At 33.4% G+C, this 72089-nt stretch overlaps 1 protein-coding gene and 4 non-coding genes across 5 annotated transcripts; 1 reads left to right on the top strand and 4 right to left on the bottom strand.

Moving 5' to 3' along the window:
• Window positions 1-4221: 4221 nt before the first annotated feature.
• LOC120125750 lies at window positions 4222-4416 on the bottom strand. The gene has a single exon (XR_005516395.1). It is a non-coding gene; the product is annotated as a U2 spliceosomal RNA (small nuclear RNA).
• A 46527-nt stretch (window positions 4417-50943) lies between these two features.
• On the bottom strand, window positions 50944-51138 carry LOC120125748. Its single transcript, XR_005516393.1, has one exon. It is a non-coding gene; the product is annotated as a U2 spliceosomal RNA (small nuclear RNA).
• A 702-nt stretch (window positions 51139-51840) lies between these two features.
• On the bottom strand, window positions 51841-51994 carry LOC120125745. Its single transcript, XR_005516390.1, has one exon. It is a non-coding gene; the product is annotated as a U1 spliceosomal RNA (small nuclear RNA).
• Window positions 51995-63720: 11726 nt separating this feature from the next.
• On the top strand, window positions 63721-64359 carry LOC120125739. Its single transcript, XM_039144097.1, has one exon. The coding sequence runs from the start codon at window positions 63721-63723 to the stop codon at window positions 64357-64359; it is 639 nt and encodes a 212-aa protein (XP_039000028.1).
• Window positions 64360-65398: 1039 nt separating this feature from the next.
• Window positions 65399-65592, bottom strand: LOC120125749. The gene has a single exon (XR_005516394.1). It is a non-coding gene; the product is annotated as a U2 spliceosomal RNA (small nuclear RNA).
• Between the last annotated feature and the right edge of the window lie 6497 nt (window positions 65593-72089).

The following is a 72089-nucleotide window of genomic DNA, read 5'->3' as shown; positions in this document are numbered from 1 at the left end:
ATTGGATAAAAGACTTCATTGAAAATATTTCAAATTTGGTGATTAATTTGAATAAATGCTAAAAGATGAGAAAATGATTTCGAATAGTGTTTTGAACTAAATTGTATAGAAAGATGAATAAAGATGGCATTTTGGTCCTTTAAGGGGAAAATGAATTTAAAATTCATTTGTAATAAGATATTAAAGAGAAGGGGAAGGGGAAAAGAAATTACCAAAAGCCATCTCCCTTTTTTCTTCCTCTTCTCCGTGGAAATAGCTATTCCCCATAACAAATGTGAGATTTCAATTTGATGGTTTATCCTTTTATTTTTGGGTAGTTATTGAAGCCTTGAGCATGATAGAAGGTATAAAAGACTAAGGAAGGATTAGATGGGATTAAAACTATGAGATAAGGGAAATAATGAAGATTATAGAAAATGGGTTTTGAAATGATATGTTAATATGTGAGTATTTATTGATGTTTACTGGTAGATTTGACTTGTCAAAGAGGTAATTGAGAGATTAGAAGCATTAGATAGGATTAAGAATATACTAGGAAAAGTGGTATGAATCTTAGAATTTAATGTTCTTGAAATATTTTAGATGTTTTAAGAGGCTAAATGAAGGAATGTTAGTATGGAAAGTTAAATAAGAGTTTAATAGCATTGTATGGTGTATATATAACGGAATTTAACCCCATTTGGATGATAATCGGGTTAAAAACTAGAAATTCTAGGCACGAGTATCGGTACTGATAGAGTAGTACCAATACTACTGGTTAAAATAGGATGAATATGCTAAGTAGTATCGATACTGATTCAATCGGTATCGATACCTGGAGGGTAGTATCGATACCGAAGGGAAGGTATCGATACCATTTCATAACAGAATGCAAAAATGGTATCGATACCATAGCATAATATCGGTATCATAGTATGGTAGTATTCATACCATGGTATGGGTATCGATATTGAGGAACCAGAAATTGTAAGATATGTTGATAATGTTGTAGAAAAGTTAATAATAGGTTCTATTGAGTAATGTTTAAGTGTAATTGTTAGGAATCATACTAATAATTGATATTATATATGTATTTAATGGATGCTAGAGTAGATCGAAATCAAAATCCCAAAACAAACAAAACAAAGGGCAAAGGCAAAGGACCTCTGTAAGAAACTTTAAATTTTGGATACAATAGCAAAGATAGCCAGGTGAGTGCACTTAATTGTGTAACTATATGTTGTACTAATCATATATGTATGATTTCTTAATATGTATGTGGTGATTACCAAATAGGACTAAGTGTGCATTTCACGGAATTCATCATACGTGGATGAATAACCGTACAGGCACGATGTGTGCAAATCCACGGAATTCATCATGAGTTAATGAATAACCATACAGGCACTATGTGTGCAAATCCACATAATTCATCATGAGATGATGAATAACTTACAAGCACTATGTGTGCAAATCCACGGAATTCATCATGAGTAGATGAATAACCATACGGGTACGATGTGTGCAAATCCACGGAATTCATCATGTGTTGATGAATAACCGTACAGACACTATGTGTGCAAATCCACGGAATTCATCATGAGTTGATGAATAACCATACATGCACGATGTGTGAAAATCCACAAAATTCATCATGAGTTGATGAATAACCGTACAGGCACTATGTGTGCAAATCCACAAAATTCGTCATGAGTTGACGAATAACCGTACAAGCACTATGTGTGCAAATCCACATAATTCATCACGAGTTGATGAATAACTGTACAAACACTATGTGTGCAAATCCACATAATTCATCATGAGTTGATGAATAACCGTACATGCACAATGTGTGCAAATCCACAGAATTCATCATGAGTTAATGAATAACCATACATGCACTATGTGTGCAAATCCACGGAATTCATCATGAGTTGATGAATAACCATACAGGCATGATGTGTGCAAATCCACGGAATTCATAATGAGTTGATGAATAACCGTACATGCACTATGTGTGCAAATCCACGAAATTCGTCATGAGTTGATGAATAACCGTACATGCACTATGTGTGTAAATCCACAGAATTCATCATGAGTTGATGAATAATCGTACATGCACTATGTGCGCACATCCACAATGAATGGTTCTTTAAAATAGCTCTTACTATTGCTTTTCCTCGCTTTTCCCTCTTGAAAGTTAAGTTCCAAGCTCTCCCATCATGGATAAGGGAAAAAATAAGACATAATGGGATAGCATGGAACCCAACTTTCATGAGGGAAAAGGCAAGCAAGAGCCACATATTTGGGTGCTTGTCTTTTTTCAATTACCTTCCGACATGTTACCTCTATAAAATACCAACAAGTATATACGTAGTTCAATTAAGCATATAAAATTTATTAGTATTACTAAGCACACATGACTACATATTAGGGTATATGTATATAAACTTGAAGCAATATTTCCCACCATAATTATACCTTAGGCCCACCCTCTGTCGGCCATAATTAATTGAAAATTTGTATACAATATAGTTAAAAGACTCTTAATACACTAACCATAGTTGACTCTTTAAAGAAAACAAAACAATGAATCAATCAATTTTAGATGAAGAACGTTTCGATAAATTGCAAAGATTTTAATACATTTTGTTTTTTTAAGATTTCAGTTTCAAAATCTTGTATGTTATAAATTGAAATATTCGTCATTATATTTTATTTTATTACAAGTGAATCCTTATACTTTATAAAAATTTGAGACATTGTTATAGATTTTAATCAACACTTCAACTTAAATCATTAATTTATTACATGTATATTTTGAAAACCTAGCTTTTTAATTGGCATTTCCATTTCATCCACATGAAACCACAAAAGAAACATACAAAGAAAACTAGAAAAACATCCCATTGGCCATGGTGGTGATGGTTCCATCCGTTCTCAAGAACACAACCAACGTGAATAAATATAGAAACTTATGTTAACAAAGGTGGTTGTTAAGCTGGTACCTTGCACCACAAGTTTCCCTAAGTGCACCACTGCTATCATGTAAACACAATGAATGCAAAGTAGGAACTGAACAAGGTATAGAAAACTCCCTCGTGATTTTGATGAAAGGTTGGAGATGCAAGATTGCCTTGGTTGCTAGTTTGTATCGTATCAAGTTATTTGTCTGCGTCATATATTTTTGTTGTTTTTGTATATAGGATATTTTGCATTTAGATTTAATTGCATTGGGACAATGCAAACTTTAAGTGTGGGGATTGTATATTATTTGAAGGAATTCTAAACTCCATCTTGCATGTTCTTGACCTTAGGTGTAGAATACGATAGTGTAATCTACTGAGTAGAGGTTAAGTGTTAAATATATTCGATGCATAAAAATCCTAAGTTAGATGAGAACTTTTTCAAATAGGTTAGTGGAACCAAAACAACTTTTGCGCTGACAATTATGTTTGTAATTCTAGGATAATGAAATAGTAATTTTTTATAAACACAAACACTCTTCTTTAAATGTCTTATCACATATGATACACGATATATATATTTTAAAAATATGTTTATTTCTTTTATAAAAAATCTGTGGGGATGTGGGGACATTGTTTTAAAAGGGAATACTCCGTTGCAAACACGCTCTATGTTCTCCCTTCATAAGTATGTGTCGAAGCAACGAATGTGCATCCTGGGGGTTTGTCACACCCCATCGTTACTTCTCAGGCTCAAAGGAACCCTGATTCTAAGTATCCCTTGTTGGCCCAAAGCTTTCTATATTAGGTTTAGATATTTGTGATAGGTACTTAGAGCTTAAATTTGGAGTTTGATGTATTGATCTAATGGAATCCACCCTTTGATTTAATCTTGTGGATGTTGGCGCATTAGATAGGTTAATTTCTATGACCTATCTACCTGGAACTTGTTTGACTTGGGTAGCAAGAATAGGAACACGTGAAGCCTCTTTAAAACTTGCTATTATGATTATATTATTCTGTTTACTTGAGGAAAAACAAACGTTCAAGTGTTGGGATGTGATACTACTCTAAATAGCATATATTTTTCCCACATTCTGAGCTTATTTTGTCCCTATATCATTCATATCATACCATTTGTCACCTCATTCATCGCACTCACATAACATTTAGAGTTTAGATGTTATAACATTGCAGGTTTACTTCTTATTTACATTTTCTTCTTAGTTTCTCCTTGGATGCACGTCAAATGGTTGAAAGACATGTGCTGATGTCGTAACAATATACTAGATCTGTACAATAGTGTAATACAAAAAAAATAGTCGAGAACCCCAATTGAAAGCTATTATGGTGGAATCTCCCTAATAAAAATTAATTTAATATAATGTGGACCAATCATTAATATATCAAATATTAAACTAATAAAAACATATACTACACTTGATGTTATCTAAGAGGCCGAGAAAGGTATGCGTTTCCGAATATAGGATTATATCACACCTCAACCTCAGCCTTGGGTTATGCGTTCCATATGGGATTTTGGAATAGGTCTGAAGAACAACTATGGACAAAAGCCTTGAGTATTCGAATGAATTTGTGTAAGAACATTTTTGGATATTATAAGAGAAGTCCACTTATTACAATCGAAGTTGATGAAAACGTGGAGACTTGCAATTATGCATTAATAAGCTCTTAAATAAGAATAATATTACATAAAATGTAATTCTGCTTGGGGTTGAACGGCTCTCTTTGGGTTAAATACTTATAATTGCTATATATATATATATATATATATATATATATATATATATCAATTCTCATAATTTAATCATCGGTGGTTTCAAAATCAGAAATTCTAAATCTTTTATCGCCTCGGGATTTAAAATAGGTAACCATGATGTTTTTGAACAAATCGAGTATTTATCAAATGAATAAGTAGTCTATCAGATCTAGGATAATGTTTTAGGGTTATTTAGTTATTATTGATCCCGAGGATTAGTAACCGATTTTCAGACCTTCCAACCGATTTACAGATCTTCCAAACAAGTCTGGAGTTTAATTGGTGGATCTGTAGTTCTATCATGTTAAGAACGATTTATCAGGTTAATTCCCCCATTCGAGTCAATTTCATTATCTTTTTGCTTCATAAGAGTATTTTCAAAATTTTCTTTCCAAAAATTTTTGACATCAAAACATTTAACAGCAATATTCAAAGTTTAAAGATTCTAAGATTAGTTCCTTTGTCTATTCATCCCTAACCTTAATTTATTTCCTATCACTCATCTAATTCCTTTGGGTAATTCAAACGAGTTTTAACCAATTTATTACTTAAATCGTATTCGGTTCGAGTCCATCTAAAGACTATTTTTCATACTAAGCGTATTAACACCATTTCAAACAATTCTGTCAGTGGCATTACTTTCGATAATTTAGGCTTAAAAGTATTATAGTTCCTTTAGAGTTCAAGGCACTTTGTTCATTTGATCATTGGAGGTTATTTTCACGACCAGGGGAAGCCTTGGTCATTTTATAGTACAAGGGCATTTTCATAATTTTACCTTATAGTGCTATTTTTGAAAATTTCATATCCAAATATTCACAACATTTAACCTTTAACGAGATTAATTAGAATTTATGAGTTCTGAGATTGATTGATTTACTGATTAAATCATTTAACAGCTTTTTTCCGATCGATCTACCAATTCCTTGTTCGAGCCGTCAGAGTCTTATACAGTGTTCTATCTTTATTCCAATTTCCGTCTGAGTCCAATGACAGTTAAATACACCTAATGGACCAAACATTTACATTCATGAATTTACCATTTATAAATGAGTTTTGAAAATCATACAAAAGGTAGTAGAGTATTACCTCGATTTTTATGCCATATCGATCAACCATATAAACTCCATTCAATCACCCTCAAACTTGAATCTAACATCTAATAATTTCTTGGAAACATAGCTAATGAGTTTATGTCATAAACTAAACTTAATTGAAAAACCAATTTGAATTCGGAGATAAAACATTGAAAACGGTTTACCGAGTGCGAATTTGGCAAAACAGACTTCAGGTTGGACTTATAACATCGAAAAACATAAAATATGACTTTTTAAAAATTTTGACTTTCCGGTCAAAGTCAACGGGTTGACACGGACGAGTTGACTCGGTCGGGTTGACTCAGACTAAATTTACTCGGTCAAGTCTAACAGACCCTATTTGGGCCTATTCAAGCTATCTAAACTGGTTCCAGAAGTTTCCTGGGTCGGCAGAGGATCCCACACGCACTATCGGTGCTTGGCGTCACGTGCGGTGCTGACAGAGGTCGGGGTGATCAACTGATTACTCTTTGTTTCAATACTAGCCATAATCGCTCCAAATCAACATCAATAATCAACTAAAACCAAGTAAAAATTTGTAAGGAAAGGATCGAAGTTCATTATCAATGGTGTCCAAAGAAAAAAACGAAGATAAGGGACACCACCGACTGGTTTCTAACCGCGACTGAATGGGGAGCTCGATGGTAAGGGTTGTGTAACTTAACGGGAGTAATCGAACACCGTTATACAGTTCCCTAGAACTGCATATATAAGGACTTACCTTGAGTACACAACAAAGGGAGCCACCCTAAGGTAATGCTTTGGTGCCCGAGAGCCTACCCAAGAAAGTTTCCCGAGGCCTCGGAGCCTACCCCAGTGTCACCTTAGGTCCGTAAGGATTTACCAGCTTGATCGGAGCTGAACCTCCATACTCCAGAATCCCACCCATACAATATCCAGTAGAAATCCTTTTTAACAATAAACCATAATTTTTGGATCGTGATCCAGTAAAATCTCATAAACATGATAATGAAATAAACCATATAACTGCCATCCACCCGTACAACATATGTAGTCCCATGATTAACCCAAAGGAGTGCCTTGGGGCCTAAGAGACTACCCAAGAAAGTTTCTCGGGGCCTCAGACCCTACCTAAGGGTCACCTTTGGTTCGTAAGGATTAACCAACTTGATCAGAGCTGAACCTCCATACTCCAGCCTACCCAGATAAATCCTAATAAAATATTTCAAGTAGTAACCAATGGAAATAGAAAACCATAGTTCATAAACCAGTAAAATCCATGATTCCATAAATCAGGAACATTCATTTTTTCAGTGAAAACCATAATCAGAGAACACATACCATGTAGCCATGGTTCATAAACCAGTAAATCAATAAATTTTGGTGAAACTTATTTCAAAACATATAAGACAATCATGTAGTTCATGGGGAACACACTAGAGGATCAAAGTATTTTTCGGAGGGACTTGGTAGTTACCAGGAATGGAAAACATGAAACTTATGTAATTTGATTGGATTCCAGGATCGAGGTCTTATAACAACTCTCGATGATGAAAGACGGTGTGGGTGAATCTCGTGGTGCTTCTACCTTTTCATTATCCACATGGATTTTCTGTGTACGAACTATATAGTTGTTTCAATTATGTTTCGTCATTAAGATGGTGTTACGACTAAGGCTTTCCTGGATGTAACCTTTTTGTAACAAATTTAACTCTTTGTTTTCTTTAAGATTGTTTGTTTGACGAGGTATGATGGAACCTTGAATTAGATTGGTTTAGTGTTGTTTTCTTTTGATCGGTGGTAATATACCAGGTGTGATGTAATCCTGTCTAGCACCAACTTTCTTCATGACATACTCACATCATTGAAGATCCATCAAGCTCAATCTAAAGGTGTTCTACCTTACTTTATCTTATATTTACCCATTTATGCACTTTAAATTATTATGAGCATACATTTGCATATTAGACTATACTTGAATTATCATTACATGTGCATACATTCATTATGTCCTATGGTTTGCATCATTGATTGATATTCATGCATATAATCTATAGTTATAATAATAATATCCATTTATTATCATACGACACATGAGTTATTATTATAACCTATAATCCATATCTTTATAATATACACATCATTATTACTTTAAAATAGTTCATATACTTAACTTAGTTTTTATGTTTTGAATGTAGGTACATTCGACCACAACTATGGGAGCTATTTTGAGCTAAATGGTGAAAGCGGCATTAAGGAAACTTATATGGGGACGCTTAGGAGAGCATAAGGAACATTTGGTGAAAAGTTGTCCGGAGACCAGTAAGCTCATAGCTGGATTGAGCTGAAGATTTTACCTACAAGATGACTTCAATTCAGCTGGGAACTGCATCATCATCATCACCTCTCAGGACAATTCAAATATGTCCTAAATCAATTTTTGTGAATTTTTACCTTTTTGCGAATAGTTGTCATTCCAAGAAGTGCCTTTCCAAAAGGAGTTGTCATAACGTTCATCATGTTGCAACTCACCTATGACCAGCTCACCTCCAGCTCATTCACCTTATAACTAGCTCAAACATGAAAGGTTACTTCCAAAAATTGTGACATTTCATGAATGTTGTTGTCCATAAAGATTCCCTTTCATCGTGGTGCACGTTGGTGAAGAGATAACATCAAATGGAGGCTTAAATCATGAAGAGACATGTGGCAAGTAGCATGCCTATTTGGCCACCACATGCCTTGCACATGAAGACTTTGGCACCAAGATGATCAATCACATCACCATTCGACAAAGGGAGATGACTTTGGCACGAATATGAACAAACATATCACCATTCGACCAATGGGAGGTTGATTCATGCATGGTTGAAACATCATGTTCCTTTATTAAGGATTAGTCGAACCGTCACCAAGCCTACGTACATATTCATTCACTTAATTAATTATGTATTTTCATTAAAAATTATGTACTTATTGAATCACTAGGTTCCTATCGGCCAAGCCCTCTCATTTCCTATAAATTGAGAGGTTGCTTTCATTTGTACTCATATCATTCATATTATAAACAACTTCTTTGTGAGTCAATCTCTCTTAAAATTTCTTTGAGAACTTTATCGATTAAGCAAGTATATTTTTATACTTGTGGCATCAAACCTATCACCTTGATTCTTATAATTCCTAGATTTCATATCTAGTGGGTTAAAGAAACCATTACCATCACTCAAGCAAGTTTGTGAAGACAGGGGATGTGCTCTCTAGCATAGCTTCTTCTTTGGCGTGTTTGAGATACACTTTCATCACCATCAACCATTCATCATCAACACAATCAACTATCTTCAATTGAAGAATATCATCATCATATCCAATTTCGCAACCAACTCTTACTTATCTTTTCATCTTTTATTTTACTTATCCATTCCCTTATATCATTACTAATACTATCTATTTATATTCTTTGTTGCATCCATACTTATAATTCAAGAGCATTACTTTTTGTCATTCCTAGATATGGACAATAATAAGGCTATCTATTCACTTCCCTTGAAGAGTGTACATTCGTCTATATCAAGTGGTATTCAGAGCATAGTTGGATTGACACAAAAGTGACATCAGCGTGCAACAAAAAAAAAACAAAAGAAAAAAAAGTTCAAAAGGAAATAAAAAACTCCTACATCAAACAAAGGAGTGCAAAACAAAAAGAAATATCAAAAGGAAGAAAAGAATTTTAAACAAAATGAAAGTAAAATAAAAGGAAAGTGCATTACCATTTCAAGTCAATCAAGGAGGCATATCTACACTGAGGTAGATAACCTTATTGTGTCTCGTGAAAGGGTACAGTAAGTGTTGTTTTTGGGTTGTAAGTCACCTATTCCTTTTTTGATTTTCCTTTCTTTTTTCTTAAATCATTATCTTCTTTTCATATCCTTAAATCATTTCTTCTATCTTTACATTTCTTTTTTCCTTTCCACCCTAACTTATATTACAGCTGACGCACACAAGAGAGAATTACTTGTTCTAATTTTGAGTTAGATCTTAAAAGGACCTAACAAGAGAGATAGAGAGGAAAAAGGCATATTGAGTGAGTGTGATCAGAAGGGGAATTGTTAAAAGCTAAATTATATTCTCGAGCGTAAACACGAGTGTTGAGTGGAGTGATCTATTAACTTTTATTTGGAGCGAAGATAGTGAGATTTTATTAGTGTGATAGTAAAGTTTATTTTATTTTATTACTAACCATGTCTCAAGTTTCAGGATAAGTTTTGGTTGTTAAAAGAGCTTTAAATCTTCAATCCATGGAGGATAATCAAAGAGAAAATATTTTTCACACTCGTTGTCATGTAAACAACAATGTTTGTTTCATGATTATGAATGGGGGATGTTGTACCAACGTTGCAAGCACTTTAATGGTGGCAAAGCTCAGACTCAAGGTGATTAAACATTCCATACCATACAAGTTATAATGGTTAAATGATGGAGGTGAAGTCAAGATCACCAAACAAGTTATCATTCCATTCTCAATTGGAAAATACCAAGACGAAGTCCTTTGTGATGTGGTACCAATGAATGCGTGCCATATACTCTTAGGGAGGCCTTGGAAATTCGATAAGAGGGTTGTTCATGATGGCTTCACAAATCGGTACTCTTTATTCCACAATGAAAAAAAAAGTCATATTGACTCCATTATCTACTACCGAGTGAATGAAGATCAAACTCATTTGAAAAGGAGCATTGAAGTAATGAAAGAGCAACTTAAAGATAATGAAATTGAGGGAGAATGTTTGGAGGAAAATTAAATTGGAGAAAAGCTTTTTAAAGTTGAACAAAACGTTGGAGTTGAAAATTATGAACATAAGAGGGTGGATGCAGAAAAAGTTGGAGTTTAAAATGAGAAGAATGAAATTGGAGAAAAAGAGGAGAGTAAAGAACAAATTTTATCTAACCTTACTCATTCTCATATTCTTCCTTTTGTTTTGTATGGAAATTCAAGAGACGTATATTTTCAAAGAGATGATTCAAAAATCATGGCTTTTGGAAAACTAAAAGATGTGATTTTTGAAGAACCAATAGTCATAACTTTTTGTGATTCACAAAACATGTCTCTTGGTATTTCAAAGGTTATGCCATTTGAAGTTCCAAAAGAAGGATCACTTGAAGTGTCAAGAGTTGTGTTCGTTGACATTCCAAGTGCATTACCAATCCTGAAAAAAATTCAGCAGCCAGCTGCCATTAAACATCCACCTTGGTTTGATATTTCAATTCAATTTATTTATAATTTCTCTTATTATAACTTTGATTTAATTTACAGGAATTCAATTCATATACATGGTGTTATCCTACCAAACGTTGATGGCAAGATCCTTTGTCATTGTGATATTGATTGGTGAATTGAACTAAACCATTTCAAGAGTATAATGCAGAATTGTCCACAAACTCAAGAGCCATCATTTGGAAAGTATCATCAAGAATGGAGGAAACTATTTAGAAAACAAGAGCTTATTCATCTAAGTGCTTGATATGAGAATATTTGTTGTTAAGACGCAATATTAAGGATGATTATTCTAACCTTGAAAATGCATAATTTTTTATTTGCAGGATGACTTAAAGGACACAACTTGTCAAGGGAAAGAGCCAAGACGCGTGATTCATAAAGGCTTAAAGGATGTGACTTTTCAAGAGCCTAAGGTTATGACTTTTCATGATTCAATGAACACAACTATTGGAGAGACATGGAACATAACTTTTGGGATGCCAAAGGAAATCATTCAAAGCAATATGTCTTCAAAAGACATGATATTTGACCATGCAACAAACAAAAACAGGGAGTATATTTTGCTTTTAATTATGTTTAATTGTTTTTACTTATAAAAGTTTTCTTTCTTTTCAGGTCATGGACATTCAAGGAACTTATTCAAGCAGTATGACTTTTGATAAGAATCCTTTCATAAAGATGACCTATGGAGGTAAACCAACAACGATTGAATGGGCGTACAATTTGGTGAAGTCACATTTCGATTTGAGGACAAATCTACCAAAAGAAGGGGGATGATGTGATCCTGTCTAGCACCAACTTTCTTCATGACATACTCATATCATTGAAGATCCATCAAGCTCAATCTAAGGGATTTATAGCTTACTTTATCATATATTTACTCATTTATGCACTATATATTATTATGAGCATACATTTGCATATTAGACTATACTTGAATTATCATAACATGTGCATTCATTCATTATGTCCTATAGTTTGCATCAGTGATTAATATTCATGCATATAATCTATATTTATAATAATAATATTCATTCATTATCATATGATGCATGAGTTATTATTATAGCCCATAGCCCATATCATTATAATATGCACATCATTATTACTTTATAATAGATCATATTCTTAACATAGTTTTTTTGTTTTGAATGTAGGTATATTCGGCCAAAACTATGGGAGCTATTTTGAGATAAATAGTGAAAGCAACATCAAGGAAACTTATATGGGGATGCTTAGTAGAGCATAAGGAATATTTGATGAAAAGTTATCCGGAGACTAGTGAGCCCACAGTGGGGTTGAGATGAAGATTTGAGCTACAAGATGACTTCAATTCAGTTAGGGAACTGAACCATCAGCATCACCACTCAGGACGCTTCAAATATGTCCTAAGTTAATTTTTGTGAAATCGCAACTTTTCTCGAATAGTGACCATTCCAAGAAGTGCCTTTCCACAAGGAGCTGCCATAACATTCATCATATTGCAAGTCACCTATGACCAACTCACCTCCATCTCTTTCACCTTATAGCTAGCTCAAACATGAAAGGTTACCTTCCAACAATTATGACTTTTCATGAATGTTGCTATCCATGAAGATGCCCTTTCATCCAGGTGCACGCTGGTGAAGAGATAACATCAAATGAAAGCTTAAATCATAAAGAGACATGAGGCAAGCACTATGCCTATTCGACCACCACATGCCTTGCACTTGTAGACTTTGGTGCCAAGATGAACAGGCACATCACCGTTTGGCCAAGGGAGATGAATTTGGCACCAAGATGAACAAACATATCACCATTCGGCCAAGGGGAGGTTGAGTCATGCATGGCCGAAATATCATGCTCCTTTATGAAGGATTAGTCGAACCATCACCAAGCCTACGGACGTATTCATTTCACTTAATTAATTATGTACTTTAATTAAAAATTATGTATTTGTCGAATCACTAGGTGCCTATTCATCCAAGCCCTCTCATTTCCTATAAATTGAGAGGTTACTTTCATTTGCACTCATCTCATTCATATTATAAACAACTTTTTTGTGTGTTAATCTCTCTTCAAAGTTCTTTGAGAACTTTATGAATTAAACAAGTATATTTCTGTACTAGTGGAATTAAACCTATCACCTTAATTCTTATAATTCCTAGATTTCATATATAGTGGGTTAAAGACACCATTACCATCCCTCAAGCAAGTTTGTGAAGACCGGGGTTGTGTTATCCAGCATAGCTTCTTTGGCGTGTTTGAGATACACTTTAATCACCATTAACCATTAAACATTTACACAATCAACAATCTTCCATTGAAGAATATCATCATCATCATCATATTCAATTCTACAACCAACTATTTCTTATCTTTTCATCTTTTACTGTACTCATCCATTCCCTTATATCATTACTAATACTATCTATTTATATTATTTGTTGCAGCCATACTTATAATTCAAGAGCATTAATTTTTGTCATTCCTAGATCGGAACAACAATAAGGATATCTACTCAATTCCCTTGAATAGTGGATTCATCTTATATCAAGGTGGATCACCTAACACTTCTCAGAAATCTTGTAAAAGAAATGAAAACACACTAGGCAAATCCTTGTTAATGTTAGAAATCAAAACACTTTATTCCTTAAAGCGAACAAGGATGCAAGGTTGTTGAAGAAGGTTCTCTCTCAATGCTTTTATGCTCACACATAGATTTTGAGTCACTATTTTATTTTCACAATTAGGTTAGATCACCTCCATTGGGTCATTTATTTGGCTTTTATTAGTTTTGACCTCTTTTGCCTTTTTTTAGAATCCCCAACCTCTTCACGAATTCTTTTTTTATCTTTAAGAATCTCTTTAGGGGGTAAAGGGTGAAGATGAAAAGATTTACCATGAAGGTTTAACATGTATGTGTTGGTTTTACCAAAGTATGTTACATTGTTATCGTAATACCATGGTCGTCATAACAAAATGTTAGTTGCTTGAATCGAAATCACATCACACAATATGTCTTCATTGTATTTACCCATCTTGAGTTTGATGAGACATGTCTTTGTTACCTTTAGATTAACGCATTCGTTAAGCCATTGTAAGCAATATGGCTTCAGATGTCATTGGTAAGGTAGTTTGAGTGTCTCTATAACGTAGTTGCTTACGGCGTTTAAACACCTTCCATTGTCAATCATGATGGAAAATGATTTGTCTTCAATTTGGCACCTTGTGTGGAATATGTTTGTATGTTGTATTTTTGAATCATTAGGGGTTTGCATGTTCAAGGTCTGTCGAATTACCAAACATTCTCCAGTATAGTCATCATTTTCTTTGTTGTTTGTATCATGTTTCTCTGTGTCAACACAGTCATCCTCTAATGTGTAAGAACCATCAAATTGTATGGTTAAGGTCCATCTCTTTGGTTAGTTGCGACTGACATGACTTCTTCATTAGCATTTAAAGACATGATATCTCTTGTTCTGATGTTGTCGTTAGGATTTGAAGATGCATCATTCTTTGTAGTTTTAGTATTGTCTTCCTCTAGTTTTTCATCTGTTGACTTCTAAATATGATTAGAAGGTAGAGTAAATGATGTACCTTGATAGTTTTCTTGGAATCAAAACTTTATCTGATTCATTTTTTAGTTGCAATTGTTTTTAATGCATCTTCTAGGTCGGTGTATCCCTGAATCTCGAGTTAATCTATAATCCTTTCGTTGAGTCCAACTACGAATCTATTGATGGTATCCTCTTGATCTTATTTGATGAATGCTCTTTGGAACAATGATTTCATTTCTTTGTAGTAGTCTTCCATGGATCGTTGGCCTTGTCATATCCTTTGTAGTCGTTACTTGACTTTGCGGGTATAGAAGGAAGGTACAAATCATTCTCGCATAACATACTTCAATTCAGTCTATGATCATAGTGGGTCGAGTCTTTTTTCCATTTGAGATCTCCATAATTGAGTCCACCAAGTTAGTGCATAATGAGTGAACTCCAAAGTGACAAGAGTTACCTATTCTTCCAATGGGAAAGTGTAGTAATCGAACATGATATCTACTTTATCCTCCCAGTCACAATATTTATCTGGATTGTAGTTGCCTTGAAAATGAGGGATGTTAAGTTTAGGTTTGGAGAAGAATTATCTTTCTTGTCATTCTCATAAATCCTGTTGTCTCTTATAGTGGTCGAAAAGGTCGTCGATTGTTTCTAATTGATTCTTATATACAGTCCAATCTTTTGAAAACACTATAAAACGTGTATCGATTATCTTGCATTGACTTTGTCAGGGAATATATGGAATTTAGTACGTCATCCATTATAGCTAGTTGGGTCTCCAAATAGTTTTTCAGCATCTTGAAATTCAAAGCACTCAAAGAAAAAGAATGTAAAGTAAAATAATTTCAACAAAACAATAAACCTCACAAGTCACTCTAAGGAAAGCAACACAACGTGAACACATGGAGACTGATTTTCCAAAAGCCTTTCTAGATTCGTATCAGAGTTTGATCACTAACAAAAAATGAACAAGATCTTGAAGTTTTAATAAGTCAAACAAAGGTCAGAATCCAAGTGAACGAGAATGCAAGGAGTGAAGGAATATGCAAACTCTTTTGGTCTTACTAACACAAGGAAGATAACGTGTTAGATAATGTAAAAGAACAATAAAAGGAAAAAAATCAAAAGAACCTAAATCATTAGGCATCAAAGAAAAAAACCAAACTAGAAACCTAGAAAATGCTAGGTCAACTTGAGAAACGTGTTCGAGGGGGTTTATGGTGTTTAAAAGTTCTAGAAAAATTCTTGAATGTTGGTATATATGTGTATAACCCACCTGTAAAATTTTCAGACCAAATACATTCAGTAGTATCCTGTAGACTCGGTTGAATAGTGAGTCCTCAAACAGTCTATTTTTCTTGATTGCTATATTCGAAGGTGTTATCGATCTCTAAAAATTTTGATTTTTTAATGACCTTAAATAAAAGTTGTTTAAATATGGAAATTTTTAGCACAAAATTCTTCCTGTAGAATTTTCAAGAATTTCAACAAGATTATAGACCGAATCTGTTAATGAAACTTGATTGATGTATTTGAAGGTCCTAATGAACTTTGTATGGGGTTAATTTTGGATAGGAGATTACTCTTAGGGTGAATGTGAGATATGGAGAAAATTAGCCCTAAATTCCTTTGTTTCCAATTTTTGAATTTTTGTGAATTTGTTTGGTTTTTTTTTCTTTTAATTTTTTGCTTTTCGTTTTTATGAAAAATAGCAAACTAACAAGAAGATTTGAATCTAAACTAAAATTAAACAAATAGAAATTGAAATGATGAATATTTTGCGAAGTAGCTCTGTTGGGGTACTTTGAATGTTCCGTGTAAAAGAACAAGCAATATTGATGAATGATGCTCTTCTTGAAGATTCAAACCTACAAAGCTCTAGAGTCAATCAAGAATGAGATGGAAAATGGATTAGGGCTTCTTTTAGTTATTTTAGGTGCTGGAATCAAAATAAGGAATAAGGTTAGAACAAGATAAATAATGATAATAAAAGATTAAGAACTAAAGATAAATAAAGAAATCAAGATGATCTCCCTTATTGAGGTGGGTGGTAAAGAAGATGATGGTGAGGATGGATTTGTGGAAAATTGATGGATATTTGTCATACGAACCCTCCTAATCGCAATTGATTAGGTAAACTCGATAATCGGCTCTAACCAGCCCTCCTAGTCGTAATGAAAAGGCAAACCTGAGTGTGAAGATCTTCCTCTTAAGAACTCTCTAGAACTTCAAAATAAATGTAGCCTCAAAGAAATAAATGTACTCATGTTGTATTGAAAAGGATAAAACTTGAATCATTACAATGGTGGGAGGAGCATCCTTTATATAAGGAAAAGGAGTCATTGTTGTAACATAACTAATGAATAAAGATAATGTTTTGATTCTATCCTAATTTATAATAAAATAATAATAAAATAAGAATAATATTTTAACTTGATCTTAATTCCTAATAAAATAATAAATCTAATCATAAAAGATAATGTATCATCCTATATTAAATTATATTACAAATAATCAATAAAATATTGAAAAATCGTAATATTTATAAAATCTCGTATTAATCCCATATAGGAATTTCTGCATGTGTTATCTTCGGTAAAATGAATGTATCTCGAGTTCCATATATCAGATTGATGTGATTCCTGAAGACATCTTGACCGAATAATATCAATATCCCATTCAAAGAGCAGTCTCAAGTGTGCTACTATGCTATTCATCTTTAGCAATGCTTGTTCGTGTGGATCAATTGGAGGTACTAGTCCATCTTCATTTGATGTGAGCCTTTTGACGCATGTATCATCCTCTCTCTCTTCAAAAGGATTTAACCTGGAATCAATTAGATGTGCTTTGAATCTTCATGAACTTGTTCTTCTAATAGGTTTGAGTAGAAACATTATTTCAAATACGAAGGCTTTGTCATCATTATGAGCTCTCGTGCATGTATCATTCCCCTCTCCTGACAAGGATTCATCCATGAATCTTTGGACTCTTGTAAATCTTGATTATTCAGTAATAAATCACCATGATTAGGGATTTTAGGTGGTAATCCATTAGGAAGATCATCTAGCACCATTTCACAACTATAGACGATGAAAGACGGTGTGTGCGAATCTCGTGGTGCTTTTAACTTTTCATCATCTACATGGATTCCCTGCGCACGAACTATGCAGGTGGATCACCTAACACTTCTCGAAAATCCTATAAAAAAGTTGAAAACACACAAGGTAAATCCTTGTTAATGTTAGATATAAAAAAATTGATTCCTTAAAGCGAACAAGGATGCAAGATTGTTGAAGAAGGTTCTATCTCAAAGCATTTATGCTCACACATAGATTTTGAGTCACTATTTTATTTGGCTGTTATTGGTTTTGACCTCTTTTTCCTTTTCTTTGGAATCCCCGACCTCCTCACAAATTCTTTGTTGATCATTAAAAATATCTTTAGGGGTAAAGGAAGAAGACGAAAAGGCTTACCATGGAGGTTTAACATGTATGTATTGGTTTTACCAAAGTATGTGACGTCGTCGTCGTAATGCCATGGTCGTCCTGGCAGAATATGAGTCGCTTGCATCGGGATCACATCACACCATATGCCATCATTGTATTTACCCATCTTGAGTTTGACAAGGCATTTCTTTGTTACCTTTAGCTTAGCACCTTCGTTAAACCATTGTAAGAAATATGGCTTTGGATGTCATTGATAAGGTAGTTTGAGTGTCTCCACAACATAGTCGCTTATGATGTTTACACAACTTTCATTGTCAATGATGATGAAAAATGGGTTGGCTTTAATGTGGAACCTTGTGTGGAATATTTTTTACGTTTTATGTCTGAATTATTAACGACTTTTATATTCATGGTTTGTCTAATTACCAAACATTCTCCGGTGTAGTCGTCGCTTCTGTAGTCATCATTTTCTTCGTTGTTTGTATCATGTATTTCTGTGTCGACCCAGTCCTCCTATGATGTGTAAGTACCATCGGCTTGTATGGTTAAGGTCCTTTTGTTTGGTCAGTTGCGACTGACATGACCTCTTCATTGGCATTTAAAGACATGATATCTCTTGTTCTGATGTTGTCGTTAGGATTTGAAGGTGCATCATTCTTTGTTGTTTTAGTCTTCTCTTTCTCTAGTTTTTCATCTATTGTCTATGAATCTGATTAGAAGATGGCGTAAATGATGTACGTTCATAGTTTTCTCGGAGTTGAAACTTTCAATGGATTTAATTTTCAATAGCAATTATTTTTAGTGCATTTTCAAGGTCGGTTCATCTCTGCATCTCAAGTTGATCTATAATGCTTTCATTGAGTCATACCATGAATCTATTCATGGTATCATCTTGATCTTCACTGATGAATTCTCTTTGCAACAATGATTCCATTTCATTGTAATAGTCTTCCATGGATTTTCGGTCTTGTCGTATCTTTTGTAGTCATTGCTTGACTTTGTGGGTATAGAAGGAAGGCACAAATCAATCTCTCATAATATACTTCAATTCGATCCATGATCAAAGTGGGTCTAGTCTTTTTTTCCATTTGAGATCTCTTCAATTGAGTCCACCAAGTTAGTGCATAATGAGTGAACTCCAAAGTGACAAGAGTTACTTGTTCTTCCAACGGGCAAGTGTAGTAATCAAACTTTAGATCGAATTTATTCTCCCAGTCATAATAATCATTTGGATTGTAGTTGCCTTGGAATGGAGGGATAGTTTTGAGAAGAATTGTCTCTCTTGTTGTTTCTCATTGATCCTGTTGTCATGTATAGTGGTCGAGAAGGTTGTCGATTATTTCTAATTGATTCTTCCATTTGCTCCAATCTTTCGAAAACGACGCCAAACATGCTCGATTATCTCGCATTGACTTTATCAAGGAATATTTAGACTTTAGTATGTCATCCATTGTTCCTTGTTGGGTCTCCAAATCGTTTTTAAGAATCCTGAAATTCACAGTTGTTAAAGAAAAAAACGTAAAGTAAAATAATTTCAACAAAACAATAAACCTCACAAGTTACTCCAAGGAAAACAACAAAAAATAAAGGCATGGAAATTGCCTTTCCAAAATCCTTTCGAGATTCGTATTGAAGTTTGATCACTCAAAAAATACGAACAAGAAATCTTAAAGTTCTAAGAGGTCAAACAAAGGTCAGAATCCAAGTGAACGATAATGTAAGGAGTGAAGGAATATGCAAACTATTTTGGTCTTACTAGCATAAGGAAGATAATGTAAAAGAACAATAAAGGAAAAAATCAAAAGAACCTAAAGCACAAGGAGTCAAAGAAAAAAGAAAAAAATTAGAAACCTAGAAAATGTTGGGTAAACTTGAGCAATGTTTTTAGGGTTTTATGTTGTCCAAAAGTTCTAGAAAAATTCAAGAATGGTGGTATATATGTGTATAAACCACCTTTAAATTTTAGGACCAAAATACCTTTAGTTGTATCCGGTAGACTCAATTGAATGGTGAGTCATCAAACAATTTATTTTTCCTAATTGCTTTGTTCGAAAGTGTTATCAATCTCTAAAAATTTTGATTTTATTTAAATGATCTTAAATATAGGTAGTTTCAATCTGGAAATTTTCAACAGAAAATTCTTCCTGTAAAATTTTCAAGAAAATTACTTGAACGATGTATTTGAAGGGTCTAATGAACTTTGACTTGGGTGAATTTAGGATTGGAAATTACTCATAGGGTGAAGGTGGCACTAAATTCATTTATTTGCAATTTTTGAATTTCTTTGAATTTGTTTGCATTTTTTCTATTTTTGTTTTTTCTTTTGTTTTTTATGAAAAAATTGCAAACTAACAAGAATTATTTGAATCTAAACTAAAATTAAACAAAAAGAACCTCAAACGATGAATATTTTATGAACTAGCTCCGTTGGGGTACTTTGATTTTGTATGCAAGAGCAAGCAATATTGCTTGATTCTTTCCAAGAATCTACCCAAATCTGATACTAAATAATACGGAAGTGATAGAAGATTAATGAACATTGCTCTTGTTGAAGATTCAAACCTAAAATGCTCTAGACTCAATCAAGAACGAGATGGAAGATGGATTAGGGTTTCTTTTAGGTTTTTATAGGTGTTGAAATCAAAACAATGAATAAGGTTTGAACAAGATAAATAATGATAATAAAATACAAAGAAATGAAGATAAATAAAGAAATGAAGATGATCTCCCTTAAGAAGGTGGGTTGCAAAGATTGTGATGGCGAGGATGAATTTGTGGAAAATAGATGGATAATTTTCGTACAAACCCTCTTAGTCGCAATTGATTTGGAAAACTCGATAATCGACTCTAAACAATTATAATACCTCAAATCTCATATCAGTGACTATATTGAAAATATTTGAAAATTTATGATTTATTTGAATAAGGGTAAAAGATGAGAAAATGATTTGGAATAGTGTTTAGACTAAATTGTATCAATAGATAAATTAAGAGGGCACTTTTGTAACGCCTATAACCCGTATAATTATACCTATACAGATTATAGATGTTATCCGAATTTCTAAAACCATTTGACGATTCAAAAGTGATTTAAAATTTATTTTCTTAAAATAGTAAATGATATTATAAAAATATCATATCATATAAAATTATGTTTCGTTATAACAATTTAATTCAAAATATTTTTATTTATGAATAGTAAATAGTACCTGAACAATGAACAGTGGGGGAATCGATTCCCTGTAGCAGGGGAATCGGTACCCCTTTAACAATCTGGAAATTTGCTAAAACGTGGTAACTGCGAAAATACATATAAGTTTATAAAATTCCATTTTTCTTCTTCTTCAATTTTGTTCAACAAAGCAAATAAAACATAATAATTACATGCCACTAATTAAGTCTATGTTACATCTTAGGATGTCATACTGATAAAGAAATATATTTCTTGATGATTGATGTCGCTTTGCACTCCTTAATCCACTACTGACTTTTTACCTATGCATGAAAATCATCACACGCTAAGTATATACTTAGTGAGGCAATTAAAACAATAAATAGTACAATACAATTCATGCATAATTTCATTATAAAAACTAAATACCTTAAAATCATATTATCAACATATCTAGTATTTTACCATGATCAAAATAATGTAACTGAGTATAAAATTTCCTTACCAATATACTTGCCATTATTTCCCTAAGCTCGTAAGCTAAATTTTATGCTCACCATTTATTAACCAATAATCTATAAAACCATAGACAATAGCCCAATATACAACCCTGAGGACTCTGGGTATTCGAGTAATATTTGCACCGTAGTGCTACACATAAGGTCGTGCCCATCATATACACCGAAGTGTATTACACATAAGGTTGTGCCCACCATATACACCGAAATGTATTATAAACCTGTAGCTGCTATACTCTATGGCATGCCAACTATACCCTGTCCCTCAATAACTTACTTGGGCATATAGTCTATTTTATTCGATCCATCCATGGCAAAGTATATTATCATAATTTAACATTGGGCAGTTCATACCTGAAATAACATTCATGGTAAAATATCACATTTTCAAAAAAAAAAAATCAAAGCATTATAATTTCATACTATGACATATCAATGTCATATCAATTTATAAAAATATGATATAATATCATGCTGATAAAACAAGGTCGACTTATCACAAGTCTTCCTGATGATGTATAAAACATCTGTATAATTTCATGCATGTATTGCACTCACCTTGACACTTTATAATTTTCCAAAATATGAGCCTTACTATTGTCCACAATAACCCTTTTCTTCTATACTCAAATCGTTTTGAAACCTGAGTAAATCACAATCTGTACAAAATAAATATTCATACTTATATAAGTTAGTATTGTACTAACATAAATATATATATCCAAAATATATTCCGCAATCATGCTTCAAACTATTCACCACAAAATACTTTAACATTTATTAATTCTTTTTAGTATTGGAACCAACTTTTCCAATTTACTCAAAATGGTCCTTCACCATTTTATCACCTAAATCTTTAATACCAAAAATTCCAGTATAGCACATCAATTATATAACACTTATACAACAATCCCTCCATTTTCTAGAATTTACGAATTGATCTCCAACTTTTCAAAACTTACTAAATGATCCCAAATTTTTCTAAGGCTTGTATAATACTTCCTTCATCATTTCCAAATCATATATAATTTTTCCATAATTTTTCTCACTCAAACAATCCATGATCAAAACTTATAGAACAAATTCTCAAAAGATCAAACATGTTCTAATCATCACACATGCTTGAATATGAATCTAATACCTCACAAACATCAAAATCCATCATCAATTTGATGATCCCTTTTTATGAACACAAACCCTTAAATTTAGGATCTTTGAACACCAACAAGATTACCATGCCATATTGGTACCAAAAGATAGAGTATTTTGCATACAACCATTTTCTATTTACAACTTACACAACATCCTAATCAAATTGTTTGAAAATGGAGTTGGAATTTTCTCTTACCTTTGGAGAAACCCACGGCTGATTTGGGAGAAGAAGATGAACAAATGCAATGATATGTTGGGTGCATATCATAATATTTTACATTATAATCCACTTAAATTAATATAATATTCACTTAATTGGGATAAGACCAAATTACCCTTAATGAATCTTCTTATTTACCATAAAACCATGACAACTCATCCTTACCATAATTCAAAGTTAAAGATGAATTATTTTGACTTTAAATTCTAAAATTTCCCATAAAATTTCAAAACTTGCATTTTAGTCATTAAATTCCACTGTTTCGATTAAATCTGAAAAATTCCATATTTTTAGACCAAATTTATTTGATCCAAAATATTAAAATAATATTTCCAACCATTTTATAACATCCTTCAAATTTTTGTAAAATTCCAATTCAATCTGAAATTACCGATTCCCTACCTGTTTTAACCATTTCTAATTTTTCTTTACTAAAATTCTAAATCCAAAATGTAATTTCCATAAAACCCCACTCTCAAGAGTAAATCATCTATTTATGGAATGAAATTCTTTTTAGGAACTTTATCACTTAATTCCCTAAATTTCTTCCAAGTTTTATACTTTGACCTTCAAACTTTCAAAAGTTACATTTTGGTCACTAACCAAAATTGGGGGTATTACAACTTTGGTCTTTTAAGAGGGTGAATGAATTTCAAAATATATCCTTATTAGGGATTTTAAATAAGGGAAAAGAGGAAAGTAAAGCATTTATATTCTTCTTATTCTCATTTACGTGAGTAGGGCTCTCCTCCATGGTATAAGGAAAACTTCCCTTAGCTAGTTCTTTCTTTAGATTATGGGTTGCTTTGGTAACATTAAGTGTTATGTGAGCTTAAGGGAAGATTAAAGAAGATTAAAACTAAGTGGTGATTGTTTTATAGGAGATTTAAAGAAATGGGTTTTTAAATGACATGTTGATATATGTGTTTTTATTGAGGTTTATTAGTAAAATTGACTTGTCAAAGGATTTAACAGGAGATTAGAAGCATGAGATATAATTAAAAACATGTTTACAAAAATGGTATGATTCTTGAGTTGAGATGTTCCATGAAGATGTTAGATGTTAAAGGTGTCAAAATGAAGTAAAGTTAGTTGGGTTAAGTAAAGAGGAGTTAAATAGTATTGTTGGAGGTAAAAGCATAAGATTAGAGGGGGAAAATTAAGTGAAATTTGAGCTGGAAAATGGTAATTATGGGCAATGGTACTGATAGAACAATACCGATACTATAGGTATAAATAGGTAGAAATGAGAAGAACAGTATCGGTACCAATGCTAGGGGTATCGATACTTATAAGGTATCGATACTAAAAAAGGGAAGTATCGATACCATGGATCCATAATATCAAAATGGCATCGATACTGAAAAGGAGTATCGACACCATAGTATAATGGTATCAATACTGAGAGAAGGGTATCGATACCAGGTAACACAGAATATAGAAATGGTATCGATATTGAAAGGGGGTATTTGTACCATATTATAGAAGTATCGGTACCAGGGTAGTAGTATCGATACTATTGAGCTTGGAATGGCAAAATATGTTTAGATTGTTATAGAAATTGAAATAATGATATTTTGAATATTCTTAAAGTATAATGTTAAGGAGTATACTAACATTGATATGTTATGTATACTTAATGGATACTTTTGTAGATCGTAAACAAGCTCCTGAATCTCGAGATAAAGTTGCTAATTAGCCAAATGTCTCTACACCTTATTAGCGAGGATTGCCAGGTGAGTAGCTTATTGTAAGTATTTAAGATGAAGAATATTCAAATTAGAATGTTTAAATTTATATATGTTTTATAACATTGATTATGTTATCTTTATAAGTATGGAAAGAGTATTATGAATGAGTTTTAGAGTATGAACTGATCTAAACCGAATCCATACTTATAATGCATGAACGGAGGAACGAAGGCATGAAAGGATGCCATAATTAAAATGCATGAACGAATGCATTAGGGCATGATAGGATGCATTAAGGCATGAAAGGATGCATTAAGGCATGAAAGGATGGCATAATTAAAAGGCATGAACGGATGCATTAAGGCATGAACGGATGCATTAGGGCATGAAAGGATGCCATAACTAAAATGCATGAAAGGATGCATTAAGGCATGAAAGGATGCCATAACTAAAATGCATGAAATGATGTATTAGGGCATGAAAGGATTCCATGATCAAAATGCATGAACGGATGTATTAATGCATGAAAAGCGACCATAACTGAAATTAATGAATAATTACTAAAGACAAATGAACAAAAGAAAAGTATGTTGGACATACTAAAAATGTTTATGATGATAATATGATAGAAATTTGGTTTCAATAAGAGTGACTTAACTAATCATTATGGATGATACAAATTATTTTGAAGTCAAATAACCATGAGATACTTATGTATACATTAATGTTCTTTACAATATTATGTCTCACTAAGTAAATTGATGTGATCCTGTCTAGCACCAACTTTTTGCATGACATACTCACATCATTGAAGATCATCAAAATCAATCTAAGGGAGTTCTTCCTTACTTTATATTATATTTACTCATTTATATACTATATATATTATTATGAGCATACATTTGCATTTTAAACTATGCTTGAATAATCATATGTTATCATTCACTTGCATATTATATGATTTTCACGCATAACATATGTTTTCACATCTTTACTTAGCTTTATATTATGTCTTACGTATGTTTTAGATTCATTTATTATGTTTATATATCATTTACATATCATGGCAGCATGTGTTCATTCATTCATTAACTCATGTCATGTTATTCTAGCTCATGTTATGTTTACATTAGCTCACTAGCTTTAAATCCATTATTCTTTAGCTCATTTGCATGCATGCATCTATTTTCTAGCTCATATATGTTTTCTTAAAGCTCATGAACGTCCTATGCCTTTTATCTAGCTTATATACATGTTATCTTAGCTTCTAGATGATCATTCATAGCTTATATCGTTCAAACACCTCACGACAGCATGCATTTTACCTTAAATGAGCTCACACATTGCTTACTTGGTTTGTTTGTTAATTCCTATAGGTGAAACACAAAGCAAGGCATATTATGGTAGCTTGGTTAGCTAAAAGGATAAGCATAGCAGCTCACACTAGCTCTTGAACATTCTGTCAGCTCATTTCATCACTTAAGGAGCTTCAATTTAGCTGGAGGAGCTAGCATGTAGCTGAACTTAGTTGGAGGAGAGCTTTGGAGCAAATTGTTGAAAAATGGATTAAGGTAGTTGGAAGTAGTCGGGAGAGTAGCTGAGGAGCTGAGAAGACCAAAGCTAACTAGTTTGAGTTCATCAAGCTATAACTCACCTAGTTAGCTACCAAGACGCTCACCTAGCTTACCTTGAAGCTAGTTCATCTCTAGGCTTCCCATGTACTTCAAGACATCATCCTATGGTTGCAACCTCACCAAAGCCTTGCAAGATGACCCATGTGAGTTCAAGTAGGCTGCCATGTGCATCATTCAAGCATGTGCACTCCATGTGACATCAAATGGGCGCCAAAACACCAAGGGATGCTTCCTATTCGGCCAAAGACTCCTTCCTCTCCATTTTGGCGCCCAAATAACTTCCAAATGCATTCAAATCATCCTTAGGGCCGAACCAACACATAACCATTCGGCCAAGAGCATGTGTCTTCATTAAAATCATGTATTTTCATCAAAAATCATGTATTTTCAAAGGGGTTTCAACCTTGGCCAAACTATCATGCCTCTATTCGGCCTAAACCCTTTGAAAAACTATAAATAGGCTAGTGCATTTCATTTGTAATGATCTCATCTCTTATATAAAATATACTCTTGTGAGTTAATTCTCTTCAAAGTTCTTTGTGAACTTTATCGATTAAACAAGTATAGTTCCTATACTTGTGGCGTCATTCCTTCAATCTTGATTCCTAAATTCCTAGATTGATATATAGTGGGTTGAAGACACAATCACCACCCCTCAAGCAAGTTTGTGAAGACCGGGATTGTGCTTCATAGCATAGTTTCCTCTTTGGTGAGTTTAAGATACAACATCACCACCATCTTCATTTCATCATTAACATCCTTCATCAAGACCATCATCAATCCCATAATTCCGCACCCATCTCTATTCTTATTTTTTTCATTCCATTACTTATATTATTATTAATTTCTTAAACCCATCATTAATCATATTTCTTTCTTATTATTTTGTAGCCCAAGCTTATTAATTCAAGGACATCAGTACTTGTCAATCCTAGATCGGGACACAATAAGGCTATCTACTCTTTTCATCAAAGTGTGTAGATTCGCCTTACATCAAGCGGTAATCAGAGCATAGTTGGATTAACAACAAAAGTGTCATTCGCGTGCAAAACAAATGAAAAGACTCTTACATCAAAATTGGAGTGCAAAGAGAAAGAAAAAGACAAAAGAAGAGAAAAAAATCAGAAAAGAAGAAAAGAAGAAAATAAAAGAAAAAGAGAAAGCAAGCCAAGGAAAGTGCTCTACCATTGCAAAGTACATCAAAGAGGCCATCTACACTAAGAGAAGATAACCTTATTGTTTCTTGAAAAAGGTTGCAATAAGTGTTGTTTCTTGAATTGTAAGTCACCTCTTCCTTTTTCTATCCTTTCATTTTGCTTGTCTGCAACCATTTCTTTCTTTTAATACCTTTGAATCCTTTCTTCTACCTTTCCATTTTTTTCTACTCTTTGTACCCTAACCTATTTGCAGCCGATGCACACAAGGAAAGAGTTAACTTGCTTTAATTATGAGTAAGTTCTTCAAAAGACTTAGCAAGAGAAATTGAGTGGAAAAAGGCTATTGAGAGAGTGAGATTAGAAGGGGAATTGTTAAAAGCCAAAATATATTCCCGAGAGTAAACACGAGTATTGAGTGGAGTGATCTCTTAATTTTCTTTGGAGTGAAGATTGTGAGGCTTTGAGAGCATGCTGGTAAGGTTTTAATTTTTTTCTCTCTTTCTACTAACAATGTCTTATGATCTTTCATCATTCCAAACATTGGAGAATGAATAGCAAAGAACAAACACATTTCACACTCGTTGCCATGTAAATGGTAAAGTGTGTCTTGTAGCTATTGACGGAGGAAGTTGTACAAACATTGCAAGTACATACATGGTGAAAAAATTGGGGCTTGCAACGATTAAACATTCCAGCCCATATGAATTGCAATGGTTGAACAACGAGGAAGAGATGAAGGTCACTGAACAAGTACTTGTGCCATTCTCAATCGGAAGATACAAAGACGAGATTCTATGTGATGTGGTGCCTATGAGTACGAGTCATTTACTTTGGGGGAGGCCATAGAAATTTGACAAACGGGCTGTCCATGATGGATTCACAAATCGGTACTCAATCATCCACAATGAAAGAAAATTCATTTTGACTCCATTATCTTCTAGCCGAGTGTGTGAAGATCAAACTCATTTGAAAATGAGAATTGAAGCAATGAAAAGGAAACTTAAAAACAATGCAACTGAAGGAGAACGTTTGGAGGAAGATTCAAATAAAAAAAAGCTTTTTGAAGTTGAACAAAAGAGAATGGATGTAGAAAACGTTGGAGTTGAAAATGAGAAGAATGAATTTGGAGAAAAAGAGGAGAGTGAAGAACAAATTTTATATAACCTTTCTTCTCCTATCATTCCTTTTGTTTTGCAGGACCATTCAAGGGACATATCTTTTCAAGGAGATAAATCAAGAATCATGGCTTTTGGAGGACTAAAAGATGTGACTTTTGGTGATCCATAAAACATGTCTCTTGATATTTCAAAGGAAGTGTCACTTGAAATGCCAAGAGTAGCAACTGTTGACATTCCAAATACACTGCACATATTGAAGGGATTTCAACAACCAATGGAGTTCTCCATCATTAAGCAACCAACTCCCATTAAACATCACCTTGGTTTGATATTTCCATTCATTTTGTTTATAATTTCTCATATTCTAACTTTGATTTAATTTGCAGGAAATCAATTCATATACATGGGATTATCCTACCCAACATTGATGCATCAAGCGTGAAGGATAATTCAAAGGACACAACTTGTCATATGGAGGAACCAAGAGGCATGATACATGGAAGCTTAAGAGAATTATCTTTTTAAGAGCCACAAGCTATAACTTTTCATTAAATGGACATGATTTTTGAAGAACCAAACAATATGTCTTTTGGGTTACCAAGAGATATGATCATTAAAGACAATATGTCTTCAAAACACATGACTCTTGACCATCCAGCAAACATAGACAGGGAGTACTTCTTTCACTTATTTATCATTAATCATTCTCTTACTTATGAGATTCCTTTCTCTTTTCAGGTCATGGACACTCAAGAAACTTATTCAAGGGATGTGATTTTTTATAAGAATCATTTCATAAAGATAACCTATGAATGGGTGTACAATTTAGAGAAGTCACCTTTCGATTTGAGGACAAATCGCCCAAAAGAAGGGGAGGATGATGTGATCCTGTCTAGCAGCAACTTTTTGCATGACATACTCACATCATTGAAGATCCATCAAAATCAATCTAAGGGAGTTCTTCCTTACTTTATATTATATTTACTCATTGATATAATATATATATTATTATAAGCATACATTTTCATTTTAAACTATGCTTGAATAATCATATGTTATCATTCACTTGCATATTATATGATTTTCACGCATAACATATGTTTTCACATCTTTACTTAGCTTTATATTATGTCTTACGTATGTTTTAGATTCATTTATTATGTTTATATATCATTTACATATCATGGCAGCATGTGTTCATTCATTCATTAACTCATGTCATGTTATTCTAGCTCATGTTATGTTTACATTAGCTCACTAGCTTTAAATCCATTATTCTTTAGCTCATTTGCATGCATGCATCTATTTTCTAGCTCATATATGTTTTCTTAAAGCTCATGAACGTCCTATGCCTTTTATCTAGCTTATATACATGTTATCTTAGCTTCTAGATGATCATTCATAGCTTATATCGTTCAAACACCTCACGACAGCATGCATTTTACCTTAAATGTGCTCACACATTGCTTACTTGGTTTGTTTGTTAATTCCTATAGGTGAAACACAAAGCAAGGCATATTATGGTAGCTTGGTTAGCTAAAAGGATAAGCATAGCAGCTCACACTAGCTCTTGAACATTCTGTCAGCTCATTTCATCACTTAAGGAGCTTCAATTTAGCTGGAGGAGCTAGCATGTAGCTGAACTTAGTTGGAGGAGAGCTTTGGAGCAAATTGTTGAAAAATGGATTAAGGAGCTGAGAAGACCAAAGCTAACTAGTTTGAGTTCATCAAGCTATAACTCACCTAGTTAGCTACCAAAACGCTCACCTAGCTTACCTTGAAGCTAGTTCATCTCTAGGCCACCCATGGACTTCAAGACATCATCCTATGGTTGCAACCTCACCAAAGCCTTGCAAGAAGACCCATGTGCGTTCAAGTAGGCTGCCATGTGCATCATTCAAGCATGTGCACTCCATGTGACATCAAATAGGCGCCAAAACACCAAGAGATGCTTCCTATTCGGCCAAAGAATCCTTCCTCTCCATTTTGGCGCCCAAATAACTTCCAAATGCATTCAAATCATCCTTAGGGCCGAACCAACACATAACCATTCGGCCAAGAGCATGTATCTTCATTAAAATCATGTATTTTCATTAAAAATCATATATTTTCAAAGGGTTTCAACCTTGGCCGAACTATCATGTGTCTACTCGGCCTAAACCCTTTGAAAAACTATAAATAGGCTAGTGCATTTCATTTGTAATGATCTCATCTCTTATATAAAATATACTCTTGTGAGTTAATTCTCTTCAAAGTTCTTTGTGAACTTTATCGATTAAACAAGTATAGTTCATATACTTGTGGCGTCATTCCTTCAATCTTGATTCCTAAATTCCTAGATTGATATCTAGTGGGTTGAAGACACAATCACCACCCCTCAAGCAAGTTTGTGAAGACCGATATTGTGCTTCATAGCATAGTTTCCTCTTTGGCGAGTTTGAGATACAACATCACCACCATCTTCATTTCATCATCAACATCCTTCATCAAGATCATCATAAATCCCATAATTCCGCAACCATCTCTATTCTTATTCTTTCATTCCATTACTTATATTATTATTAATTTCTTAAACCCATCATTAATCATATTTCTTTCTTATTATTTTACAGCCCAAGCTTATTAATTCAAGGACATCAGTACTTGTCAATCCTAGATTGGGACACAATAAGGCTATCTACTCTTTTCATCAAAGTGTATAGATTGGCCTTACATCATAAATGCTTAACGTGTGTTGTTTCCCACACGTAGGTAAAAGCATAGATTAACTGAGTAAGGAGTGCATCTGTAGCAGTGATGATCATCAATTAAGGTGGACTCATCAGTGACACCAAGACAATCTAGTTTATTTTGGGAAAACTTATTTGGCATGTAATCACAGCATTTAAAATGCTCTTAACTTTAATTAAGTAGAATTTATAACAGTTTACAATCAATGTTTTGCTTTATAATAAATTGTTAGGTTTTTAAAAAATTGAAAAACAAATATTTATGGGTTTTCAAATTAGGAACTGTTATAAATGTGATGTGACATCTGTATCTCATGTACAGACAAGTATACGAGAGATAGGTGTTACACCAGCCCTCCCATTCGTAATGAAAAGCCAAACCGGAGTGTGAAGATCTCCCTCTCAAGAAATCTCAAGAACTTAAAAGAAAAGTAGCCTCAAATAAACAAACTTACTCACTTTGTATTGAAAAGAATAAAACTTGATTCATTACAATGGTGGGAGGAGCATCCTTTAAATAGGGAAAAGAAGTCGTTGTAGCATGACTAATAAATAAAGATAATATTTTGATTCTATCCTAATTTCTAATAAAATCATAATAAACAAATAATAATATTTTCACTTGTTCTTAATTTCTAATAAAATAATAAATCTAATCATAAAATATAATGCATCATCCTATATTAAATTATGTTACAAGTAATCAATAAAAATATTGAAAAATCGTTATATTTATAAAATCCCATTTTAATACCATATAGGAATTTCTGCATGCACTGTCTTCAGTAAAATAAACGTATCTTGTGTTCATGATATCAGATTGGAATGATTCAAGAACCGTTAGAAAGCTAAGAGATATATAGTAATATCTCCAGAAGAAATATTGACCGAATAAGATCATTATCCCATTCAAAGAGTAGTCTCAAGTTTGCTACTCTGCTATTCTTCTTTACCAATGCTTGTTCGTATGGATCAATTCGAAGTGCTAGTCCATATTCCTTTGATGTGAGCCTTTTGATGCATGTATCATCCTCCCTTTTCTTCAAAAGGATTCAACCTCGAATCCAGTGAATGTGCTTTCAATATTTGATATTTTTTTCTTCTAATAGTTTCGAGTAGAAACATTATTCCAAAGACGAAGGCTTTGTCATCATTATGTGCTTTGGTGTGTGTATCACCTACCAGTCAGAGCTTCATTGGTGCGTTGCTAGTGCGTGAGCCATATACGCTGATCGTTATCTTCCCGTTCATCGTTGCTGCCATTTTTGAATGGAAAAATCATCGGCTGCCACTGTTTTTTCATTCCAACACGCAAAAAAAAATGATTCTAGTGGAAAATCTTAACCCAAATTATTTGTAACTGTTATAGGTGGGTAGAGATAAAGTCTAAAAAATCTAGCTACTATAAGTGTCAATAATCATCAATCAATAAAAACACCCACCATCATGAAAAATGTCAGTGCATTAATCCAAGGATTTTGAAGCAAGGAATTAGAAGAAAGACGATTTTTCACCTTCAAAGTTGTTCACTATCGTTGCTCGCCGTCGATCTTTGGTTGAAGGTTAGCTTTTCTTATTTTTATTTTATTTTTTGTTTGAAAGTTATGGTGGCATCAGATTAGGTGGCCGACGACGGATATGGTGGCTAGTCGGTATTGGGTTGTGTTGTTGGAGAAGGTGGCCTTCTGGTTTTAGTGTTTTGGGATGTGGTTTTTTGGTTTGGGTAGTTCGGGTGGTTGTTCTTGGACATTTTAGGGTATTTTTTTGAAAAGATGTCAAAGATTTTGAGTTTTTAGGGGTTTTAATCGAAGAAAACATGTTTGGATATGATTTTGGGTGTTTATATGGATCACGATTGGTTATTAGGTAATAACATAAGAAGAACATGGGAAGAAAAGTGATGTTTGATCTTAAAAAACAACTTTTTGGGTAAGTTTTAGTGTTTTTTCAAATCTAGCCTTGTGTTTGGGGTAAGAACACAAGATGAATATTGGATGAATGGTTGAAGAAGTTGGGAGGTTTTTGGGATAATTTTCAGCTAAGGGGTAAGTAGAGAGGAGTAGAGAACTTTTTTAGGAAAACAATGAGGCTTCTCTTAAAATTTATCTTTTATAGTGTGTAATTTTTGGGAAATGATTTCATCAAACGATAATTTTTTTTGGACAAAAGCAGGGGCTTGTCTTAAATTTTTATCTTTTATAGTATGTAATTTTTGGGGAAATCATTTCATTAAACCACCCCATTCCACGTGTGTTTTGCTTATTGTCTATGGCTTTTCATTTATTTTATTTTAGTCACTTAATCATTGTAATTCACTCCTTAAATTTTGATTGAGTTTAATTTAGTCATTGATTTTATTTAAATTGCCTTTATTATTTTATTAAATGTGTTTAATTTCAATATTGAATGTCAATTCTTGAATATTTTAAAACATCAAATGGTATCAGAGCATAGTTGGATTGACAACAAAAGTGTCATTTGCATGCAAAGTAAAAGAAAAAAAGACTCTTACATCAAAATTGGAGTACAAAAATAAAGAAAAGACAAAAAGAAGAAAAATTCAGAAAAAAAGAAAAGAAAAAGAAAAAATTCAAAAAGAAAGAAATCCAAGGAAAATGCTCTACCATTACAAATACATCAAAGAGGCCTATCTACACTAAGAGAAGATAACCTTTTTGTTTTTTGAGAAAGTTTGCAGTAAGTGTTGTTTCTTGGATTGTAAGTAACCTCTTCCTTTTTTTTGTATCCTTTCATTTTCCTTGTCTTCAACCATTTCCTTCTTTTAAATACCTTAAATCCTTTCTTCTACCTTTCCATTTCTTCTATTCCTTTAAACCCTAACCTATTTACAACCGACGCACACAAGGAAAGAATTAACTTGTTCTAATCTTGAGTAAGTTCTTAAAAGGACTTAGCAAGAGAAATTGAGTAGAAAAAGGCAAATTGAGAGAGAGAGAACAGAAGGGGAATTGTTAAAAGACAAAATTATATTCCCAAGAGTAAACACGAGTGTTGTGTGGAGTGATCTTAGCATTTCTTTGGAGTGAACTTGAGAGGCTTTGTGAGTGTGCTGGTAAGGTTTACTTTTATTTTATTTATTTACTAACCATATCTCAAAGTCCTAAAGGAAATGCAGGTCAACCAAACTTGCAAATGCAATCATTGATTGGAGAAATGATGAGAATGTTTTGAACAAAATTTGATGCTCTTCATGATAAACTAGACCAAATACAAGATCAACTCCACGCTCGAAACAATGATACTCTCAGAGCTAACAACCTCTTCAAGAAAAGATGTCCTAGACCATTATGATGAAGAAGAACCATCATTGATACAAGGACCTAGGTGTGCCAATGTTGATGATAATATGAGCAACATCAAAATCAAAATTCCTCAATTCCAAGGGAAAACTAATCTTGAAGCCTATTTTGAATGGGAAAGCAAGGTGGAATATGTTTTTAGTTGCCACAACTATTTTGAACTCAAGAAAGTGAGATTGGCAGCCATGGAGTTTGTCGATTATGCTTTGATATGGTGGGATCAACTTACTATTACCAGAAGGAGGAATGAAGAAAGACCAATCTCAACATGGCTTGAAATGAAAGGTATCATGCGTAAACATTTCATTCCTACTCTTTATCACCGGGACATGTTTCAGAAATTACAGAACGTTAAACAAGGCCAACGAAGTGTGGAGGATTACTATAAGGAGATGGAAGTGGAAATGATCCGAGTCAATATTGAGGAGGATCATGAAGCAACCATGGCTAGATTTCTTACTGGACTCAATCCCGAGATTGCCAAGACATTGGAGTTGTACCATTACATAGAGATTGATGAAATGGTGTAAATGCCTATGAAAAAAGAAAGGCAATTACGGAGAAGATCTATATCTTGCACTACCATGCCTACACTTTCAAGATGGAGTCCTAACAATTTGAAGAAGTCTACTCCTACTCCTACCAAGGAAAAGGCCAAATCATTAAGTGCTCCACAACTCAACAAGGATAGTCGAGGAAAAGAGACCCCTGAATGATCAAGAGTCATCTGATGCTTTAAATGTCTTGGGAGGGGGTATGTATCCACACAATGTCCCAAACGAAACACTATATTACTACATGGAAATGGTGAAATTGAATCTGACCATGAAGAAGAAGAAGCATCACCAACAGAAGTTGAGGAAGAAGCTGAAATTGGTGCTCCCGTGGAAGGAGAAGCCCTAGTGGTTAAAAGAAGTCTGAGTGCTCAAGTAGTAGAGGACAATACACAACGGGAAAACATTTTTCATACCCGATGCCATGTGAATGAAAAAGTGTGTTTCATGATCATAGACGGAGGGAGTTCTACAAATGTTGCAAGTACCATTATGGTAGAGAAATTGGGCTTGAAAACGTTGAAGCATCCAAATCCCTACAAACTACAATGGCTTAATGAATGAGGAGAACTTAATGTCAATAAACAGGTGATGGGTCCTTTTTCAATTAGAAAGAACAAGGATGAGGTTATGTGCGATGTTTTTCCTATGAATGCTAGCCATTTACTCCTTGGAATACCTTGGCAATATGATAGAAGGACCATCCAAGATTGTTTTACCAATCAATATTCGTTCAACCATGGAGGGAAGAAGATTATCCTAACACCTTTGACGCCTAAGCAAGTCAAAATTGATCAAATCAAGATAAAACAAAGTGTTGAGCCCATGAGGAAAGGAAAATCGAAGTCAAACCAGGAGGAAACTAGTCCAAAAATTAGTGCTTATACATCTATGTGCTTGTTATAGAGATATTTATTGACGAGACGCAAGGTCGATAAAGATTTTTCTAACCTTGACAATGCAAAAATTTCCTATGATTTGCAAGATGATCCAAGAGACACAATTCATCAATTTGAGAAACTAAAGGACATGACCTTTCAAGGGCAAAGAGGTGCGAATAATGAAAAGCAAAGGGAGTCGATTCTTCATCCAAGGGACGTGACTTATCAAGACAATAAGGACATCACCATTCCAAGAGTCATCACTTTTCAAGAATCAACGCATACATCTATTTAAGGACAAAGGGACATGATTTTTGGAATGTAAAAGGGCACAAAAGTTCAAAGAAAAAAGTCTTCAATAGACATGAACTCTAAACATACATTTAACATGAAGTTTTTCTTAACTTTAATTATGTTTGATTACATTTTTACTTATGAAAGTTTTCTTTCTTTTAAGATCAGGAACTTCCAAAGCATTCTTTCAAAGGATATGAACATTTTCATAAAGGTACTTATTGAATGGAATGACACTAGGAAAAGAAGACCTTTCAATTTGAGGACAAATAGATTAAAAGAAGGGGAGGGTGATGTGATCCAATTCAACATCATGTTTACTTTGGCTAATCCAACCTTTCAAGGGAAGAAACTTTCTAACTTTATACATAATGATGCTTATTTCATATACTATAACATAACTATATTCATATACATATACTACATCTATAGCTATAATGATGATAACTTATTCATTATATATGAAGCATAAGTCAGTATGATATATTATAGTTCACATTCTTATATTATACACATTATATAAGTTTATATACTTAGTTTATTTCCTTATGTTATGTATGTAGGCATATTCGACCAATACTTGGGTGCTACATTGGAGCTAAATAGAGCATGTAACAGCAAGGAAATTCACATATGGACGTTTAGGAGAGCATAAGGAACTATTGGTGAAAAGTTGTCTGGAGGCCCGTGAGCTCATAGCTGGATTGAGCTAAAGATTTGAGCTACAAGATGACCTCATTTCAGTTGGGGAGCTGCACCATCATCATCACCACTTAGGAAACTTCAAATATGTCCTAAGTCAAAATTTGTGAAATCGTACATTTTCGTGAATAGTTGCCACCTCAAGAGGTACCTTTTCATAAGGAGCTGCCATAATGTTCACCATGCTACAACTCACCTATGGCCAGCTCACCTCCAGCTCATTCACACATGAAGTAGCTCAAACATGAAGGGTTACCTTTTCGAAACATTATAACCTTTCATGAATGATGCTGCCCATGAAGATGCCTTTTCATCTAGGAGTATGTTGGTGAAGATATTGCAACCATTAGAGGATTAAATCACCAAGGGACATGAGATAGAGCTCCATGCCTATTCGGCCACACCACATGCCTTGTACATGAGAGCTTTGGCATCAAGCATGAGGAGGCACATTACTATTCGGCCAAGGAGAGGAAATTGATGCCAAGATGAACAAGACTGCACCATTCAGCCAAGGGAGATGTCTTCCCACCCTTTGGCCGAAACATTAAGACCCTTCATGAAGGGTTAGCCGAACCAACACCAAGCCAAGGGACTTATCATTTCATCTTGAATCATTATGTACTTCTATAGAGACATGTACCTAGTCGAATCCCTATGTAACCATTTGGCCAAGCCCTCTCATTTCTTATAAATTGAGAGGCTTGACTTCATTTGTACTCATCTCATCTCTTATATAAAAATACACTTGTGAGTTAATTTCTCTTCAAAGTTCTTTGTGAACTTTATCGATTAAACAAGTATAGTTCATATACTTGTGGTGCCATTCCTTCCATTTTGATTCCTAAATTTCTAGATTGATATCTAGTGGGTTGAAGACACTTATACCACCCCTCAAGCAAGTTTGTGAAGATCGGGATTGTGCTTCCTAGCATTGTTTCCTCTTTTACGTGCTTGAGATACAACATCATCATCATCTCAATTTCATCATTAACACCTTCAACATCATCCATCAAGACCATCAATTCCATAGCCATCTCTATTCCTTTTCTTTCATTTCATCATTTATCTTATTATTCCAATATTAATCTTATTTCTTTCTTATCTTTATTGCAGCCCAAGCTTATAATTCAAGGACATCAATACTTGTCAATCCTAGATCGGGACACAATAAGGCTATCTACTCTCTTCCACCAAAGCGTGTAGATAAACCTACATCAACGAATATCGGTGCTAGACTTGTTGCTGAACTCTGAGGTGCACCGAAATATTTTGTTAAAAGTACTGAACCAGAATTTCATGCTAGAAGATATATCTATAAATAACTAGACCAAATAGTTAGGCATATTGTTGTAGACAATTATATTACTTTCACCGATGATGAGACCCTAGAAGGAGGCATGGGATCCGTAAAGGCCTTAAATATCACTACCCATTGTAATGGTCATGTGATACTGAGAGTTCTGGTCGATTTTGGATCCACACTTAATGTGATTCCAATGGCTAATCCCTAGAGGTTTTCGGTTGATAGCTCCCATATGAAAGCCTATTACAATATCGTCAAGGCCTATGACGGTATTCAAAGGGATGTCATAGGGAAGATCAATGTTATGTTTTTGTTAGGCCCAACTGTCTATAACATAGTATTTGCGGTAATGGATATCAATCTAACTTATAATTATTTGTTGGGGGAACCTTGGATTTATTTCTTAAGAGCAGTTCTTCATCTCTGTGTCAAAAGTTGAAGTTTGTAAACAATAGGAGGCTCATCAGTCTTGGAGTCGAAAAAGTGATTAATTCTTTAGCGACTATCGATGCTCCTTACATTGATCCAAATGAATATGATTTGGAATGTTCTTTTCGCGCTCTGGAATTTGTAAATGCTACTTTCATCGTCGAGGGGAGCAAAATCCCTCATCCTCGTTTTTCTAAATATGACTATGCGGGACATCTTGGGAAGAGGAGAAAAGATTGAAAAGGATTTTGGAAAATGTTTGCAAAGAACTTTGCGTCTAAAACCAAATAGATATCGCTTTGAGTTGGGTTTCAAGCCCAACAATCAACAGCTCTAGAAGGAAATGAAAAGGATAATGGAGGCAATAAAGGCTCGGTTAAGAGGCGAAGATATCCCTTGGGAACAAATATCTCTCCCTGATATGATGTACTTTTTTAGATCTGGAGGAATGTATGACATTGAGAAGCATTTGTCATTGTAATCATAGAAGTAAAGTAGATGCAAGATGAAGAAATATTTGATGAAGACATGGAGGGTTTTTACATGAACATGGTTGGAGAATAGAACAAGCCAAGGAGATACTTAGCTGGTTTATGCCCATGTTTCCTTTGAGAAAAGCTCAACAACTATCTCATATGCAACCATGTCCTAATGTTCCTTCTGAAGCTCAAGAGTCATGGTGGCTAGCATTAGACATCCAACATCTAATACATCATCCATATGTTTCTTGAATTTATCTTTGTCAGCTCTTGAAGCATTAGCTATCTGTTCATCAGGAACAAGTTCTTCAATGACATATTCATTCCTTTCCTGTTTGAGAACAATTCTCAAATTATGAAACCAATCAAGGAAGTTTATGCCATTAAGCTTCTCCTTCTCAAGGAGTGAATGCAATGATAAAGTGTTGTTTGCCATTAAATCTACAACAATGGAAATATTAAAGTAAGTAAATTTGACTAATTAAAAATTTATAAATAGGTTTTTATTTACAAATTACTCCCACTATTTTATTCAAAATTAAAAAAACCTGTGTTTTAATTCCAGAAAAATTCAACTAAAAATTTTCTAGTGGGTAAAGATCCATAATACATCAATTTCCTAAATCAGCTTTGGCTTTTCTTTTAGGATAGTGATTATTTAGGTAAATAACACTTTACTAGTTACACCTCATGTAACTCCTCCTTTTGGTGAACAACTCTTGTTCAAATCATCTCATGACTTATCCAAATACTTAACTTTTAGGTTTCCAATCCTATTAGAATAACCTAGCTAAGTTATTACCAATATCTCAATCGGTGAATATCACTTGCTTATTCTTCGCGTTTAACCAATATAGATTTATGTGACAATGCTTTGGCAAGGCCCACACAATATCGATCGAAGCCTTAACGAGGGTAAATATTGGACGATTAAGTTAACTAAGATTATAAGGAGGTATTTGTGTAAATATCTCATCATTTTTCGTTTTAATATTAGGCCCTTATTTATCTCATCAATGTTCATTCTTATTTTAGTATTTGTTTCATTACCCACATAACAAATATAAGCAATAAATAAGATGCAATGGTTATAGCCCAAAAATAATAACTAAGGTTGCCTATACCAAGCCAATGTGAGAACCAAAGCCCTAAAACTTAAGACTGCTCTCTAGATATCTTCTCGCCTTTAGCTCAGTCCGTTCTTCTTCTCATTTTGAATCTTTATATGATTAAAATTTAAAATAAACTTGTTTTATATACGAGGGAATAAGATGAGAAGAGAAATACAACTGAAATATAGAAAAACCTAACGATTTGATAACAATTATCAAAAGAATTATGTTTTTGGGATTTTCAATCCCGAAGATTTTTTTCTTTGCATCGAAACAACACTTGTTCCACTGCCAAACGCGATCTGCTATTGCATACCCACCGATCATCATGTCAACGATTGACATATGGATTTCGTAAATCCTTGCAGAAACACACAAACTGTAAAAATAGATTAACATATTAATCAAAACTTTTAATCCACCATTGATTTCGTACAAAATCACATAATCGTTGAAAACAATAAAACCAAAGTATGCATCTCATATATATTGCATCAACCAAGAATTTAACTCGAATTCGGATTATATAAGTGCCTCTGATACCACTGTTAGGACCGTTGGTGCACCCCACGGCACAACGGAAATAAAACACGACAGTCTCACTAGTGATCCAAGTACGCAAAAACGAAATCGGAGGAACAAATGTGAATACTTACAATGGGTTCCTTGAAAAACAACAAAGACAGCAGGAACTAATGGTGATCACGAATGGTTCGAATCGTAAGCCTCCACAAAAACACATCTCGACCTCTACTTAGTTCACCCTATTCAGAGCAAAATTTTCTTTTCCCAAAATCAGTTTTGAGAAAAACGGCTGAAGTAAAAAACGACTGCTAGACCTTACCTCACTTAAATATCTCAGTTACCCTAACATCATAGGGATTTTAATTTATTTCAAATTAATAAAAAAACTTATTTAATTAATTCAAATTAAATATACATTAAAGACTTATAATCTGAATTACAATCTTTAATGTTATTTTAAATCTTATTTAATTATTCTGAATTAAATATCAATTAGAAGAGTTGTAATCAAAATTACATTCTTTTGATGTTTACTTACTATATTCGGAATAATTAAAATCATATGTATATAAAATATACATATATTAACTCTAGATATATTTTACTAACATACAACAAATTGTACATCTTTTCTCATTTCAATCCTAGGGTGTAACCCTGTAGGTTCTTGTAACGTTAGTAGTAATTATTAGAATAATTCTAATATTAGATACAAAGAGTGACATCTAGCAATATATCATTTTCACCTAAGTTACAAGAAATTAGGATTCCACATATCATCTTCATGATTAACTCTTTTATGTATTACATACTTTTGTCCTTTATATCTAGAATAGGCACAAGTCTTGGAATAGTCACACTTGTATAACCCGTCTATTGTTTCTTAATATCTAGAGTAGATTATAATTAACAAATAATTTGTGATATCTCATATAAACTTATTCAAGCATGGCCATGCATTTCTAGTCTCACTCAATCAAGTGGCCTATAATATGTTTCCTATTATGTAGGAAGGGCAAATTCTATCTTAATCATACACACCCCACTACATATATCGAGATATATTCAATAACTATCTTTATGGTGCAACCAGTTACGAAGCATGTTTAACTGTATCAAAATATACAACAATATATGTTGGGATGAAATTGATCTCAAGTTTGAGGATCATACATATATTCATCACCATGAGCAATGTTATGACCGTTACATAAAAATCCAAGACATATACTCATGATGGGGTCAATCCAATACATTGTTCTCTAACAATATATTCATGTATCAATTCTGATATCTCTATGTCAATGACAACTCGTTTTCATCAATCAATAACATGTTAGTCTTAAATGTATTATTATTGTCCATGCCCATAATAATACTTGACTATGGATCTTTTAATAATGTTATTATATGGACTTTATTATCTTTCAGTTTACGTTAAACACAGACATATAACTGAAAATAATAGTGGCAATGCCTTTATTCAATAAAATTGATAAATAAATGTATTATTAAAATCATCATATGATTAGTCTTTGGGCATACTCTAATAGATAGAGCATCTCATGCCTTGGGCTAAGGAATTGGGGCAGTGCTAATTTATCTAGAAAATGTATATTATCTGTTCACAAGTACACTTTAATTATTCTGCACTAATAATATGGCAGAATATGAGGCTTGTGTTATGGGTTTAAAAGCAGCCTTGGGAAGGAAAATAAAAGTGCTCAAAGTATATCGATGATTCATCGTTGGTAGTTTATCATCTGCGAGGTGAATGGAAGAAAAAGGATATGAAATTAGTTGAATATCAAAACTTGATCCTTGAATTGATCAAAGAGTTTGAAGAGGTAACATTCACTTATCTCCCCAGAGAAGAGAACCAGATAATAGATACTTTGACCACCTTGGCTACAATGTTTCAGGCAAGTAAAAGAGTTGATATGATGCCAATTTTGATGCAAGTGTATAATATCCTGGAACATAATTATAGTCTGGAAGAAGAGGCATATGGTCGTCCAAGGTAGCATGATACTATGCAATACATCAAGTATCAGACATACCCGCAGCGAGTATCTCAAATAAAAAAATAGTTAGAATAATGGTTGTAGAATATATTCTTGATGGAGAAATTATATATAGAAGAGGTAGAGATCAAGTTTAGCAGAGATGCATTGATGCCAAGGAAACAGAAACTATTGTTAAAGAAGTGCATGGTGGAATATGTAGAATAATGTAAATGGACTTTTTATGGCCATAAAAATAATGAGATATGGATATTATTGGTCCACTATGCAGACATATTGGATTAAGTACACTAAGAGATACCACAAGTGTCAAGTTTATGTGATAAGATTCATGCACCTCTTTTGCCTTTGAATGTAATGATTATACCATGGCCATTTTCAATGTGGGACATGGATGTCATTGGGGCAATTTCTCTGAAGGATTCACATGGTTATTGCTTTACTCTAGTGGCTATCGTTTATTTCACTAAGTGGGTAGAGGATGCTTCCTATGCCAATATCACAAGATCAATAGTTTGCAAGTTTATCATGAAAGAGATAATTTATAGATATGGGTTACAAGAGATAATTATTACAGACAATGTCACTAATATGAATAATATGATGATGATAGAGTTGTGTGCACAATTCAAGATAAAACACCATAATTATGTTACCTACCATCCGATGATGAATGAGACAGTAGAGGTATCAAACAAAAATATAAGTAAGATCATTTCAAAAACTAATAATACTTATAAAGATTGGCATGAGAAGTTACCCTTTGTTTTGTTCGCATATCGTACTACATCGTGAACTTCAACATGGGCAACGCCATTTTCTTTGGTTTATGGAATAGAAGCAATATTGCGTATTGAAGTTAAAATTCCATCACTTCAGATCTTGAAAAAAGTGTAGTTAGATGAGGCTGAGTGGGCTCAGGCTCGATATGATCAGTTGAACCTTATTGAGGATAAAAGGTTGAAAGTTATTTGTCATGGTTATATGTATCAGAAACGTATGATGCAAGCTCATAATAGGAAAATTCATCTAAAATAATTCCGAGAGGGGATCTAGTGCTTAAAAAGATCTTGTCAATTCATATAGACTTTCATGGTAAATGGATGCCTAATTGGGAAGGGACATATGTCATCAAAAAGGCCTTTTCAAGAGGAGCATTGATTTTGAAAGAAATTAATGGATAAATGCTGAGAAATTCAATAAACTCATATTTTGTCAAGAAATATTATGCTTGACGAAAAGGGAACAAATGGGAAAAAATAGAAAAATAAAAAATAGAAAAAATGAAATAGAGAGGTTCAAGATGAAAATCCAAAAAGGGCATCTTGAAAACAAAGGAAGGATTTGTGTTGAAAACCCGAAAGGGCATATCAATTTTGATATTAGGCATCTGGAAATTTATACCCTCTTGAGAGTCTGATATTTTGGGAGAAGTTTTACGTTTGCAGGCATTTTGACAACGTTTTAGGTATTCTAAACACAAGCTTACATCCGTGCTGCAGAGTTTATTAGTGTATAAACATTCTTGCTAATGATAGGTGGAAGCATTTTTATTTTGTTTATTATTTTTTTATTGTTTATAAGATTGCCATGATTTTGTAAAAATCCTGAAATTTCATCACTGACTTGCATTCCTTTTGAATCAAAGCTTTTGCTTATAGTATTTATTTCTTTTAAATCATCTTTCGAGTGACTTAACATAGTGAATATAAAAGCATAAGATTTTTTGGTATTATTTTGAGCTAATCTTTTGAGCATAGGGAATCCAAATTAGTTCATGAAGTCGACACTCGTGTTTATTGATGAAGAGTGTATGTTGAGCATATTAAATGAAGAGCTTTTGTGAGCCTAAAATTTTGTGTGTGAAAATCAAGTTTTACAATTCAAGTTCTTATTAGAGCCTTTTTCATCAAGTTTATGCTACCTGGGCATATAAGGGAGACTGTTACTAAAAAGAAAAGGAAAAAATAAGAAAGAAAAAGAAAAAGTAAGAAAGAAGAAGAAAGATAAAGGAAAAAGAAAAAAAGGAAAAAAAGGAAAAAAGAAGGAAAAAAGAAGGAAAAAAGAAGGAAAAATAAAAAGAAAGAAAAAACAGGAAAAAACCAAAGTGAAAACTAGAAATGGCTATTTGAGAAAAGTGAACCTAAGGTTAAAACCTGAAAAGGCTCTTTAGAACGAATGAGGAAAGAACCCGAAGGGAAAGAATAGAAGGGTTTGATTCCTAGTATTAGACTAAGCCATGAAACTATAAGTTGGAACCTTGATAGGATCGTAAAGATGAAGACTGAGCAAACAAGAAGATAAGAGCCCTACAAGATAGTGGAAATTGTGGTCCTAATATAATTGACATCATTCATTCATGTTTAGGCATATAAATATGAGCATGCATGTTATTTCGTTCATTTCGAACATTCTAACATTTTGATAGGAATAGTGAAATTCAAAAGGAGACATTACCCAGCAAAAAATCAATATATTTGAATCATTATGTTTGACAGAAACTTGTTGGAAGCTGAAGAAGTTCATATAGAAGAGCTTGTTCGATTCTGACACCCATTTTGATACTACCTTTTATCACAAGAGGAGATGGATCAATATCAGTTTTTTGCTCGATCATTCACAGAAGGAGTTGGATCAGCCTAACCTTTATCTCACTTGATTCTATCTCAGAAGGATGTATATTAGCATTAAAATATTGTTTGATTCTTCACATAAGGAGTTAAATCAACAGTGTAATTCCGTTCGATTCTTCACAGAAGAAATGGAGTGTAATCTTATTTTGCTCAATTCTATCACAAAATGAGGTAGATCAGCATTCATAATTTCTTTGATTATTCTTAAAAGGATTTGGGTCAACATTTTTCATATCACTCGATCCTTCACAAAAGGAGTTGGATCAGTGATAACTTTTCTCTCAAACCTTCACAGAATGAGTTGAATCAGGGATAACATTGTGTTTGATTCTTCACAGAAGGAGTTGGATTATCACTTCTACTTTAATCATCTCTATCATAGAAGGAGGTAGGTCAACAATACCATTTTGAAGTGTTTTAGGGGGAATTTTGCTTTGAAAATAAAAAAAGGAGCATTTATTATTGGTTTGGCTTTTGAGGTGATGACATCACCAATCTATGTGAAGAAAACCAAAAAGATCTCATCCCTTGATTAGATTTCATCCAAGGGTCACCATTTCTTCAATCCATGTCAAACAAATGCAAACCATATGAGCTATTGGATGAGAAGCTAGATCGAAAAGCTCTCATTGAGCCATGTCACCTATCCAACTGAAGAAACACAAAAGAATCTCAATAATTGGATCTAAATTTGATCCAATGGCTAAGATTTCATCATCCAATGAAGCATCTACTCCTTCACTGGCGCGTCCCCCAACGACTAGAGCTTTGTCGGTGCGTTGCTGGCGCATGAGACACAAGCACCGGCCATTCATCTTCCAAGTCACCATTGTCATCATTTTTGAACGAAAAAAATCATCAGTTGCCTCCTTTTTTTTCATTCCAACAGGATAAATAAATAACCCAATATCAACACAAAAACAAAGATTCTAGTGGAAAATCTTAACTGATATTAGTTGTAACCGTTTATAGGTGAGAAAAGATTAAATCTATCAAATCTAGCTACTATAAATGTCAATAAGCATCAATCAATAAAAAAAATCACATACCAACATAAAAATATCATTGCATTAATCCAAGGATTTCGATTCAAGGAATTAGAAGAAAGAAGATTTTTCACTTTCAGTGTTGTTCACTATCGCCGCTCGCCATCGATCCCAGGTTGAATGTGAAGTTTTCTTGTTTTGTGTTTTTTTTGTTCGAGGGTTGCAGTGGCGTCATGATAGGTGGCCAGCACTGGAGGTAGTGGTCGGCTGGTGTCGGGTTACAATGTTAGAGAAGGTGGCTGGCGGGTTTTAGTGTTTAAGGTGGTGGTTTTTTTGTTTGTGTAGTTTAGGATGAGAGAAGAAAAGGGAAAATCATATTGGATTTGGGTGTAGTTTAGCCTTTGTTCTTAGAGATTTTAGGGTAGTTTTAGGAAAAGATGTTGAAGATTTTGATTTATTTGGGGTTTTGATCTAAAACAATATATTTGGATATGATTTTGCGTGTTTATATGGATCAAGATAGGTTGTTGGGTAAGAACATGGGGGAAAAAGTGAGGTTTGATATTCAAAAACAACTTTTTGGGTGAGTTTGTGTTTTTCGAATCTAGACTTGTGTTTTTGTAAGAACATAGGATGAAAACAGGATGAATGTTTGAAGAAGTTGGGAGGATTTTGGGGTGAATTTCAGCTAAGGGATAAGTACAGAGGATGAGAGAAATTTTTAGGACAAAAAATGAGGCTTGTCTTAAATTTTTATCTTTTATAAGCCACCCCATTCCACTCGTGTTTTGTTTCTTGTCTCTGACTTTTTCCCTTATTTTATTTTAGTCACCAAATAATTACAATTCATTCCTTAAATTTTGATTGAGTACAATTTAGTCATTGGTTTCATTTCAATTTCCTTTATTATTTTATTAAATGTGTTTAATTATTAATATTAATTGCCAATTCTTGAATCTTTTAAAATGCCCACACGTTTAAACATACAATAAAACCTTTAGATTTTTAAATCTTTTAATTTAATCATTAATGTTAAAATTAAACCTTTAGATTTGTAATTAAAACCTTAGATTTTAAGCTCATTAGTCTTAGTCACTAATTAATTAGAGCCTTAGTTTTAGGTTCTTTAATTGGAAATTAATTAAGTTTAGAAATATCCTTTTGGGATTATTTTCTTTAATAATTCTAATTAGAAATCAAATTTATTAAATTCATAAATGGATTAAAATAGAATATCTATTTATTTTTAGATATTGAAAAGGATGGTCTTAAAGTAACTAGACATTTATTTTTCAATATTTTTAAATAAATAAATATTCTATCAGTGGTCACTAAAAATTAAATAGGTTCATTAACTAAAACAAAAGGGTAGAGGGTTGTTCCTACATGTAAATTGCTAAGGACACACTGTTTGATAAAAGTTAGAGGCTTGGCCTTCGTTCTTTAAATCAAGGAACATCCTTATTCTTTTAAATAATAATTTGACTAGCTTGTCACCTTTATTTCCTTATTAGGGTTTAATAATAGATTAATTTGATAATTTTTAAGGATGAAAATATTTCATTATTTCGATTAAAACATAAGAAATAATTGTCTAAATTTCGATTAAGGGGTTAATTTCTTGATTAATTAGAAATAGAAAAATATTGTGCGTCTCTCTAAAAACCTTAATTAGGTTAAAATATTTTTCTTTAGGAAATAAAATGAACATTAATTAAATAAATATTCTAAGTTCTCAAATTTTTATATAGGAACAAATTCGTAATTGAAGGTATCAATATTGAGCGTTGTGGGAGTGCTAATACTTCCCCGAATGTAATCGACTCCCAAACCCAAAATCTCTAAAACGCATACCAAATCAAGTATTTTTTTTAATTTTTTATTCTTTAAAAGGGTGTATCCTGAGTTTTTGACCTACCCAATTTTAAAGGTAAATGACGACTCAAAACGTTTCAAATCGTTTCTAAATTTCTTATTTTACCCTTGATTTCAAAATTCATTCTGAATACGCTTCAAAAAAATACGTCATGAAATAGTCTAGAATAATATAATCAAATTTAATGAATTTTTCTTCGATGGATGCATAAAAAATTGAAAATTCATCTCTCTTTTCTTTACGAACTATACAAATCGTATGAGAAGAAAACAAGGATTTGCTTTCCTTTCTCCTTAGTTAATAAAGGCAATATAAATGCATTTATTTGATTCTTAAATTAACAATGCAAGAATAGGTGTCGTTATGGTTGAGTAATTAGAATTACTCGTTAAAATCCACTAAAAACAAATATGATCTATTTATCTTTTGGGACCTTTTTTTTATCAGCTTCATAATCAATGTCATTTTATCAATAAAACTTAATTTCTCACCATTAGAATTTTTAATCAAATCAGATCAACCTTATCTTAGCTATGATATAATAAAATAAAACTTGAAGGCTCGAATCTCACAATTTTATCATATTTAATGTCAACTTCAAATAAATTATGGTATCAAAAGATATGGGGTCTTACAAATTGAATAGGTGTTATGGTTAAATATCTATTGATGAGTAAAGACGACTAATAAATTGGGGTGATACAAGTTGAACAGACGTCATGGTTAGATCAACCTTGTGTTTCTCACATTTATTTAAATCATATTCCCTCTTCTTTTATGACTAAAGATGATTAATAAATTGTTTCTTAGACCAATTGAAAAATATCCGAACAATGTTAACAAACAAATTACTTAATTAAAATGAATCCCTATACCATGTTGTTAAAGTAATATATAAAAAAAACAGCTGAAAAAGAAAAAAAATAAGTTGGGAGTAATAATGAGAAGATTTCCACATGGTCATCAAACCAAAATCCATATCATAAAATAGTTAACTTGAATTGGAGGGGTATGTGATGTGATCATGCCTCAGCATGAACATGAAGAACTTCCACAAGGACCTTTCACTCGTGCCAAAGCCAAATAATTCAAGGATACCATCTTACACAAAACATTCAAGCATGTAAATCATTTGAATCCAAAAAAGAACAAGCATTAACATTGGACTCATGTAAACCAAACAATATTTTGCATGTGCAACCATAACATATGCATTTCATTTATTCATTTTATTTGCATATCATATTTTCCTATTTCTTTTTTATGTTGTCACATTCTTATATGTCAATTCATATTAGTATCTAAGTCGTATCGATGCATATATGTGTTAGGCATGACATATATATGTGTGTGTTTGTGCGTGTTAGTAGTTTATAAGCTTTTAATACTTTGGTTTATATTGTAAGGTGCATTTTATATTATATTAGACGGCTACAAAGAAACTATTGGGATGCATATGGATGGAAACAAAGGTGAAGAAATACGTTGGATATTAAGAAATAATGTCCATCCATCCGAGAGACATGAATCTTCCTTACACCTCTTCCAGTTGGACAGTAAAGATGAATCAAATGCAAGGATTATAATCACTCCAACACCAATGGCTACAAGTATGAGAGGGAAACCTTCAATAGGCTTGTCCATCCCTTCACACACTACACACTATGGATGACAATAATGAAAGGACATAATTTAAATGGAAGGGCACATTTTTCCAATGCATGGGTGGCAACATTAAGGGGTACAACTCAATGTATAACAACATGACTTTTCAAGAAAGATTGGTTCACCAAAAGGCATCTTTTGGTTCACCATGGTCGGCCACCTTTTCAACCTAAAGGGGTTTCTTTTCAACTCATTTTAAGCATATAAAGATGGCCTTTCACTTTACTTTGTAATAATCCAACATTGAGTGCAATTAAGTGAGAATTCATCTATTTTGTTCTTCTAAGAACTCTCTCGACTTATCAAAAATTTCTTCTTCTAGCGTCAACCCCCATTCTTTGATATTGTTAGCTCTTAATTCTTTAATTAGTAGGTCACAGTCACTTGATTGGAAACTATTTAGGAATTGGGTTAATACTCATCATAATATTGGTTATTTCCTTGTCCTTTAATCATATCATCTTCATATTCCTTTTCCATAGCCTACACGCCAATATTATATTCCAACATACCTTATATTATAACATACCAAATTCATTACTCTAGACTTATCCTTATATCACCTTATCCTATCATTATCAAACGTGAACCGTATCTTGATCAAAACATCATCTTAAACTCTTACTTATTTATCCTACAACACTATCCTACTTATCATAAGAGATTTCTTACTTGATTATGATAAGGACACATCAAAGAATCTTGGCAAGTCTGCATCCAATAGCGTAACAATATGTTGGATCTATGCAATAGTGTAATAGACAAAAGACAGTCGAGAACTCTAATTGAAAGCTATTGTGGTGGGATCTCCCCAATAAAATTTAATTTAATATCATAGGGATCAGTGATCAACATATCAAATATTAAACTGATAAGAACAAATAGTACACTTGATGTTAGACAAAGGGCCGAGAAAGGTATGAGTTTAACATCTACTTGATGTTTCATTTATACTGCACCTGAACCTTAACCTTGGGTTATGCATTCTATATGGGATTTGAAATAAGTAAGAAGATCAACAATGGAAAAAATCTTTGAGTTCTCGGATTAATTTGCAATTGAACATTTTTGGGTATTATAAAACATGTCCACTTATTGCAGTTGATATTGATGAAAAGGTGGAGACATGTAACTATGCACTGGTAAGTTCTTAAATAAGAACAATATTGCAAAATTTAATTCCGCTTGGGGTTAAAGGGCTCCCTTGGCGGTAAATACTTATAATTCTACTTCTTAAATTTGATTGATACCATCACAATATACTCAATGTCATCTAGAAAATTACATTTGTCGATTCATGTTTGGAAAATAACAATGCCCTCATTGAATGAACATTTGATACGGTCGAACATTTATATAAGATAGAGCAAGAGTCATTTCACTTGTGATCAGAGAGTGATTTGCCTTAGGAGTTCTTTGTCCTTACTGAAGTTGTGGTGGATTGTTGATTCAAAATCCAGTGAAAGTAAATGAATTAAAATATTGGATTAAAAATTAAGAGAGATAATTATTTCTTAGATTCAAATTTATAGTAGTGGAAATTTCATAATTTTTTGCTTGTTTCCACAGTATATACTCTTTTAGTAATATTATAATATAAAAGATTGTTCCCTAAAAGACAAACATTCAACTAAAGAAGATTAGTATGAATATTATAAATTAAGATTAGTAGGGATCGTGCAAACGCAACTCCCCAATCCCTCTCAAGTGCAATAAAGGTCACTGCCCTAGGCCATGAGTCTTCTTCATCTCCTATTGACCCTATCCAGGTAAGTATGTTCAAAAGTTATCGTATATTTCCATCTTGTACACCACCCTTGAATTTTGTTTATGGTATGTAAGAGATGTGGGACTTAAAACTCGAAAATTACAAAATGGTTCAAGGATTTTTTTAACTTTAATCTCCCTTAAAGAATCCTAGAAGTATCCGAAAAAGTTATGATATCCCTTGTAAGTTGAATTCATTTTTAAATTTTGGGAACCATAAGCTTTTACCAAAAGGGGATTCAGTTTTACATGTACACTTGACAAAAAAAATTGTAACCAAGAATTGTAGTGCTTTACCCAAGAGTAACCCCAATAGCTATTGCTTTGAGCTATAATATAATTTAAGGGGTATGCCTTGGTTATGCAATAGTGCTGCAAATAGACGATACTCAACGACCCCAATGGCGTTATTGTGGATGATTCTCCCCCTGAAATTAAGATTAGCTCTTTCTTTGGAAGAACATTCCAAAAAACAAGGCATAATAAAGAAAATAATGTTCTATTTTATTCTCTTTAGTGTGCAGACACCCTGTAATACCCAAAATATCAGGTTAGTGACTTTATTGAAAAAATTTAGAATGTGAGGATTTATTTGATTAAATGATAAAAGATGAGAAATGATTTGGAATAGTGCTTTAGACTAAATTGTAACAATATATGATTAAAAGGGTATTCTGGTCATTTGGAATAAAATGAATTTAAAAATCAAATTTTAATAGGGATTTAAGAAGGGGAAAGTTAAAAAGAAAGAACTTAAGTTATTTCTCTCCTTCTTCCTCCCGTGACTTTGAGCCTCCTCCATAGCCAAGGTAAATCTCATCTAATTAGTTTTTCATTTCAATTATGGTTTGTTATTAAAACCTTAAGTGATATGTAAGCTTAAGGAAGGGTTAAATAAGGTTAAACTAGGAGATGGATAAAATATTTGAGATTTAAGAAAATGGGTTATGGAATGATATGTTAAGATATGAGTTTTTATTGATGTTTATTAGTATATTTGACTTATCAATGAAGTAACTGAGAGATTAGAAGCATTGAATGGGTCTAAAAACATGTTAGAAAAAGTGGTGTGATTCTTAGATTGAAATATTCTTAGGAGAGTTTAGATGTTTTAAGAAGCTAAATGAAGGAAAGTTAGTAGGGAGAAATAAAGAAGAGTTTAAAAGTATGGTTGGGTCTAAACATAAAGAAATTGGACCAAATTTGGGTAAGAATCGGGCTGAAAAATGGAAAATTAGGGTAAGGGTATCGGTAATGATAGAACAGTACCGATACTATAGACTTAAAATTAGAAGAATCAGCCGAACAGTATCGATACCGATGCAAGCGGTATCGATAGTGATAGGGTATCAATAATAAAATGGAAAGTACCGATACCATGGATAACAGAATGCCAAAATGTTATCGATACCGAAAGGGAGTATCGGTACCATAATATAGTAGTATCGATACTGAGAGGAAGGTATTGGTACCATAGTATAGAAGTATCGATACAATGTTATGGGTACCGATACTATTGAGCCAATAATGATAAGATAGGCTGAAATTTTTATAGAAATTGAAAATAATAACACTTTTGAGTATTTTTAAATTATAAATGTTAGAGAATATACTAACATTTGTATGGATTGTTTACTAATTGAGTGCTTGTTTAATACATAACCAAGCTCTTGAGTCAAGCAAGAAAAAGGGCAATGACAAAGTTGCAGAGTAGAGGACATCATTATAGTATAGTAGGGAAACATATCATGTGAGTGCATTTATTATATACTTATATGTTATGATAGTCATAGATACATGTTGCTTACTATATGTGTGGTGATTACCAAATGGCACTATGCGTGCAAAATAAGAAATTCATATAAGTTTAAGAATTTCAGTATGGGCAATGTGTGTGCAAAACTAAGAAATTCATAATAAGTTTATCAATTTTTGTATGGGTATTGTGTGTGCAAAACTAAAAAATTCATAATAAGTTTATTAATTTTTGAATGGGCACTGTGTGTGCAAAACTAAGAAATTCATAATAAGTTTCTGTATTATCGTATTTGCACCACGGGTGCAAACTATAGAATTTATAATGAATAATTATTAGAGTAGGAACTGTTCTAAAATAAAGATTAATGGCCTAGTTGTGCATTTGATAGAAAGGTGTCAATTATGCCAGTTAGATGAAAGGTTAAATACCTTAGTAAAAGATTAATGGTCTAGCTATGCATTTAACAGAAAGGTGTCAATTATGTAAGTTAGATGAAAGGTTAAATACCTTTGAGTAAAAGATTAATGGCCTAGCTGTGCATTTGACAGAAAGTTGTCAATTATGCCAGTTAGATGAAATGTTAAATACCTTTAAGTAAAATATTAATGGCCTAACTGTGCATTTGACAGAAATGTGTTAATTATACTAGTTAGATGAAAGGTTAAATACCTTTGAGTAAAAGATTAATGGGCTAGTTGTGTATTTGACAGAAAGGTGTCAATTATGCTAGTTAGATGAAAGATTAAATACTTTTGAGTAAAAGATTAATGGCCTAGCTATGCATTTGACAGAAAGGTGTCAATTATGCCAGTTAGATGAAAGGTTAAATACCTTTCAGTAAAAGATTAATGGCCTAGTTGTGAATTTGACAGAAAGGTGTCAATTATGTCAGTTAGATGAATGGTTATATACCTTTGAGTAAAAGACAAAAAGCCTAACTGTGCCTTTGGCAGAAAGGTGTCAACATGGCAGTTAAATGAAAGGTTAAATACTTTTGGGTAAAAGACTAAATGTCTAAAGGACTAATTGTTTAATCGTGATAATTGATATGAAATGATGTCATAAATGGAAAAGTATAACCACACATAATTGGTATGGAAGAATGCCATAAATGAATATATATATATATATATATAACAATGCATAATTGGTATGAAAGGATGCCACAAATGAAAATACATAGCAGTATATTAATGGTATATAAGGTGTCACTCATGATAATTATAAAAGATAAAGGACTAATTGACCCTTTGGTGCAATACATGTGCATTACATTCTCTTTTAATGTACATAGGGAAAATAAAGAATAATTGCGAAGAATATACGAAAGGATAGGTAGGTTGGACCTACAAAAAATAAATTCGGTGAGTGTATACAAGAAATCCGGTTGAATTGAGAATGATATATTTGATCCTTATGGAATATGCGATTTAATTTTTCATTTAATATTCATGAGATACATATGTATAAATTTCATTTTTTATAATATTATGTATCACTAAGTATATACTTAACGTGTGTAGATTTCACGCGTAGGTAACAACAAACACTAGTCGGGTACTGGGAGTAGTAGCAGCTATTATCAATCTAAGGTTAACTCTCATCAGTAACAATAGGACAATAAGGTTTATTTTGAAAAATTACTAGCATGTAATCAAAATTAAGAAAAATTGCTTTATAATGTAATTAAAGTGATAACTCTGGTAATAGGTGTCAACGACTGTTTTATGGTTGTATTAAAATGTTTTTGGTTATAAAAATTTCAAACAAAATTTTACGGGTTTATAAATGAAAACCTGTTTTAAAAGTGATGTGACAACTATATCTCGTGTACGGAAAGGTATACGGGAGGTGGGTGTTACATTTATTGGTATCAGATCTATAGGTTTAGCCAATTCTCAGTCAAAACTGGGTTTAATTGAATTGAGCAAAAGGATTACATGTCATTAAGATTGTCAAAGTTACTGATATGGTTTCAATTAGAGTGTGATTAATGTCACTCTTTATTAACTTGAGTGTTATTCTTATGTATGTCCTAATAGATGTCGGAAACTAAGGACAAAGGTAAGAAAGTATATGATATTGAAAAGAAGGTCGAGATCAAAATCGTCCCAAGATAATTCGACATGATTCAGTATCATGTCGTATAAGGGTAGAAGCTTCTACAGATTTTCCTCCATTATGTGGAAAGAATGCCCCAGCGTTTAACGACGTTTCTGCATTTGAGGAATCTATTAAAAAGTTTGAAAGGTTTACAAGAGAAGTTAAATCGGATGAGGATCCAGAGGAGATTTATGAATCTAGTGATGGTTCTGAGTTTTCTTCAAGTAAGCTTAAATAATTGAGAAATATTTAAATGAAGCATTAAATTGTTCAAAGTATTATTAAATTGAGTAAGAGGAAATGAGTAAGTGGTAAATACATTGATCGCTAAAAGCTTATAGAAAGATGAGTTATTAGTGGATCAACTGATTATGAGTTTGTTTAAGAATAAATGTTAAGTTTTATAGACCTAATATAGTTACTTTTAGAAGGTAATTTGTGAAAATGGATTTTCTACCCATTTTATACTTCAATGAATTATTATTTAAAAGCAAGATTAATTCTCGAGAACTTGGAAAAAGTGTCAAGTTTGTAATGATAGGAAAAAGAGTAAATTCTTTACTTGTATAAATTTTAGCATTAACTGCTATGAAGTTATTGATACAAAGTAGTCAAGTCTTCTTATTAAATGATGTGGATAACTAGACTTTCATAGTTGAGAGAGAAAATGTTTCAATTGCTCGATAATATTTTAAATGGATCTAGAAAATGTTACACGGATTTCCTCAAGAAGGAAATGAAAGATTTTTAAAAATAAAAGTATTCTATTCAACTTAATCTCGAGTGAGATGATAAAGGTAAACCCTAGTGGGTCATAGTGCAAGTATGAGTGGGACAGATAGTAAACATTTGATAAAGATTCCAGGGGCTATGTTTCTGGTTAACCTGATGGAATTATCGTTTGATGAGTAAGATCATTTTGGGTATAGGTTGTTTATCTCCAGAGACGATTAATTCTGAAAAATGCAGAGGGTACGAAAATTATAGTTTTTGGCGAGAAAGTAAAATCATCGATCAACGTGATATCGATAATGATTGTGAAGAAAATGATGTCAGAATTATATATATATATATATATATATAGCGTTTCTGGATAATGTGGTAGATACTCAATTAATTAAAGTATATTTGTCTATTAATTTCACAAAATTGGGAATTTATAGATGTCTTTTTAGATAAATTATTGGGGTTACCTCCAGATCGAGAGGTGGAAATTTAAGGTTGATGGTTATTTAGGTATTGAACATGTTTCTATGATTTAATATCTAATGATTTAAGTGAGTAAAAAGAATTAGGGGCTCAATTATAAGAGTTGGTTGATCAAAGTTTTATCAGCCCAAGTATTTCATCTTGGGAACTAATTGTGTTATTAGGGAAAAGAAAGATAAATCGATATGGTTAGGCATAGATTTTTGGCTGTTAAATAAGTCTCTTCGAGAGATGAACTTGGATGCCAAACTATTCCAATATTGAAAGGTATATGGAGGGCATATGTAATTGAATCCAAGGGATTATAGGAAAAATAGTTGCTTTTAGAAGAATTGCTTGCAATAACAATTATTAATCGAACATCAAGGTGGTTGTATACGAAGCTTTATATCAGATAAAGGGTTAAACACCATTAGATTAGTTTGAGTTAAAAGATCGAAATCTAGTTGGCTTTGATTTAATGAAAAAAATAGACTATAAAATGAAAATTACACAAGATAATTTTTTAAAGATCGCTTCCAATTGACTAAAGTCTTATGTTGATCTAAAGAGAAAGAGATTAAATAGAAAAATGTGATAAAGTTTTTCTGAAAGTATCGCATTGGGAGGAATTATTGCGGTTTGGACGGAGTCCGAGAAATTTTTAACCTTATAAGATTTTATCAGTTAGCTTTTGCCTCCCGAAATGGACAAGACCTATAATGTTTTCATGTGTCATTGCTTATTAATTATTGGTCAGATTTGAATTATGAAAAAGAACCAATGCAGATCTGGACTAGAGAAATCCAGAAACCGTGTAACAAAACAATTACTCTAGTTGAAGTGTTGTGGTAAAAGCATAAAGTCTTTTAATTCGAGGACGAATTTTCTTAAGGGGGAGAATTATAATACCCCAAATATCAAGTATGTGACTTTATTGAAAATATTTAAAATGTGACGATTTATTTGATTAAATGATAAAAGATAAGAAATGATTTGGAATAGTGCTTTAGACTAAATTGTAACAATGGATGATTAAAAGGGAATTTTGGTTATTTGGAATAAAATGAATTTAAAAATCAAATTTTAATATGGATTTAAGAAGGGGAAAGTTAAAAAGATAGAAGTTAAGTTATTTCTCTCATTCTTCCTCCCGTGACTTTGTGTCTCCTCCATAGCCAAGGTAAATCTCATCTAATTAGTTTTTCTTTTGGATTATGGCTTTTTATTATAACCTTAAGTGATATGTAAGCTTAAGCAAGGGTTAAATAAGGTTAAAACTAGGAGATGGATGAAATATTGGAGATTTAAGAAAATGGGTTTTGGAATGATATGTTAAGATATGAGTTTTGTTGATGTTTATTAGTATATTTGACTTACCAATGAAGTAAATTAGAGATTAGAAGCATTGGATGGGTTTAAAAACATGTTAGAAAAACTATTGTTATTCTTAGATTGAAGTGTTCTTGGGAGATTTTAGATGTTTTAAGAAGCTAAATAAAGGAAAGTTAGTAGGGAGAAGTAAACAAGAGTTTAAAAGTATTGTTGGGTGTAAACATAAGGAAATTGGACGGGTAAGAATCAGGCTGACAAATGGAAAATTTGGGTAAGGGTATCAGTACTAATAGAACAGTACCGATACGATAGGCTTAAAATTGGAAGAATCAACTGAACAATATCGATACCGATGCAAGTGGTATTGATACTGATGGGGTATCGATACTAAAAGGGAAAGTATCGATACCATGGATAACAGAATGCCAAAATGGTATCTATACCGAAAGGGAGTATTGGTACCATAGTGTAGTAGTATCGATACTGAGAGGAAGGTATATGTAACATAGTATAGAAATATCGATACCATGGTATAGGTACCTATACTATTGAGCCAGAATTATAAGATAGGTTGAAATTGTTATAGAAATTGAAAATAATAGTACTTTTGAGTATTATTAAAGTATAAATGTTAGAGAATATACTAACATTTGTATGGAATGTGTACTAAATGGGTGCTTGAGTAGATCATAACCATGCTCCCGAGTCAAGCAAGAATAAGGGGAAGGACAAAGTTGCTGAGTAGAGGACAAAATTACAGCATAGTATGGAAATATATCAGGTGAGTGCATTTATTATGTACTTATATGTTATGATAGTCATAGATACATGTTTCTTAATATATGTATGGTGATTACCAAATGGCACTATGCGTGTAGAATAAGAAATGCATAATAAGTTTATGAATTTCAGTATGGGCACTGTGCGTGCAAAACTAAGAAATTCATAATAAGTTTATGAATTTCAGTATGGGAATTGTGTGTGCAAAACTAAGAAATTCATAATAAGTTAATGAATTTCTGAATGGGCATTGTGTGTACAAAACTAAGAAATTCATAAAAAGTTTATGTATTATTGTATTGGCACTACGGGTGCAAATTATAGAATTTATAATGAATAATTATTAGAGTAGGAACTGTTCTAAAATAAAGATTAATGGCCTTGTTATGCATTTGACAGAAAGGTGTCAATTATGCAGTTATATGAAAGGTTAAATACTTTTAAGTAAAAGATTAATGGCCTATCTGTGCGTTTGATAGAAAGGTGTCAATTATGCAGTTAGATGAAAGGTTAAATACATTTGAGTAAAAGATTAATGGCATGGTTGTGCATTTGACATAAAGGAGTCAATTATGCTAGTTAGATGAAAGGCTAGATACCTTTGAGTAAAAGATTAATGGCCTAGCTGTGCATTTGACTGAAAGGTGTCATTTTTTCCAGTTAGATGAAAGGTTAAATACCTTTGAGTAAAATATTAACGGCCTAGCTGTGCATTTGATAGAAAGGTGTCAATTATGCAGTTAGATGAAATGTTAAATACCTTTGAGTAAAAGATTAATGGCCTAGTTGTGTATTTGACAAAAAGGTGTCAATTATGCCAGTTAGATGAAAGGTTAAATACCTTTGAGTAAAATATTAATTGCCTAGCTGTGCATTTGACAGAAAGGTGTCAATTATGCCAATTAGATGAAAGATTAAATACCTTTGATTAAAAGATTAATGGCCTAGTTGTGCATTTGACAGAAATGTGTCAATTATGCCAGTTAGATGAAATGTTAAATACCTTTGAGTAAAATATTAATGGCCTAGCTGTGCATTTGATAGAATGGTGTCAATTATGCTAATTAGATGAAAGGTTAAATACCTTTGAGTAAAAGATTAATGGTCTAGCTGTGCATTTGATAGAAATGTGTCAATTATTTCAATTAGATGAAAGGTTAAATAACTTTGAGTAAAAGACTAAAAGCCTAATTGTGCCTTTGGAAGAAAGGTGTTAATCATGCTAGTTAGATGAAAAGTTAAATACCTTTGGGTAAAAGACTAAATGTCTAATGGTGCATTTTACATAAAGATGCCACTGGAAGCGCTCGGCATAAACTCTGTCCCCCTTCCAACTCTTAATGTTGAAGCGCTCGGCGAAATTCCTTAAAAGAAATAAGAACACATCTCGTCTACCACAAATACAAGTTGGATTAGGGACTAATTGCTTAATCGTGCTAATTGATATGAAAGGATGGCATAAATGAAAATGTATAACCACACATAATTGGTATAGAAGAATGCCATAAATGAATATAATATATATATATATATATATATATATATATATATATATATATAAATGTGCATAATTAGCATGAAAGGATGCCACAAATGAAAATACATAGCGGTATATTAATGGTATATAAGGTGCCACTCATGATAATTATAAAAGATAAAGGACTAATTATCACTTTGGTGCAATACATGTGCATTACTTTCTCATTTAATGTTTATAGGGAAAATAAAGAATAATTGTGAAAAATATACGGACTGATAGGTAGGCTGGACCTACTGATAATAATTTCAGTGAGTGTATAAAAGAAATCTGGTTGAACTGAGAAGGATTTATTTAGTCCTTATGGAATATATGATTTAATTCGTCATCTAATAGTCATGAGATACGTATGTATAAATTTTAGTTTCTTTATAATATTATGTCTCACTAAGCATATACTTAACGTGTGTTGATTTCATGCGTAGGTAACAACAAAGACTAGTAGGGTACTGGGAGCAGTAGCAGCTATCATCAATCTAAGACTGACTCTCATCAATAACAGTAGGATAATCATGTTTATTTTGAAAAATTATTGACAAGTAATCAAAATTAAGAAAAATTGCTCTAAAATTTTATTAAAGTGACAACTCTGGTAATAGGTGTCAACGACTGTAATGTTTTTGGTTATAAAAAATTCAAACAAAATTTTAAGGGTTTATAAATGAAAAATCATTTTAAAAGTGATGTGACATTTATATCTCTTGTACGAAAAGATATAAAGGAGATGGGTGTTACACACCCATCGATTGTTCTATAGAGAACTATCGTAGAAGTTTGTTATAGAAATTATTTTTTGCAAAATAAATGTCTAAGAAGAACTTACTAGCAAATGCATGAATTCAGCAAAGATTATGCACATGTGTATGTAAAGGAAAATAAAATAACATAGAAAATGATAGTCAGTAAGTTACGAAGAGCAAATGAAGAATAAAGTCATATTGAATTGTAAATAAAATCATACCCTCATATGCTTACTACCCATCACGTTTCACTGAAAACCTCCCCGCATGCTTTCTACCCACACGCCTCAACATTAAAAAAACATTTTGTGCTTTTTGCTTGACATGCTTTATAATTATAAAACTTATTCATGTGCTTGCTACCCACATGCTTTGTTGAACAAAACACGGATGATTATCGGATGTGGATGTGGATGTTGATGAACTTATGGGCGTGATCATAATATTTAATTGCTGATCATTCTAGAATACCAGACGATTATGCTAAGGGGTCCATATTCTACAATACACCGAAGGTCACACAATTTGTGTGAAGGGACATCTATTCTATTTGAAGACCCTATATAAGGAGGATTTCACCAAAATTAAACTCTTCTGCTCTCCTCTCTCGAGCTCCCTTTAATCTTCATCTCATTCCTCCCCATCAGCATTGAACCCATGTCCATTGTGTGATAAACCTCTGCCCGAAGCATCTCTGATGATCGCCTGAACTGGCACGGTCTGTGAAAGTGGCCGTGGAGCACCGTCCGAGCTAGCCAGGGTCATCACCGAGCAGCTACATAGGAATATGAGTTGTTTTAAGATACCCTTGCTTGAACTAAAGATGCAATTATTTATGTATTTTTTGCAGGGTAGTGCAAGGACCTGGATCATAGGCCTCCTAGTTGGTTCAATCACGATGGGGAATGAGATTGACACACAGTTTGTGTTGAGGTTCAACCCGCCCACAATGATTTCCAAGTTGCGGAATGACATTACATTTTTCCAACAAGCTGACAATGAGAATTTTCACACTACATGGGAGCGTTTTAAGGTATTATTACGTAGATGTCCTACATAAGGCATTCTGCAAGAAACCCATATAAAGATCTTCTACAACGAGTTGAATGCACAGATGGAAACATTTTGGACGCATCTGCCAATGATCCACTATTGGATTACACTTATAATAATGATGTTGATATACTAGAGCGTTTGGCCCGGAATGATTATCAATTTCCTATTTCAAGGGCGGCCACCCATATAAATCCTTTAGGTGTTCTGGATTTGGACACCATCTCGACTCTTGGTGCTGAATTCTCTGCACTCACGAATCTCATCAAGAATATGCAGGGGACTACTGACTAGCACCTATCCAGACAACTAAGTAGATTGATACTCTAATGCTCAGTTGTGAAATTTACGGTGACAACAATAGTTTTGTGGATTGTCCCCAACATATCATGTAGAATGTTTACTTTGTCAACGACTTGAGAGGAAATGCTTCTAGCAATCGCCTTGGGAATAATGCTTTCAATCGCAACTAGACTACTTGGGGAAATGAAGCCCCTGCGCAGCAATCTAATGTCTACCGTTATGGGGGAATTTTTCGAGTAGCTTTGTTAAGCAACCAAGCAATTACAACGGACTACAACATCAATTTTATCAGCAACACAGTCGGCAATATTTTAGTCAACAACTATTGCAGGCACATCCGATATATCAAAGCCAGTCGCAACGAATGAGACCAAAAACCCACCAATTCCAGCACTACAATGCAGCCACATCGCATCAGTCCAGTTATTCACAACCTTTTAGCTCTGATCCCTTAGCTTCATTTGAAGCTTTAATGAGGGAGAACATTACATGCACCGAGGCTATAGTCCAAGAAAATTCTTCTTTCATCAAAGCCTTGGAAACTCAATTTATGTAGCTAGTTTCATCAGTGAATACTAAACATCTGGATAGCTCACCCTCTGATATGAAAAATCTTAAAGCTGAGTAGTGTAAAAGCGATCACCTTGAGAAACGATGAGCAAGTTGAGGAACCCCAAAAAGTTACTATTCTAACACTAAATGAAAACAAGGATGGGCGTCCCAAAGCCAGTGAGGAAGTGAGTGATGAAGCTGATTTTTCAGACGACCATCTACAGTTTATCACCAATATATCTGAAATTCTTATGTCAACACTAAATATGTCAACACCTGCTGCGAAACACACAATTTCGACACAATCAGATTATCTTTTTCAAGTGTCGAAGCTCTTTCCTGATGATTTTAATGAATTTACCCATGATCCAAAATAAGACGAGGAGATGTTAACCAAGAAGGCAAAGCTTCATGAAACAGAAGTCATTGCACCCGTAGAGCAGTGCTGCACCATAATAGGCACCAAGCTGCAACCAAAGTTGACGGATCCCGGGAGCTTTACCATCCCTTGTTTTATAAAAGACATCTTCATGGACCGAGTCTTGTGTGATCTTGGTGCAAGCATCAACTTCATGCCATTATCTATCGTTATGTACCTTTGGCTCAAGGGGATGACAGCTTCTACAATGAATTTACAATTGGCCAATAAATCATTGACATATCCAGAATGGGAGATCAAGGATGTTGTGGTTAGGGTTCACAAATTTTCCTTTCCAATAGACTTTATCATTCTTAACTGTGAGGTAGATAAAGTTGTTTCTATTGTCTTAGGAAGACCTTTCCTAGCTACTAGTCACACTATCATTGATGTGTCAAAGGGTGGAATTACCATGAGAATAAGTGATAAACATATAACTTTTAGTGTCCTGGATAACAGCTCTCACAAGGCGATAGAGAAGTGTCATACCATTAGAGTGGTCAAGGAAATCCTTTGCGGTGACATCTCAATTAAGGATGACAAAAAGATGTGGGCGTCCGAAATAGGAAAGCAGATGCAAGATCTGGATATTCTCATTGTTGAGTAAGAAAATATTAGAAGGATTGCGGATGATTGTTACAACAACTAGTATATTGTAAAAAATTATGTGATAGAAATGGGCATGAGACACTTATTGATAAGATAGGAGGATTATGGCTTCCTCCTGATGAAATAACTAGTCAAGGAAGAAGTCCAACCAGCGCCTCCATGTGCATTGGAATGGATCAAAAAAATTTAAGTTTTGCTAAATTTTTTTCTGTTTGTAATTCTCATTTATCTGTTGTTTTCTTTAATTTTGATTGTTGTTGAGGAGTTGTTTGGTGCGACCACACTGCAACGTCGGCGCATATCCAGAAGTTCCCATCCATTTTAGAATTGTGTTCTATGGACAGTTTAGACATTTCCATATTTTCTCCCTCAAATTCTAGCCGTTCGATGAACATCTGGATGAGTCACCTACTTGTTTCACACTTTAAATGACACATTATTCCATTTTCCTTTTCATTTCTTTAAAAAAACCCATCCTTTCATATTCATTCCCAACAACTTTTTCTTTCTCGTTTTTCCTCCATTTTTGGTCCTTCCAAGGTGTCTAAGTGTTCATCTTTCTGAACACCTTTACTTTTTCTCTTTGGGTTTTTTCCAGCTACTACAAGTTTCGTTGGTGAAACTAGAAATACTTAAAAGACGAAGGTAGGAAAAACAAACGTTCAAGTGTTGGGACGTGATACTACTGTAAATAGCATATATTTTTCCCACATTCTGAGCTTATTTTGTCCCTAAATCATTCATATCATACCATTTGTCACCTCATTCATCGCACTCACATTACATTTAGAGTTTAGATGTCATCACATTGCAGGTTTACTTCTTATTTGCATTTTCTTCTTAGTTTCTCCTTGGATGCACGTCAAATGGTTGAAAGACGTGCTGATGTCGTTTGCCTTATATCTATTGGTGTAGGAACCCTTCGCAGCCATGGCCAAAGTATTGATCATCACTTCATTGGATACACAATGGAGATTTCTTACTTGATTACGATCAGGACACATCAAAAAATCTTGGCAATTCTGAATCCAAGAGCGTAACAATATGCTAGATCTGTGCAATAGTGTAATACAAAACAATAGTCGAGAACCCCAATTGAAAGCTATTATGGTGGGATCTCCCCAATAAAAATTAATTTAATATCATGTGGACCAATCATTAACATATCAAATATTAAACTAACAAAAACATATACTACACTTGATGTTATGCAAGAGGCCGAGAAAGGTATGCGTTTCCGAATATAGGATTATATTACACCTCAACCTCGATCAGCCTTGGGTTATGAATTCCATATGGGATTTTGGAATAGGTCAGAAGAACAACTTTGGACAAAAGCCTTGAGTATTCGAATGAATTTGTACAAGAACATTTTTGGATATTATAAGACAAGTCCACTTATTACAGTCGATGTTGATGAAAACGTGGAGACTTGCAATTATGCATTAATAAGCTCCTAAAAAAGAATAATATTGCAAAAATGTAATTCTGCTTGGAGTTGAAGGGCTCTCTTTGGTTTAAATACTTATAATTCTACTTCTTAAATATGCTTGATACCAGAACCATAAAATTACATATGTTGATTCATTCTTGGAAATAAAAATGTCCTCATCGAATGGAAATCTGATATGGTCGAACATTTATATAGGAGAGAGCAGGAGTCGTAGGACACAACCTTACTTGAATAATATTTGTTCCATGGGCACTAACCTTTGTTTCCTTTAGCACAAAGGACGCAGAATCTCATGCCTGGTTGATGAATTATGTACTTGTGATCAGAGCGTGACATGCCTTAGGAGTACTTTGTCCCTATTGAAGCTTGTCAATGACCCTATTGTAGTAGCACCAAACTAAAATTTACCTTTTGAGCTAATGTGTGATGCTATTGACCATGTTGTTGGTGCTGTGTTAGACAACGAAAAGAGAAAGTCTTCCATGCTATCTATTATTATAGTAGAACGCTGAATGATGTTGAAGTTAACTACACCACAACGGAGAAGGAATTGTTTGTTATGGTGTTCACTTTTAACAAATTTTGGTCATACATGCTTGGAACCATAGTCATTGTTTACATTGACCACTCGACATTAAAGCATTTATTTTCTAAGAAGGACACTATGTTGAGGTTAATACGATAGGTGTTGCTGCTTCAAGAATTCGACATTAAAGTTCGTGACAAGAAGGAGTCCCAAAATCAAGTGGCTGACCACTTATCCTATTTGAAATTCGGTAGTGAAGATGAAAAAAATACTTGTGATTTTGAATGTTTTTCCCGACGAGAGGTTGCTTGCTATTTAAACTTTGCTTTGGTACGTGGACTTTGTGAATTATCTAGTAAGTGGTATGCTGCCACCAGGCCTTAATCACCAAGGTAGAAAAAAATTCATGCATGATGTTAGAGCATATTATTGGGAAGAGCCTTACCTCTTTAACCAATGTAACGATCAAATTTTAAGCAGATGCATCCATGAACATGAGCAGGAAAGAATTCTACACCATTGCGACAATGCACCGTATTATGGACATTTTGGTGGGATGCGTACAACAGGTAAAGTGCTCCAATGTGGTTACAATTGGCCTTCTCTATTCAAAGATGCCAATGATATTGTCAAGCATTGTGATTATTATCAACGAACTGGTATCCTTTTTCTCCGCAACAAAATGTCAATGCAACATATACGGAGATCGAGTTGTTTAATGTTTGGAGGTTGGATTTCATAGGATCATATCCGTCATCCTATGAAAACTTTTTATCCTTGTGGTTGTGGATTATGTGTCCAAGTGGGTTGAAGCGATAACATTACCTTCAAGTGATGCTAAAGCAGTTTTAAAATTCCTCCACAAGAATATTTTCACTCGGTTTGGCACACCAAGAGCATTAATAAGTGATGAAGGTTCCCAAGTTGTTGTTAAGAAATTTTCCAATGTCTGGTAGGGTTATGGAGTGAAGCATCGTATTGCTACAACATACCACACTCAGAAAAACGGTCCAGCCGAGATTTCAAACTGTAAGATAAAACAAATTTTAGAGAATGTTGTGAATCTTTCAAGGAATTATTGTCTTTTCGACTTGATGAAGCTTTATGGGATTATAGGATAGCTTACAAAACCTCATTGGGTTTGTCTCCTTATCGCCTTATATATGGCAAAGCTTGCCACTTGCCAGTGGAATTGGAGCATAAAGCTATGTGGGCTTTGAACAAACTGAACTTTCATCTTGATGTTGTTGGTGAAAAGAGAATAATGGAGCTCAATAAATTGGAAGAACTTCAGAATGGGGCTTATGAGAATAACCGAATTTACAAAGATAATAGCAAGAAATGGTAGGCCACAACAATTTGATGTTAGAAAACTTGACTTGTTGTTCAGTTCAAGAATAAATCTTTTTCTAGGTAAATTGAAGCCTCGATGTTCCGGTCCTTTTGAGATACATAAAGTTTATCCTCATGGAGCAGTTCTCCTAAAAAACTTAGAGTATGGCAGAACATTCAAAGTAAATGGGTAGCGATTGTGTACCATTGTACCTTAAATGATTGGTGGCGACTCCTCATATTTTGAAAATTCTTTTCAAAGGAAAAACCCCCAACTCGCTAACGATCTTTCCCTGCCCGGGCAAGAAACAGTGTCGACAGCTTGGCGACTTCACTGGGGATGTTTTGTTTTTAAAACAACTTGAGAGTCAAGCCATGAGTTGGTTACCTAATATTTAGGATTTTAAGAAATTATGATTTTTATCTTATTTTAATGTATAGTTCATTATGTTATTTCAAAAGAAAAAAAGATTTTCTATCTGATTAATGCTTACACTTCTGTGAATATTTAGGATTGTTGCATATCATAGCTCTAAACCCAAGCTCATACTCGGTTTACCTAAGTAGGGAGAAACGTCAAACCTCATGAGGAGCATTGGGCTTCCTTGTGTAAGTCTGACAAAGTGTCTCTGGAAAGCATCCTAAGTTGCCTATCTGGATACCATATTTGAGGAACGCGTTTAGTGGTGTGATTCCCTAAGAAGAATCCAATTCGCATGTATGTAATGGGACAGAATCGGAGTCAACCTTAACAGGTTGTAAAGATGGCTTCGGAACCCATTGCTAGAACTCAACCTCATGTAGAGAATTTAGTAAACCTACCCTGCTAGAGCCATGTGTATAATCTATGAGAACTAGAACGCATGAGGTTAGGATTATTAATTTTCTTTGTATACTTTATTTTTCAGTCTCAACATTGAGTCATATTTAATTATTTTGTTAAGATTACATTTCTTTGACTAATCATTTCAACTAACTTGATTCTTTTTGTATTGTTTTTACTAACATTGAATTCCTTTTATCTAGTCTTGTTTCATTTTTACATGGACATTACATATCCTTCAAATGTATTGATCCCTTAAATAGCTAATCTTTTAGAAGGTTCTTGAAAAACAATGCCTACAAAAATGCCTTTCATTAGGATCGAAATAATTTTGAAGATGCTCTATGTAGATCGAGTAGCATCAAGAGAGTCTACCTACTAAGGAGACAAGCCATACATATACCTATTGAGATAACAAGGTGGACTCAAGAAGATTCGACGCTTTGAAGATTTTTAATATGCCTAAATTCGACGAAGAACGATGTAGTACCCAAATGCTCGCAGGAGTTGGACAACTTATAGATGGACCAGATCTTCACTTCCCCATTGTACTGAGACATTGATTATTCAAGGAACAATTATTTTTGGATCAATGTCTTTTACATACATTCATTTTTCATGACACTTATATTCCTTAATACATTTCCAAATCATACATTAAAATATTCATTCATTAAAATAATAATAATAAGATAAGGTTTTCAATCGTACTGATTTGGGTTCACACTAGTAGCAAGAACGCTTATCATCTGTGTGACACAAGAAAAATGCCTAAAGAAACAGAGGATAAGCTAGCCAGAATTGAGAGAGAACATAAAGAGATGCAAGAAGAAATGAGGAGAAATTTGGCACAAATTGAAGCTAGTATCGCAAACTCTCAGCTTGATATGCTGAACAGTGTGGAATAAATGTTTAGGAGATATTTGATCGATGGAAAGACTCTTGTGTAAGACCCCAAACATCCTTTGGGTTTTACACCTATTCGTATTCCTGAACACACCTCTGTGTGTCAAGAAATTTGATCACCAGTCTGCTTCACTATCGAAAACTCACAATATCAGGCTGGAGCTTCATTTTTCATTGACTGCCCTGCAGCTTCTGGGTTGAAGCCAGGTTAGATGAATGTTGTACTGATAATGAGGTCCCTAACCTAAATGAATTAGCTGAAAAGCAAAAGATTGCCCAAAGAGTGAAAAATTTAGAAGATGTAACAAAATCTAAGGAGATGTTCGAGTCATTCTACGGGTTTGACGCCAAAGAGCTAAGTTTGGTTCTCGAACTGGTTCTCCCACAAAAATGCAAGATTCCAGATTTTGAGAATTACAATGGGACCACATGTCCTTCATCGCACATCATCATGTACTATCACCAAATGACTGGCTACGTGGAGAATGAGAGGTTGATGATCCATTGTTTTCAAGATAGTTTATATAAACCTGCTTTCAAATGGTATAACTAGCTAAAATGTACTCAAATTCGTTCTTAGAAAGAATTAGCTCAAGCCTTTTTTAGTTAATACAAGCACATGATTGATCTGACCCTGATCAAACAACATTGAAAAGAATGGAGATGAAGTGCAACGAGAGCTTTCGAAAATATTCGCAACGATGGAGGGACGTTGCTTCTCAAGTACATCCGATAGTGACCGAAAGGGGTTTTGGTACTGTGTTCATCCATGCACTAAAATCTCCCTATTTTAATCACATGATAGGGGTTGTCACTAATAATTTCTCTGACATTGTCATGTGTGGAGAAATGATCGAAGCAGCTATCAAGAGTTGCAAGATAAGAGGCTCCGACGGTACTAACATCAAGAAATGAGATGAGGTCAATACAGTGAGGTCTTATTTAGCTAATTAGGGGACCAAAACTTATAGAGTGACCCAAGAGAAAACCCATGTTGGTGAAATTCCTATGACATATGAAGAACTACTCCCATTACTAGTTGAGAATAATCTCATGACTATAGTTCAGTCTAAACCGAAAGAACCCTAATTTCCTAAAGGGCATGATGCTAATGCAGTATGTAGCTACCACATGGGAAACTCGGAGCATACTATTGAGAATTGTGGGGCATTGAAGTGCAAGGTTTAGAATTTAATTGATTTGGGGGCATGGACATTTAATGAATGATGAGGCATTCTAATCCAAACCGAGAAAAATCATTGCAGCCACTTAGAGCTTTTGATGCACTCGCATATTGTATTGTTTAAATTTCTTTTCTCTCTTTTCGTTAAAATGTTTGTAAGTCACTTGTAAGTCGAACATTTTAATCAAATACTATCTTATAAGGTTATGAGCAATGGGTAATTTTCAAACTTGAAATTCTTTAAATAACCATTGGATTAAAAGCTCCTTTAAGAATAAGAGTTATAGATCTTTGACAAAATGAAAATATTGAAAATTGTTAAAACAAGGACCCTTGACCTTACCACAGATGATACAATCAAACCCCATGCCCTTCTCTTGTAGGGACCAATATATCCTTCTTCTCTCATGAGGAAATGATCAAGAGACTTGGCACTCAGGTATGAATACGAGCAGACAACATAAGGCATCTCTTGTGGATGCCATTGCAAAGCTACCTATACTACACTTGTATTGAAGACGTTCAGTGATGATACTAATCTTCGCAAATAGAATAGTGGAGTAGTCAAATTTAGTTTATGTTAGTTGTTTGTGAACTGAACTCTAAATGGGGGGTTTCCTCACCATCAAATACACCTAAATTATAACAAGTTCTTCTTAATGAGCTTAAGAAATTAAATTTGAATATTGTTAACTTCCTAAAAAGGTTACTTTTAAGGCCTTTTTCACTTAAGTTATTGTTTGTTCAAAAGCTCATTTTAGTCATTTTAGGATCATGTAGTTGCATATAGTTGCATTTGTGGTGGTACTTTTGTTTTATATCTTAAAGGTGATGTATGAGAGAAAGGTGCAGTTGTGGGTGGTGTGCAGGAAATAGCAAGCAAAAGGATTCTTTGGGAAGTAATGCCACGACATCAAACGTTGCTATAGCAGATTGAAATACCTTGGCATTTCTGGCGTAGAAAATGACAAAAAGATACAGTTATACGAGGACAGCTGGCTCTGCACGTGAAATAGTAGGAGCACTTTCAGAAAACCCTGTCGAGCAAGTGAAGTTTAGATAGCTTAAATCTACCTGAGAAATAAGTTTCAGCACCCTTAACTCAATCCCTACCAATCATTCTAGCGGAAGCTTGTCGTGTGAGGATTATCTACTTATCATTTATTTGTTATTTCTTTACTGTTTTTACCATTTGTCATTACCTTGACATTTCATCATTTTCAACACTAAACATCTACTCTTGCCTTTGCATTTCCATTTACTACACCATCAAACCATCAATCCATATCCACCAGTGTACACATATCCATTGTCGTGACATTATATATATAAACACTAACTATACATTGATAGAGTAGTGCTTTGCTTTGGTTAGACTTTTGTAATTTCAACCAATCCCTGTGGATACGATCATCACTTTATTACTTGAGTGATTGTGTATACTTGCACATTATTTGCGTATAATTTTATAGTACTCACAACACGCAATCAAGTTTTTGGCGCCG

Source organism: Hibiscus syriacus, unplaced genomic scaffold (assembly GCF_006381635.1).
Source record: "Hibiscus syriacus cultivar Baekdansim isolate YM2019G1 unplaced genomic scaffold, ASM638163v2 tig00110442_pilon, whole genome shotgun sequence".
Taxonomy (NCBI): domain Eukaryota; kingdom Viridiplantae; phylum Streptophyta; class Magnoliopsida; order Malvales; family Malvaceae; genus Hibiscus; species Hibiscus syriacus.
The sequence above is the reverse complement of the archived record's forward strand: the minus strand, read 5'-3'. Positions and strand labels throughout refer to the sequence as shown.

Coding starts and splice junctions, on each gene's coding strand:
- LOC120125739 (XM_039144097.1), top strand. CDS start 63,721: ATGTTAACCAAGAAGGCAAAGCTTCATGAAACAGAAGTCATTGCACCC.